The sequence below is a fragment of the Cupressus sempervirens genome, chromosome 1 (assembly GCF_028749045.1).
Source record: "Cupressus sempervirens isolate cs-2001-9-10 chromosome 1, ASM2874904v1, whole genome shotgun sequence".
Classification (NCBI taxonomy): Eukaryota; Viridiplantae; Streptophyta; class Pinopsida; order Cupressales; family Cupressaceae; genus Cupressus; species Cupressus sempervirens.
Genome location: NC_143118.1, coordinates 894223973 through 894294295, shown reverse-complemented (window position 1 = coordinate 894294295; position 70323 = coordinate 894223973). Strand labels below are relative to the sequence as shown.

At 34.8% G+C, this 70323-nt stretch overlaps 1 protein-coding gene across 3 annotated transcripts; it reads left to right on the top strand.

The window, feature by feature from the left end:
- The first annotated feature begins 13097 nt into the window (after window positions 1–13097).
- LOC149580741 (serine/threonine-protein kinase STY13-like) lies at window positions 13098–50077 on the top strand. 3 transcript variants are annotated; one of them, XR_016354183.1, is made up of 7 exons: window positions 13412–14481; window positions 15767–15899; window positions 16224–16419; window positions 48810–48934; window positions 49030–49188; window positions 49305–49832; window positions 49950–50077. XR_016354183.1 is itself a non-coding variant. In XM_089793303.1 (6 exons), exons 1-6 carry the CDS (start codon window positions 14342–14344, stop codon window positions 49647–49649), a joined length of 1098 nt encoding a protein of 365 aa, XP_089649429.1. In that variant the 5' UTR covers window positions 13098–14341; the 3' UTR covers window positions 49650–50077. The 3 variants fall into 3 exon arrangements, 2 of the variants coding, with proteins under 2 accessions (XP_089649429.1, XP_089649441.1); XM_089793303.1 differs by having other exon boundaries at window positions 13098–14481; window positions 49305–50077; XM_089793315.1 differs by having other exon boundaries at window positions 13565–14481; window positions 48828–48934; window positions 49305–50077.
- The last annotated feature ends 20246 nt before the right edge of the window (window positions 50078–70323 follow it).

The following is a 70323-nucleotide window of genomic DNA, read 5'->3' as shown; positions in this document are numbered from 1 at the left end:
ACTTTATTTTCACATATGTATATTCTTTTAAGCCTTTCATACCCTGTGGCATGTACAGTGGATGATTGAGCAATCAAAGATGTAATTTATGACCATTGGACTTTCATTATTATTTTATGTGGATGTAGTATTAGATGGAAACATAATTAGTTATGTTAGATGTGATTCAATGTTAAGGGATCCTTAAGAATGTAACTTGTTATGATATGTTATGTTTACTTTCAGTTGGATATTGTTATTGCTTTCGCTGCTGAGTTATGAATGGTTTTACTTTCATGTTAAAAAAAAAATGCTACCAAACTTAGAGAAACTTTAAGTTAATTCTTTAGATCTCTTGGTGGGGCATTACAATACTCATAATTGGTCAATTTAAAATTTGTTTGGTTTCATTTGGAATTGTTTTGAGAAAGATATCAAATTCCCTAGGCAGTGTTTTGAGTTTTACTTGTGATTGTTTATAGTAAAATTGGGTCTCGATATAGAGATCATAACTTGTAATTGGTTTGGTGGATTCAGTTGAGCTTTTTATATGATTTAGAAGGACTAATTTTAAATAATTAATCCAAAGAGTTTGGCAAGAAAGTTTTTGGAACAAACAATATGAATAACGAAATCTGGAATAGAAACCAGGCTATGGGAATGAGAGAATATTAAGCTTGGTTGTGTTTAATCTCATGAAATTCATCTATGTTGAATGTTTAATGTTAATGATATGTAGATTTAGGTTTGTTTGAAATCCTATTTACACTAGAAAAATCAATAGAAGTGATCATTTGTAAGCCTTAACAGGCCAACTTTATACTGCAATACTAAAGCTTGTGGGTATCATCCCTACCCCAGTTTTACTTTCTATTTGGAAGATTTATGGGTTACCGATTATTGTGTCAAGTGTTATGTATGTTTTATTTCTTTAAGGATTTCATGCATGCAATTAGACCAGATTAGTTTATGAAGGATTAATTGGTGAACTGAATTTAAAGTTTTATTGGTTCTTGATTCACTCCCTCCCTCTCAGTCAGCTAGTCTTCTCTACATTTCCAACAATTGGTATTAGAGTATTTGGTTCTCATATTATAAGTTTAGCAGCTTGAGAAAATATCATAAGTAATGGAAGTGTACAGACTAGATAAAGCCATTGAAAATAAAAAGTTAGATCTACAAATGGCCATGGATCAATTCAAGAAACTGAAGGAGAAATTGTCTACATCCTTGCAAAGAAGGAAAGAACTAGCAGCATAGATTAATGCGAATCTCTACATAGAAGAAGGAATTGAAGAGATTTTTCAAGATAGAAATTTAGATGAATTTTATGTAGCAATTAAAGAATTAATTGAAAAGAATGTCAGTCTACATGAAGAAGTCAAAAAACTGAAAAGAGAACAAGAAATTTAGTTAGTCAAAATGTGTGAAGATATGGAACAAAAGGACATATAAAAAGAAGAGAAAAGATTTCTAACTAAAAAGATAGAAGAAAAGGATAATGAAATTCAACACCTATCTCTTCAGCAAGAATATTTGATAAATCAACTCAATTGTGCAAATCAAGAGCTTATCAACTTAAGGACAAACAATGCAAGATTGTAGAATGATCTCAGCATAGAAAGGCAAACCAATGAAATGATGATGAAATCTTGAAAAAACATGAATCAATTAGACAAGGAAACTCAATTTAGATGCAAAGGAAAAGTTGGATTAGGCTATACAAATAAAGGTGAATCATCACAACAGGGAGCTTAGAAGAACAAAAGACCTACATCTATTCATTGTGGAAAGATAGGGCATACATCAAACAAGTGTTGGAGCAATAGTAAATCAAAATTCAGTGGAAAATGTTATAGTTGTAACAAAGAAGGTCATAGAGCAAGTGAATGCACATAGAAAACCAAATTTGAAGGGAAATGTTTTAAATGTAACAAACAAGGGCACAAATCCTTAGAATGTAAAACCAAGAAATAAAACCCAACAAAACAAATTGTGAAAGATATATTTAGTTGGGATTATAACACATGGTGTAGATGTTACTTATGTGGTGAGTATGGTCACATTGGAGAAAATTGCATGAGAAATCACATGAGGAAGAGAGACCTACAAAGAGATGTTTTGTATGTAAAGAACTTGGTCATCTAGCCAAGAACTGTATGAACCAAGCTACAGTTGAAGATGATAAGAAAGCAAAGGCTGATAGTATTAGAAATGAAATGAGGCAATAATGGGTAAGTAAATCTCTAGAGAATGCATGTCAAAGTCGTGAGAACATTGACACCCAAGTCAATATTTCAAGCTAAATATCCATGGAGATCACTATAACTATGATTTAAAGAAACATCTTACATTAGTTCCAGTTAGCAAGAAAGAAGATCCAAATCAACATTTTAGATGCATTAGGGATCATCGAGTTGGTGTTAGTATCTTATACCTTACTGAGCAAAGTCAAACAAAGTTAGTCCTAACTAAGCTTCACCGAGTTTGAAGACCTAACCGAGCATAGATGTAGATGGAGTCTACCAAGTTGAAGATTTGAGTTGAAGACAAAGGTAATAACCAAGCTTCTCATGGATGCTGAGTTAACAGGCTGTCACTAAGCTATCTATAGTATGATGCATTCATGGTGACTTAAAGACAATTTTTGATCAAAAGGGAGGAATCAAACATTTTTGTTTTCACCATGATTTCTAGAGCAAATAGAGCAGAGAGATCTTGAGCCCCTTAGTGATTCAAAGAATTTCAGAGAAAACTTGTCGAAGATTATTCATTCATCACTGAGCATAATGGAATCCTCATCGAGCAACAAAGTCAAGAAGGGATCTGAGATGTTAGTAAGGAATGTTGTGCCTGCAGACCCGAAGCTCAAGCTCAGTCCTGCGATTGTGGAGGAATTGGACCCAGTCAATGTTCACTCATAGATTCCACTAAAGGTACTATTAATACATGATATTAGATCCTTCTATCATTTTTCAATTCAGGAATTGGGAACTTTAGAGATGACTCAAGAATATGAGGCATTGTGTGTGGACGAAAACCTCAAACTCAAGCATAAACACTTGGAAGTGAAGTGTTTGACCCCATATGTTGCACATGCCAAGGAATTTTCAAATTAAGTGGATTAGATTTATCCTGAGCCATGTTCATGATATGCAATTCTAGCTCAATCAATCCATCAAGATCATGAAGAAATTGGTTCACAGGGTTACTAGATTTCCCATGCTTGACAAATCCAAGATGACCAAAACCCTAGGTCGAGTTGAGCTGGCAAAGAAGACTCTCACCAAGTGGGATGGTAGAGGAATGAAGCTAAATGGAGTCACTAACATGGAAATTAAGTTTGGTATTCATGTGATTGGACATAAGATCTATAGTTCTAGCTGACCAAACAGTGTTGCATGTGAAGCTGTGGACTTGGCCTTCAAGGTAGTGAAGAAAAATCTTTCTTTTGATCTCATTGAGTTGTAGCTAAACTAGTTGAGAAAAAGCATGGAAAGCATCCAGGAATCAAAGACCAATTCATGTAAATTTGGTTCACTTTTAGTCTACTTATTCTTTTATGTTTATAATTTTTTTTCCTTCTAAGGGCAGTGTAGTATGGAAGAAGGACATACCCATTGTATATCATGTAAATGAATTCATAATTGAAATGAGAGACAATTTTGAGGGCATTGTGGATGCATATTTTGAAACCTTCAAGGAAAGAATGCAAAGTAGATTTAGAATCCCTAAGCAACTAGTGGATGACTATGAACAATACATGTGTTTCCTTGTGGACTGTGATAAGGTATATATTCAACTAGTCAGACTTAGAGTTGCATAGGTAAGACCTTTTGGATATGAGGTGAACATTGATGATATCAAGCAAATCATAGAGGCTCCTGTTAGTGAGTATGTGGACCCTAAAGAACCTTTGAAGAAGCAAAATCCAGGATCTCACTTGAGATCAAGATTCCTCAAATTATCAAGAGAGGAAGAAGGTAGAAAAGATTAAGAAGGAGAATACAAAATGTGGTTCCCCTCTTCTGCTCACAGAAGTTAAGGGTGATGACATTATAGAGGAAGAAGAAGTAGAGGATTGTGAGGAGGAGGAATAAGAATAAGAAGAAGAACCACCTAAGGAAAAGGGCAAACCTACATCAAGGAGAGTTACAAGATCAACTCCTACCTTTACCACCAACAAATCCACCAAATCAAGGAAGAAGCTCAGACTTCAAGATGAAGAAGAAGATGAAGAAGAAGAGAAACATATATCATTTAAAAGGTCTATTCCAACCTTTGAAGAAAGACTAGAGTGACTCAAAGAAGGAGGAGGTATGTTGGATTTCAAGTTTCTTAAATTTGAGACTAGAAATAAAGAGGAGCATAAGCAAATAGAAGAAGCCTTAGTGACAAAGATGACAAAGTGGAAATACTCTCTGAGTGAACTAAGAAGTCAAGTTCTTGATATTCTACTTAATGTAGTATCACATCATTGGGATAATGCAATAATAGTTGTCAAGGACATCTTGATCAAACCTTGAGAAAGGTAATGCCAGACCTATCAAACAAAGAAGTGAAGGAGGCATTGAAAAAGCATGAACAAAAGTTAACCCCTAAGTTCAATGCATTCCTAATTTTGTCAAATGATATTGAATCTATTATGCAATCTAATACAAATACATGGAAGAACATTTATGGATTGAATGTTCCAAAGCCCACTAAAGAACTTGTTTAGATAGATGATGTAAATGATGATGAGGAGGACAAGGAAGATCAAATAGTTAGTGAGGATCTACCTGAAATTCAAAATATTGAAGATTCAAATCCAAAAAAGATTGCAGCAGAGGTTATGGCCTCCCTCCCTAACTCTCAGAGCAAAGCATATGTAACATCAAGCTTAGAGGAGACAACATTTGAGTCATAGGCCATTGGGTTAAACATTGTTCAACCAAGCACTTGATTGGTTGTTGGATCTATCTTACTGAGTTCAGAGATGAGTACTATTATCATTGCTTCATCTACCAAGCTACAGGCTCCACTCATCCTTGAATCGAGGCAGACTGAGTTACAACAAGGCACTATAGGTACTACTGCACTTGTTGTTGTTTCTCTAATCAGACATATTGCTACTATTGCAAATGATTCCAATACAAGTGCAATGATAGTTGAAGTCAAGCCTCAACTGAGCACTGAAGATATAACTAAAGGTAAGGAAACCATTCCTTCACCTATTCCAAATATTAAAGGGAAAGAGATAGAAGTTTTCATTGATGAAGTTGATATAGAGGAAGACATAGTAATTCTAGTTTGGGATCTCTCCAATCGTACTCTTGATCAGATGGACAAGTTCATGGAGAAATTTGGAAGAAGAGGGCCATACAACAGAAGCTAAGAGAAAAGAAGAAGAAAAGAAATCGAGTGCTTGAAAATATCAAAGGTATATTTATTGATGCATTAAGTATTGAAGTTGATGAGAAGAAATCTATCTCAGACCAAATTGTTGACATAGTTCACAAGTTTAATGAAGATTTGAATGATCAAGAGAAACTACTGTAGAGGGAAAACATAAAATTCGAGAATAAAGTTTTGGATAATGTGGCACAGAAGATTGCCATAGACCAAGTGGAACTATCCACTATTCTTAATTCTTTTGAGAGCATTGTAAATAATGTTGTTTCCTTGTTTGTAAAGTTAAGTGATACCACAAATTTTACCAAGGAAATTAGAGATAAGTTGTCAAAGATTGATACTGACTTGAAGGCAAGTGCAAACTAGTTGTCACTTGACTCTAGTACTAGCTCAACACATTTTGGCAAGATCATGTATTTGACAAACTTGCAGGCAGAGTTATTGAGAGAAGAAGCAAGAACCAGGGCTACACTATCAAAAATTCAAAGTATGTTAATTTTGAACATGGATATAATGAAGAAACACATTATTCATGCAAAGACATTAATCCATGATAACAACTTTCCTATTGTTGATCATATGATGGAATTTTCAATTGAAGTCCAGATAGCTTTTCATACTTCAAAAGTTTTGCAAGAAAATTGGGACAAAACCATGTCTCTAATTTTAAAGATACATAGTGATTTCCTCTCACATTTTGGTATTACCTTGTGGATATGCATTTTTTGGCATTTGTGTCAAAAATAAGGGGGAAATATAGAATATATCATATACATATGTATATAAGGGAGAATACAACTTGTAAAGAATAAAAAGGGGGAAATATAATTACTTACCAAGAATCTATGTATACAACAGAGCTACAAAAACAATTTTTGAAAAATCAAAATCAGAGTCAGTGTAAGCCGAGTATCAACACAGTAGTCAAAGCCGAGTTATAGACCCTAGTACATTGATAGGGGGAGTTTTAACTCATCATTTTGAGTATTCAAATTTTGGGTATGATAAGTGTTTTTGTCACTAATGCCAAAGGGGGAGATTGTTGACCTTATGGCCAAACTATTTGTCAATTAGTGCCAAAACACTTAGTCATTTGGTTGATTACATTGTTACTGAGTTCTACAGAGTTAACCTTACAGATAGTATGAACTGAGCTAACATGAAGTGTTAACCAAGAAAGAGTAGAAGATAGTGTCAACTGAGCTAGTCGTGTTATTCAAGTAGAGGGAACAGTTATGTTAACCAAGCTTCAATTCTAATCAAGTTGTTATAGTGTCAATCAAGCTCTATAATGTTTTTTGAGTCATCAGTGTTAACCGAGTTCACACCTACTCCTGAGTGATCAATGTGGACCATGCACTAGTGTCAACCGAGTGCTAGAGTTTGTTGTTCATTGTGTTGTCGAGTATCAGAATATCATATGAGTGGACTTCTGCACCCAAATGTCAGCACTGAGCCAACTTAGTGAAGATTGTTTAATATGGTATTGTAGTTGACTCTAGAAGGTAATTATTTGGATTGGTATATATGAGAGATTATCTTGTCATATCCAAATGATATAGAAGTGAATATGTATGAAATATGAAAAACATGCGAGTTTGAAGGCTACAAGTAGTATAAGGGAAAGTGGAGTCTCATCCATCACATTAAGGTGATCTTTCTACATCAAAGGAATCTCATTCAACAAATTGAGTTGCATAGAAAAGATCCACTACTAGTTCTTCCTAATAGGTGCATCATTCAAACCCTCTAACAAGGTGGACTTAACAATCTTATGCAAAATCTCCTACAGAGTACATACTTCATTGTATTGTATAAATCCTTTCACAAGGTAGACCTAACAGTTCTTATTGCTCCTAACAGGGCATATCATTAGAAGTGATCATTTATAAAGCTTAACATGTCAACTTTATATTGTAATACTAAAGCTTGTAGATATCACCCCCACCCCAATTTTACTTTCTATTTGGGAGTTTTCTAGGTTACCAATTATCATGTCAAGTGTTATGTATGTTTTATTGCTTTCGGTCTTTCATGCATGCAATTAGATCATATTAGTTTATGAAGGATTAATAGGTGACTTGAAGTTAGAGTTTTATTGGTTCTTGATTCACCTTCTCTCTCAGTCACCTAGCCTTCTCTACATTTCCAACAAAAATGACATGCAAATGATAAACTAAGACTTTCATAAATTTTACACAACTCAAGAGTTTGAGTTTGCAAAGTGATAAATGCCAATTTGTTAACTTATTAATACCCACTAGTAAATAATTTTTAGGTTAACATTAAGATGCAACGGTAAACTAAATTCTTACCTACTACTAAACTTGCAATTAATGTCAGTGACCCATGTTGTAATAGTCATGTATACCACTTGAGTCGAAAGGTAGTAATTCATGTTCAACATGATGAGTCACCATTGCAGTGATACAACATAGAAGACATTGTTGGAATATTCAAATATGGAAAGAATACTTATGAGAGGGGGGGGGGGGTGAATCAGAAGTATTACACTTTAACCAATAAAACTTTTAACTGAAAGTAAATTGCATGCATGTAAACACATCAAATAAACATGAAACTAATACATGCATCAACAACACATAACACTGGAATTTGGTAACCCAGAAATCCTCCAAAAATAAGAAGGTACAACTGGGGTGGGGATGATACCCACAAAATCACTGCAACAATATTGTTCAACCACTTCTGATGGTCTGCCTTGTTAAAGGCCTGCCTTGTTAAAGGCTTTACACTGTGTCAATAGTGACCTGGTTAAAGGATTTACCAACACTTTACATCAAGTGTTACCCTGTTAAAGGATTTAATCACGTTTTGATAAGGATCTACAAATAGCTGTTAAGCCAACCTATCTACATGGGGTTTCCTTTCTAATACAATGGTAAGAGAGTATTAAGTATTATAAACCTGATAGTTTGCAATCCTTGATTGCTGAATGCAGGCACTTGTTCTGGCTCTCTCTCTCTCTGATTTCGATCCTCTGAGATTTGATTTCTGTTCATCTCCTTTGCTTTGTTCTGATCAACTGAATATCGAATTGCTACTCTTACCCTCTATGTCTCCTTTCACTGAATTCCACTATCTTTTCCCCTTAACACTGTTCTCCCTCTCTCATCCTTGTTACAGTGAGACTTTTGTCTTCTTTAAATAGACTTCGAAGACTTAGGGTTAGGTATGGATCTATGATCCACATTGAATCTCAATTTCCCGCTCAATACTTGCCTTTTGCTGATTGGTTGCATGCCTTTCCAATTTTCCAATTGGCTGCATGCAGATTGCATAGGAAATGTAAAAGATTCGTTCTTATCTCTAAATCTTTCGAGATTTACCTTGTGTCAGCTACAAAAATGGTTTACATCATAGTTTGTGCAATTACAAACTCTTATGCTGATATTCTGAGTTACTTGACTCATGAAGCATTAATGATGCTCAACACATGTTGTTTCCTGGATAGCTCGACACCTAAACAAAACTATATCACTTGGGCACCTGATCACTTTGGATCACTCGGCACTTGATAAAATCTATATCACTCGGCACTTGATAAACTCTGTATCAGTCAGCATGTATAGTGAAAAATGGTTAAGTGTATTGACACTCAACTGTCAAAATTATTCTTTAAACCAATAGACATTATCTAAACCATGAAGCAATTGATACTATCATGAAGCAATTTATGCTTTGATGAAACAATGGAAAGAAGAAAGGACATATATACTATGGTTAGACCTAGCATAGACCAATGGGGCTATTGGTCTAGACCCTATTACGTAGGTGTCATAGGTTCATCATGAACTATTCAAGTACATGATTATTATTCTTTTAATGGATAATTTAGGATTTTGATACCTAGAAAGAGTGAACACATATATTGCCAAATGACTAAGTATTGAAGGAGGAGTGAGAGAGTGAATAGACAGATATAGTGAGTGTGAGCCAAGAAGAGAAGATTGGATGCATCTAGCATTTGTTGAGTAGAGACAGAATGAAGGGAACGACAAGATAATAAAAAATGGTGTACTATAGACATGGATAAGCAAAAAAGGAATGTGGCGACATTGCAAACATCACAAAGATCACTATCAAGGAAGGAGATGATCAAGATATCTTCTAGATGAACATTGTAGATCTATTAGGCAAGATGTGCCACATAGCTTAGATCAAGATTTGATTTCTTTCTTATCATTGTAATCATTTTGTTAGCTCTTAACCATGTATACTTCAGCAGTAAGCATATTGTAAATTCTCTAACAAGGTGCCTCTCAGAAGGGTTGCTTAATCCTTTAACAAGGTAGCCATAACATGCTGTTGTAGTCATAAAAATTTGCAAACGTTCCTAATTAAATGTATTCTTAGAAGGAACAAGCTTGAACTCTTAATCGTGAAACCTTTTATCTACAATAATATACCCATTGTGGTTTTTATCCTCTCATCAAGGGTTTTCATGTATAAATATGTGTGTCACTTGATGTATGATCTTGTGTTGTGAGATTGCTTGGTTTTAATTTACTATATTTATCATACCTTTGATAGCTAAGTGGTCACTATCCAATCTTGTCAGAACAATTGCTATTTTAACTAGTGGAATTGTGTGTATTGATTCACCCCCTCTCTTGGTACCACTTGGGATCAACACCTGTAACCAAGTCAAGCGGACTTTTTTTGAAAGGTCTCGAGGAGTTATTTCTAGACATGTAACCATAATTTTACTAACTGTCTGCTGCACACAGTAAATTTATTTTTTATTTTTTGGTGGATGAGGGCTTGCTTTGGTCAAGCCCTAGATCGAGGAATCAACCTTGAAATTGAAATACAATGATAAAGGAAATGTTAACATGTAGTCGGATTGAATATATCAAATGAAAAATATAACTTTGTAGATGCAATTGAATTCATTATGCGATCAATAATGCAAACGTAATAGAATTGACTCAAAGAAACCAAAAGGAAATCAAATAAATCAAAGCCTGAAGTATAGGAATGCAAATGACATGCCATGATAAAGAGTAGAAGAACTTGAAGGATTTGGAATGATAGATCTCCTCCTTTGAAGCCAAACTCTGCTACAACCTTAAAGGAAGAAGCTTGATGCAAGGGGGAAATACTAGAACCTTGATGAATGCTTGAAGATGCTTGCTTGAACACGTGTTTGCTTGCTCATGTTCTTGATTGCTAAATGGATGTGTGGATGGCTATGAAATTGAAGAACCCAACCCTCCTTTTACATTAGTGTTCAGACGAGAAAACAAAACAGACCAACTTAGGAAAAAAATAAATAAATTGGAAACCTCGAGGCACTTTGGACCCCATGACCCTAACTCTTTAGGACCTAGGAACATGTCAACCTAGGTTAACCTATTCCCGAGGAAGGGCACCGAAAAAAGTCTTGAAGGCCTTGGAGGAGGTGCATAAAGAATTGGGAAATAATGGATCCACCGAAAGTTATGTAAAAAAGGTGACAATGCAACACCCAAAGGATCACATTCGAAGGTGAGAGATGGTCTAGAAATGTGAACCAAATTGGGGAGAAAAAGAGAGAAACCAAAACCATGCTAAGGAGAGCTAAAAGGTCTCAAAACGAGGTGCTTCCATTTTAAGACAATACATCACTTTCATGTTTCCTTTGAATGTATGGATACTGTCATTTGAAGTTGTTATAAATTTGCTTGAATGTTGATTTATAGAGTTATCAATTTGATATCTATAAGTTGGCGAGCTATAGGGTAACATCTCTTAAGTTTTACATTAGGTGTATAATTTGCATTGCCTTACTTGACAATTATCTCATAATGACTTATTGAAAAAGAAAGTAACAAGTTGAAAATTAAATTTAAAGGTTCACTACTCACTTCGACAACCATAGATTTGATCCAAATTTACAATTGCAAAAATAATTTAGAATGAGAAATAATGTAATATGATAAAAACCAATCAAATATGTAATTTTTTTTTGAAAATATAACAAGATTATTCATCATTTTCTATCCATAGATGCACAAATTTACACAATAGTCATTTAGTTAGAAGCCACCCAATAAATGGACCTAAATATAAGTGTGCATTTAATTTTCACCATTAGGTCATGGTCATATGCAACACTTTTACACATTATTAAAATTTGTATATCATTAAATTTGATGCAGGAGCATCCAGAGGTATAAGGGCAATCATGTGTCACCCAAAAAAAAATGTACTTAGACCTAGTTTTTGTTTCATGTCTTTACATTTTTGGATACCCATTTGGGTCAAATAAAGGTTCCAACTCTCACAGTTCCACTATCAGTGCGTTTGAAAATCCCGAAAAAATAGGAGCATGTATTTGGGCCATCATTTCGGTAAACTAGAAGGTGTGAATTGATCAGATGAATGTAATCATGATTTAAAGCATTCTAGAAAAAGAATCAGGTCAATAGGCCCCACGGTTTGAAAGTTATTGCAGTTTTTCGGATTTTGGAGACCTCCTAAGAATGCTTCAAAGCCAGGTTTGGGGCATTAAATGACCTCGAAAAGGGTCAAAAAATGGGGGACGAGTAAAGCTAGACCATAGGGCTATAGAGCACTTCGAGAGCTTTTCGAAAATATAAACAGTTCGTCAATCGGAGCTACGATTCAAAAGTTATGCCTCCTGGAAGTTCGGTTACCATTTCTGGATTCTTCTAGATTTGCACCGACTTCTAACGCAGCTTCTGGAACCTTCTATTTCATCGGTGGATGCCTACTAGCACTTTCTAGAATGTACTCCTAGTCCTTAACCCTCCGAGATCTATTTAAGGAGATTTTTGGCATTGTAAAAGGCAGTTCGGAGTGGAGTTTGAGAGAAGGTGCTAAAAGGAGAAATATTCTCCAGATTTATGCTATTGTAAGCCCTTAGGGCATTGTTCTGAAGTTTATTTTCTCTGTACTATTTGTACTAGCTTATTTTCTCAGTTAATATAATTTTCCCTTTTCTGTTGTGTCCATTCTGTTCTTGGGTTGTGTTCCCATCAAAATTAAATGTAATGAAAATTTCAATCTTTCTAAAGAGTTGTAATGCAATTGATTGTATACAATTGATAAGGATGATGATATGAGATATAGACACCATTCGCCAACACTCTAAACACATTTTAAATAAGTTCAACCTCTAAATAAATTTGAACCATTCTGTATATGACATTTCCCTACACTCTAAACACATTTTAAATAAACTCAACCTCTAAATAAATTTGAACCATTCTCTATATGAGATTTCCCTCCAATTTTTAATTCACTTACCATAGCTTAGAAAATCGATAGAAAAAATCATGAAACCCAAGGAACCATTTAAGGATTGCCCACAAATACAAAATTTAGTGCGCAGCTACATGAGACCTTCCTCTTGTTAAAAGAAAAATGTAACTTACATTAAAGAATATTTGTTTGCTTAATTTAGATTCTCAAAGGGATGTCCTTTATACCTAAAGCTGGTAATTATATCAATTATTTTTCTTTAATAACTATATCAATCATTAGTCCCTGAGCCCACGTTAAGGGGTAGACATGCCATCATAACTATTTGTCAGTAATGTCAACCATTAGATGCTGTTAACAGGGCCCCACATGAGGCAACCTTATGCAAACCATAGTAAAAACATGGAACAATATATTCATTAGGCTACAGATGGACTTTTTCTCCAACAAGGACAAAGGGGGTTTTAATGCTCACGTGTTCCCCAGTTCTATCTACACCACTCCAATCGGAAGAAAATTAGTTTTTGATATGGGCGCATATCTAGATCTTGTACTAAGGAGGAAGAGATTAGTATAAAATTCTACAAATCATCATAAAATAGCGGCTTCCTTTAATTATAAAAATAATTTCTGCAGGTTTATGGCAGTTGCAATGTGCTTAAAAATTGTTCCTGAAGTTTTGGGGATGCATGAAATTGATTACTTTTTGATCACTTTAATAACAATAGTATTTTCGCGGATGTCTTGGTTAAGAGTTATTGGAGTGGTATCTCTTGGATTGCCATGGAATTCAGTTGATTCGCTACTGTATATGATGGCAACTCGTGATCGGTGCTTTTAATTGTGTGTTCAGATGATTTATGAGGTGTTCCGAGATTAAGTTGAGTTTTGAATTAGATAAGAATTTTGAATGGTGTTAAGTTAGGCTTTTAAGTGCTGTTTTGAGTTCAGAATCTTGAGGGATTGTATAAATAAAGTATTGGGTGATAAAGTCAATTGTGAGAACTCTGAAGGATTTCTCACCAAACTTACAGAGTAAGCAGAGGATATCTTCGTCCGAGTATTAATGTGGGTGCTGGCAAGCAACGAGAGACGGGGAAACACTAACTAGTCTGGGAAAATGTTGGGATTATAGTGGGAAATTCGGGCAGTAGTGATGGATTCTGGTTCTTAAATGATTAAAAATTGTGCAATGTAGGTTGCCTGCCAATTGTATGCTGCAGCTTGAGAGCTTTTGGGTCGGCTGGTTTTTCCTTTTATATTAGCGGGCTCTTTTATTTCTTGATTTTTCCTCCTATCATTATTGGGTGTCATGCAATACTGAAGCTGCTTCCAGATTCGATTTGATTAGTACCTTTTTGGGTAGTGTCAAGAGCTGTCATTGTCTCAAATATGGATCTGTTACATTGATCTGACGCTTTTAGGACATATATTTTCTAGTAACACTTTTAGTCAGAAGGTCCCCTAGTAATCTCTATACTGGTTTAGATTCATGCAACTTTATTGTAGTTCCTTATGTGGAAAGAGCCTTTGTTGCGATGTGAGAAAAGAAGGAGGATGGCGTGTATCGATACCCATCACTAGGTTTTTGAGTAGCCTTACTTGAATGGATTCAGTTTGGGTTGGAGTGGGATAACCAGAAATGGAAATAAGTTTGGTTGAAAATAGGCTTTGTTGTAAGCGCAGAAGCTCGACAATGGTTTCTAAATGCCAAGGATGATCCTCGTTGTGAATTTCAATGGATAGTCAAAATTCATTGCAGAGATCACCTGCTTATGATGAGTTCCATTTGGACAAAAAATGGCTCATTGATCCTCAGTTGCTGTACGTGGGTCCAAGGATCGGAGAAGGTGCTCACGGAAAAGTGTACGAGGGCAAGTAAGTTATTATCAAATCCTGAGCTGGTTCATTTTGTAGATCTTACTGATCTTATATTGAATTTTACTTGGATCACATAACTCATTCAGTGCCGAATTTGAAAATTGACATTGTGATCTGTTATTCTTCTTTTGTTTGGAAAACTCACATTTTACACCGGTTCTTAAGAATCACTGAAGTGCACTGATAGGAGCAAGCCTAGAGTTGGTTCATCTCGGTGGTAAGTATTCCACATTACTGCTAGAGCGATATACAGTCTTGCTTTTAAACTCTCTCTTCTAGAAGAGTGCCTCATCAATCTCCCTTTTCCTAATCAAGTCAATCTGCATCTAAACTCGCTGATTTGTCAGTTCTAAATTTTTCTTAGGGTTGGGCATAGGCTGTGGGCCGTCTAATTTTGGTGTAAGAGGAGACTCTAAGTCGCCTCAGTGTGGGAGGTTGAACCTATTTTCAATGATTGGTTGACATTTGGGTTTTAGAGTAAATTCTATTTCCGACTCTGTGGTTTATGGCTTATGCATTTTTTCACGAACAGTATTACTATTCACACTGATAAATAGGATCTGGATATAAAAAATCCTTGCCTTGATTTTTTAAATATTTATCACTCTCTTTCATTTGATATTCAAGTAATTTTTAGTTTAAATTTTAATTCTCCTTTTTGTTTAAAGTGCAGCTCTCAGCAATTAAAGTTCACTTTTAATTTTTCTATATAATATCTTTTCAGCAGTTTCAGTTATTCTCATATTTGGGTTCTGAAAAGTTCAATTGGTGTTAATGTTGTTGATAGCAATCCACCTCTTTATCTCCTGGTTTATCAGTCCCACTTTTGCAATTTTAGTTTGTTTTCTCTGATTTGTTCAATGTCAACTTCAAGTCATATCTGGATTTGATGAGACCAATCCACTAGGCTCTGATCTTGTTACCAAATCATCAAAGCAAGCTTGCCTGCTTATCTTACATCAGAAATCTTTTCATATTTTAATTTGAGATGGATATCAACAATGTAAAAAATGTTTCAGAAAATTTCTTATTTAAAGTATATTTTGGAAAATGCAATGGATTGCTCGAGTCAGATAGAGCTTGATCAATCAGTGATAATCTTAAAGCAGTTGTGATTTTTCTTCAGTAGGGAAGATTCCATTTATGAAGGCTCATGGAAATTACCAGAACTGGTTCCCCTCTAGTATTTTGCAATAGTAAGAGATTATGCACATATAAAGATTGCTAGATCTGATACTAGATCTTTTGAACCGTGCTAATTATATCACTATGGTATCTGTAGGTACAGAGACCAGAACGTTGCTATTAAAATTGTTCAGAAAAGTGATGTCCCAGAAGAGATGGCTAAACGAGAGGCACGATTTGCAAGAGAAGTTGCAATGCTTGCACGTGTTCAACATAAAAATCTAGTGAAGGTTTGTTCATTGTTTTTAAGTGGTAATTTATAAGGTACAATAGAAAAGATTGAATTAAAATATTGCTAGAGAAGTATTAGCTTTACTTGACAATGTCCCTTGATTGATTTACAATCTTGTTATGCTATCTTTTGGAAGTCAAATCAGTTGATGGCACATGATTTAAGCATTGAGAAAAATAAATAAATAATAGCAGTATAAATGTCAGGATGCATGATTAATTGATTGTGAGATTTTGATTCAGCTACCAACTTTTTTTTGAGCTTTTCAACTCTCTACTAATTACTCTAGTATAGGGTGTCTAATTGTGTGAACTCTTGACAGTTCATTGGGGCCTGCAAGGAGCCTGTCATGGTGGTGGTTACAGAGCTTTTAGTAGGTGGGTCGCTTCGTAAATATATGCTGAGCCTACGTCCAAATCGTTTAGATCTGCAGTTGGCCATTAGTTTTGCCCTGGATATTGCCCAAGCCATGGAATTCTTACATGCACATGGCATTATTCACCGTGATCTTAAGCCCGGTATGTTTTTTGAAACTGAATTGAAATATGACAAGGGCATTAAGTTATTAGCTAAATCTCCTACCAAGTATCTTAGCAAGACTGTAAATTGGCCTCTAAGCTGGATCTTGGTTTCACTTGCACAGACTTATAGAAGTGTTAAAAGAAAGAACATACAAGTTTACAAATGTATTATAATATAAACAGTAATGGCTTGGTTTCATCATTACATTCCATTATGGGTGACAATATTATCGAGTTGGTTGGCCTTTTTAGATATCTAAAACCTGCTTGATTAGCTGCAACAAGTTGAAAATACTAAATACCATTGGGAAAGTATCATCTGAACACAAATTTTGGTTGTTTTCTGAATGTTGCAGTTAGTCATTATTGCCAATTGCTATTGTTGCAGAAAGTCATTTCTGGTATAGGAGTAAGAGATGCAATGCATATTGATATAAGCAATTTTTTTTTCCAAATAATTGAAATAATGATGAATAGAAGTTCCTAAGTCGTAATAGTAGAGTGAAAATTAGCCCTTCCAAAAAAATCATATCTGTTGAAGACATCTGGAGTTAACCTCTCAAATAGCAAGAATTTGTAGTATTTTAAGCCTGTTTTCAAAAAAGATAGATATATACATGTTTGAGAGAATTCTATGGAATATTTCTCATAGACTTTGCTACTGTCTTTGGGATATGCTTGAAGAAACTATGGAACTGTAGAAAATATGTGAGATTGTATTCTACCTTTTAGTTCACAAAACATAAGGGAAAAATGCCTGTTTGGAAGAGACTTATGAGGCTTTAGAATGAGAAAAGTCTGGATGCCTCTTAGTTTTGGTCGAGTTTGTTGTCCAGGCGCTTGATTCTTTTTCCTGCAGATTGTATTAATATAATGCCAGTTAATTTGTAATCATATTTCAGAGGTCCCATCAATGTAGATAATGTGCAGGCAATTGTTTCCTTTTAAATGTCCCTGTTTTTCTCACAACATTGAAGTGAAACTGGTGCATCTATTGTATTTTTGTCACTGACCAAAGAATCCAGTACTTGTGGGTCTAAGTAGCTGGCAAAAATGATTGTTAGAGGGAATATGGAGTTTGGGTACCCCATGTGGCATGGGACGATGTTAGCTCATTACCCAAAGGTTCTTATGATTGCTTGAACCATTTGAGAGATCATTAATATGGAAAACTACTTGAAATTAAAGAGATCAAATTTCCACAATCCATTGTATTGCAGTGATTTGTTTCTGGATTCAATTGTGTTAAGATTTTTACCATCAACATTTCGAATCACACTACGTGATCCATCATCAGGATGAAGAGCAAGAGATGCAAAACATAATTGAATTCAGAAAAAAATCACTGCAACTACTTGAAATGCTAAGTTATTAGGAGAATTTAACGAAAATATGAAGACATTATATACATGGACAGTGGCAATTACGATGTGTTGCTGTATTGACTATTTGCATGACCATCTCCTGATCCTGTCATAAAAATAAAGTGAAACAGGGAACACAATATTGAGTTGAAATTGCCTTCTTGTGAAATTTTAATGTTAGCAAAGACGTTTCCTTTTTACACAATATTCTAGGTAACATGCTGTGAAATTCAAATGGTGCTAGTTTATTCTGTGGCTAGTGTTGCATTATAGCTTACTCAAGATTGATACTTCATTCAAGAAAGATTGACACAGCCTCTTTGTTTGCATAATGTGCATGAGGTGAGAAGGGACACACCATATATTATTGAATTGGGGCTTAGTTGAGGAGGTATTATTTCTGATTTTTGTTTGTCTATATTTGAATCCTGGTAATTGTTTTTTAAGGAAATATTTATTAGATTTGCTATAGTTTGTTAAGTATGCTCATATCACAGTGGTATGAATATTTGTTTGTATTGAGTTGTTTAAAGTTTATTTATATTTAAGGAGGTCACTAATGGAGTTTCCTATAAAATAGGATACGAAAATCCTCTAAATGTGTGATGTGTTTGACTGAATAAGGGGGTGGAATTGTTATTTCTGTGTAAAATTCCTCTGATTCCTTTTATGATATTAGAGCCATGACACTCCTTCCTTTCTTGTTCCGAGTCATTCCTTAATTGCATTGCAAGTTTGCAAGATTGCTTATTGATGTCGTTAGATAGTGAAGAGATCGTTCAGCCTCATGGTTAAAGTGTGTTGGCACAATAGGGGAGTGATAGTTCGTTTTTTTTGCATTGTGGTGCTATAGGTCTGCAATTTAAAAATAATCAAAGATGCTCTACTCTTTATTGCTAATTCGATGCATTTCTCAATCCTCAAAATATAGGTTCAGTTTCATACTTTTTTGCAGGAATTGTGAGAGGCACTAGGCATTTGTTTTTCTTCTAACTGGTGCAATTTCTTGGTAGCTTGGACTGGCATCCTACCATGAAAATAGTGTACATAATCTGCATTGACATTTTTTCTTTCTTTTGGTTTGCTATTTTGGTGGAAATTTGTAATAATCACCAACTTTTTAATCACTGATCATTGTTATAGCTCCCACGAATTTGCGAAACCAATAGCGACCCAATTTGGAAATTCAAAGGGAAAAGAATGACATCTTCACATCTTCTCAATTGTTTTTGTTGCTTTTGCTTGTTTCTGCTCATGCTTGTTGCTTCGTGCTTGGAATTTCCTACAGTTTGAAGATCTAATGCAATTGGAGTGTGCATGTTGTGAAAACTAGAAATCACATACTTTAGGGACAAACAGAAGTAGAGACTATGCACTGATTTGATCTCTGCCAAGGGCCAATGCAACTTTTAGGATTGCTACTACATAATCATCGCCTGTCCCATTAGTTGTTTCTTCTTTCTTTGCTTCTGTAGATTGCTCGATTTTCAATCCTTAGAAAGGTTGAAGTTCCACAGACATGATAATGGATAGGGGCATTCATTGCTAAATATCATGCTAGACATATGTTTTTTTAGTTTTTCCCATCTTGGGAGGCCAATTTTGTAGGTAGAATACTCAAATCACAGTAAATTGGGGAATTTGGAGAAGGCAGCTCATTGGGAGGAATGTTGCCAGAAGTGATCGTCAACTCTTTGACACGAGCTCATCATTCATATGCTTTGCTATGATGTGTCCTGTCTTGGACTCCCATGAAAGCACATTCTTTCTTTGGGCTTGATTAGGACTCAAAATAATTGTCATGCATTAGTTTCTCTATATTTTCTATTTTCTATGCATTAAAAAGGGGAGGTTTGTATATTAACTTCTGTATTAAATCCATAGTATTCTCAATCATCTAAAGCTTATAATCTGCGGAACTTGACATCCTCAATATTATTTAGATTACAAGAATAATTTTTTTTATAGAGAAAAGCAACACAATGATAGAGAAATTTGAAGGTTGAGAGTTCCACACATAGAAAGTCATGTTATTGCTGATCCTTATTGAAAAGGATCTATGCAATAACTTCGACTGGCATTGGACTTTCAGATGCATATCTCCACCATATTTACTTATCGAAGACAAAGAAGACTAGGATGGTGTGAATGTTTTGTTTGGATCACACACAATATCAAGTGAAAAATGGGCCTAAAGCATAAATTGTTGGGGCTGAGAATTATGGAAGCTAGCAATACTGTTCAACATATCAGTAAGTTTCATTCCTGAATGGATCAATTGGCTAGGATAAAACCTAAACTAGATGATGATGATTCAAAAACTATTTTGTCAAATAATATGCCTCCTAGCTATGGTAATATTGGGTTCACATTGAACAAAGTAGATCCAATCCTTGAAAATATAATTTGATGGAGCTAAGAAAATTGACTCAACTATAGTAGAAGAAACTAAAACGTATGGAGAAAAGCAAGCTTAATTATTCTTCCAAATCCAGGTCTTCCACAGCAGGGGAAATTGTTTTTTCAAGGATACAATGTTGAGCTACTGTTGCAAGAAAAATATACACATTATCATGAATTGTATTCTATGTGCCAAAGATCTCCTTGAAGGCAAGCTAAATACACATAAGGTATAGGCTGCAGATGAAGAGTGCCTTTTTGAAGTAGCTAGTGAAGATCCTTCACACAAAAATAGTGAGGGGAATACATTTTCTAAATTTGTCCCAATCATAATTATTGGTTCTTTGTGAATGGATGTGTTTGTCCTCCATTGACAAGATGTTATATGTGATTGGAAGTTTTTGTCCCACATTACATTTTTGTTGAGTAGTTATGATTGGATGTGTGTATCCTCAATCAAAATTATTGTGAGTGGTAGTGTGTCCCTATCCATAAGCAATTTTGGATAGATGTGTTTGTCCCTATCCTTGGATGAAAGTGTAATGAGCATAGTGAGGCTAGTTCCGTTATTGTCCTCGGATGAAAGTGTAATGAGCATAATGAGGCTAGTTCCGTTATTGTTTGTCATGACCCTTTATACCTTATGATGAGCTTTTGAATGTGGTGATCAAGATTGTTGATGCACTTATCCTCATTTGGAGATGATGCATTCTAAGGGGTTGTTAGAAATATGCATTAGAGGATTCATATAATTATTTGTTGGGTTTGTTATAGGTTGTTAAACATATTAGTATATTATATTGGTATGAAGGTTTGTTTGTATTGAGTTAGTTTCCTATGAATTAGGATATGATAATCGAATAAATATGTAACATGATTGGATAAAATGAGGGGTGAAATAAAAAACATTATTTCCATATAAAGTTCCTTTGATTTCTTTTAGATTTTGGTTCTGTGGAGATTGCGATTTTTTTGCATAAGTGGGAAATTAATTTACTCTAATGGCCTTAAAATTAAAAATAGGAAAATTGGTAATTAAGATATTGAGAAAACCTTTTTTTATTTGCATTGAGAGTTTTTGATTAAGTGACAATAGGTTTTGAAGGGACCTTGAAACCCAATACAAGGTAGGTTTTAAACAAATGGACCTAAAATCCACACCAGAAGATATGCAATAAGCTCCACAAAGAGAGAACGAAACGAGGACACAATGGGACAAAGACAAAGAAGGGGGTACCAAACAACTCATAACCCTCGCAAACACGAGCTTACGGTCAAGAAAAAGAGAAAACAATCAATCAACAGACCATCCCACAAAAAAAGGAAGATCAACAAGATTAAGATTTCCCCTTAGATCCCTGCTTGTGGGATCTCAGGGTCGTGTTGTAAGGAGAGAGTTTTTTTGAACGTTTTCCTTTCATTGTAATCCATCATTCTTCAACCTTGGCTGCCACAGAATGCCAAGACAATGAATCCACATAACTATTAGAACCAACAGTAATAGGTTTACACCATGGGAGTAGAGCTTAGTTGCCGATTCATGAAACGAATCCGATTCAGGCACGCGAATCGGATCCATGGATTCAGGATTTTTTTTTTCCAATAATGATTTGTAGAGGATTCGTGTGTGTGTATATATATATATATATATACACTAAAAACTAAGAGAAATTATTTCATAGTATGAATCTATGATTCTAGTATGCATCTATGAATCTAGTATACTTGATAATTGATCTATTTTCATGATTATAAAGAAAATCAGAACATTCACATTCATGATTTTATGCTTTTGTGCCTTGTATTGCCATGGATTCGTGCTGGATCCTCAGGATTCGTGCTTGGATCCTTGAGGATTCGGGCAGGATCCTTGATTTTGCCTGTGGATCCATCAAGATCCTTGGGCCATGGATCCTAACGGATCCACAGGCAGGATCACGGACCTTGCCTGGATCCTCATGGATCCACGTGCGAATCCGGATTTGGATCGGACCCGAATCCGGATCCAGGGTCTGATTCGCGAATCCGGTACCTATGGAGCAGAGCCAACACCAACAATGACAGGGATAACAAGCTCACCAAGGGGAGCAAAGTCGACACCAACAGAGGGCACAACATTTCTCGTTGTAACAAGGGCAGTGGGCTCTTTAGGAGCCGGAGGAGAATTAGAGACAATGACAATAGTAGAATCAACAAAATTACTTTTAGCAGGGGCAATAGTCACACCTTCATTTGACGAAGCAACAACACCATCCAAAGAGGTAGTACCCTTAGTGGAATTAGAAGAAGACTCACCATCATGGCTCGACACCGGAGTGTTGACAAGCCCATCCGATTGAGGAGGGCCCTTAAGAACTGTATAATGAGCATCATAAGCACCCTTCCACTATGAGTAATACTTTTTTGGTTTAGCTTTCACTATCCTAGAATTAACTGCAACATGCCCAGTCTTGGAACACTTTTTGCATCTGAAAGGGAAGCCCTCATAGTCCAGAGGCTGATTCCAAGTACCCTTTGGAGAATTCAGCTCAATCTCTGCAGGTAAATCGCTGGAAGCATCAATCTCAACAAGCATGCGAGCAAAGGTAGAGTGGAAAATATCAGAGGAGTCCTCATCAACCATTAGGAAGTCACCAAGAGCTTCACCAACTTCTTCCAGAATTGGACCCACCCAAAGATGAAGAGGGAGGTAGGCGAGCTGAACCTAGATAGGTGCCTTGCAAAAGGTTTCCGAGGAACTGTTGAAGCCCGTGTGCCAGAGCTTCATCATCAGTGGGAAGCAATTCCTCCAGGTGAAAAATGCTTGCAAAGAAAAATCTGTCTATCCGAAGCCTTCTCAAACTTGGTGGCAAAAAAATCTTGGCTAAAGGGAAGATGTGAACTGTATTTGAAATAAGAGGCTTCCAGTGATTGGAAATGCACTGGTGAAGTTGAGGAAGGGAGGACCAGAAATCTCTAAATCTGTAAATGATAGCATTTGCAGACAAGTCAGAAGCCATATAGTATTGATCTCTTCCACAGACTCCACATTCAGTTGGATAACAACAAAACGACAAACAGCAAAAGGATCCACCACAATTCTGCCATTACTAGTCACAACTTTCTCAGCATATGAAGTATCATTTGAGGGGCCACAAGCAGCGGCATTGCCCTTAGCAACAGGGCCATCAGCCGTAGCAGCAGCAACTTCACATTTCTTAAAACACCCGCCGAAGAAACCCTAGGTGCAGAAGCAACCTCACCAGCAGTCAGAGGCTTCCTAACATTCTGGGTAAATGAAGAGGCCCACTACCCTCAGCCACACCAATATCACGACAAGTAGGGATGGATCCCTTAACAGCACCAGTTGGAACAGAACCACCAGTGACATAACACACGGGCCTTGCAAGACAAGAACAAATGGGCAACACAGCAACAGAAAAAGTGGAACCCCCAACAGAAGAGGGCCAATCACCCCCAGCCAAGGCAAGACCACCATTGCCTGCAATGCAGGGGCCAATGGGAGAAAACAGGCGGAAAGGAGTGTTGAGCGGAATGAAGGAGCAGCCTTGGATTCTTTTACTTTGCATCGAGAGTTATCTAGGTTAAGTGGATGGTCATTTTTCAGACCAACTTTGTGACTCTTGTATGTTGCCAATGTAGTATGGTTCTTGGGAAACAAATTTATGACAGTGGTTAATTAATCCAAGAAAGCAACATGGTACATGCTTAACATTTAGGCCATTTCAATTTAGAACATTTAATATCTTTGGAACTTACACTTTTCAAAAGAAGCTTAATTTTTTTATTGATATAGAAGATTTTAGATGCCACTATAAGTGAAATTTCACATAGGTTCTAAAGATGAAGGTTCAGTGGAGCGTTATTTTAGGATCATAGTATCAGCAGGGACATGAGCTTATTTGATTGATAACATTAAAACCTGTATCCATGGTTGAATGAATTTTATCAATATTGTTGAGCTTTGATCTCTCATTGAAGATAATGTAGGTATAGAGTGTGGGAAGGGTGCTGATTCCAAGTGATCCAAAATTGGATGCTCAAAAGCAGCATGTCAGAGCAAAAGCAATGAAGCAATGCTGTTGAGCGCCGTCAACAAACACCAATGGCAAAAAGTCTTCTAAATTCTAGAGATGAATTTCCATAACTACTAATCTAGTTTTTCTGTTTAACATTAGCATTCCAACTTGGGATAGCATAATTACCTGTATTCTGTTCAGGAGGAGAAACTGCCATTTACAATTTTACAAGAATTTCCATCCTGTACCATGGTTATTCCACAATTCAATGCTCTACGAAGGCTGCATTCTTGCATTAGAGTCATCTCTAGGGTGTTCTACCTCTATTAGAATCTTTACCACCCTTGCTATGCACACCGACATTGATGAGTTATATCAGAAGTATAGTTATTGAGCAGATTTTAATTGTTGCTATTGTTCAAATTCAACTGTATAGAAACTTGCAAAACAATGTTTTTTTTGCACATGAAGTAGTTGGTTGGAATCTACCTCCTGCCTCTGAAAACACAACTGTTTCTTCTTTTCTAAAGCTTGCATTAGCTCTCCACACTGGAAGAAATTAAATCTTTGCAAAAAATAAGATCAAGCATTGAAAAGATAGCCAGACCATATATTTGAGGAATGAAAATATCTGCCATAAATTCCTTGCATTGCTAATGATATATGATGGTAGAAAGAAAACCCTATGGTAAATAATATTAGAAAGACAACCCTAAAGGGTTTGAAACTTTGAATCATAAGAGGTTAAGATTTGTTCAAGCTTAATTTAAAATAAATATAGAAATTGTCATATGGTGCTTCACTGTTGTTAGCTAATTACTCTGTTTTTTATTTGGGAGTTTATATTGACAGAACAAACTAATCGATACTATATAATTTTGATTAACATAATATTAAATTTAACATAACAAAATAATCAGCATGCACAAAGACGAAGTGTATTGATTATGTGGAATTTTGTTATGCTATATAGATTTTTTTGTAATACTTAAATTTTGTTAAATGGGAGCATAAATAGAAATGAGCTAGAGTTTGCATCTAGACATGCTTGAATACTGCTAGCTGGCTTTATTTTTCTTCCGTGCATTTTTAAACCCCAGTGTGTTTTTTCATCTTTGCTGGGAAAAAAAAAAGTGAGACTTCATATAATAGGTTGCAGATAAGGTATATGATAAAAATTCAACTTGTTGGACTGTTAGATTCATCTATATGCTATGGAGCACCGAGACTACTGAGGCCTTTAAAACTGCAATTACTACTACTGTTCATAAGGATAGCTGGAACTGCAGGGCCCAAACACAGACATCGTTACATGTTCAGATTACTACAGTGAATAATCACATCAGATAACCAAAGATAACAGTGAGAAATCAAGATCTTCGACTAAACTTCAACAATTGAAAACATTGACAGTTTAATGTTACACCCATTCCTACACATAAAAATAATCCGAGACATGATAATTTCATCCTTGCATGCCAGAGACACAAGTTCCAGCTGCCTGAAAAGTATCTTTTTGCTACCTTTGGCTCGATCTAAGTTTGGTTCAAGATGATCTTAGTAATCCACACTACACTTAATTGGCTATAGCAGAATTGTGACATGTGAAGTACATTAGAACATTTCTCTCCACAATGGAGACTTGAACATTTTGAACATTATTTTTAGATTGTGGTGCTTATCTTCTGGAATAAATAGGCCTTGGCCGAGATTGGATGTCTGAACAGAAGATATCATATATAGACATCTGAAACTTTGCAAGGGACAGAGATTTAATGGGATCTATGCGTAGAGAGCGATGCGCCTTCAGTACTCTTGGGATTTCTATATTATTATCTCTTTCCTCTCCATATGAATTGCCAATAATACTGTTATGTCTCTTTCTTGAACCACCTTATACTTTGCCCTAAATTCACAAATTCAAATGAAATATATAGAAAAATATAGTAAGAGATGTAATACTTAAGAAAAGGGCGAGATAAGCTTCCGACAGAACACAATCAGATTAGATGCAATGTCAATATAATTCATGAAATACGTCCAATTCGGGGTTTAGGAAATTACATATGAATCTACACAACAAATCTTAATGAATATGTAGGAGCTCAATCATAGTGAGGGTTGTATTGGAAGACATGATGAGGTATCCCAAGTGTCCTCTACCCTTGTCCCAATATGAGGGCCTTATCCTTTGTGGCCTCACATTGTCCGTAACCATCATCATAAGGCGGCGTACCTAGTGACAGCTTTACACCGCTCTCCTCCCTCATGTCAATCTCTTGCCTTTTATGATTCACTCGCTTCAACAATTGAACAATGTTGGTTTTGTTGGAGAGCTGCAATAGGGTGTCCTTGATCTTGAACCCTAGGCCCAGAGCAGGACTTTATCCTCCTTGTCCTGTTGAGTTCCTTAACTATCATCATGAGATACCCTCGTGGTCCTTAACTAATGGTCCTAAACCATCTTTACAAAGTGCTATACCTAGTGTGAATTCCTCATTGCTCTCCCCCTTTGGACTCCCTTCCCTCAACATGAACGATTGCTGCAAAATTTCAGTGAGGAACACATAGATATTAAATTCAAGTATCTATTAATTGCATATGATTAGGTACAAATGTATATGTATTCTCGTTCATATGTATTTATTTATAAATGCTTAAGTATAGGTTTCTTTCAAACCACTTTAATTAAGAGATAATAAATAGATCCTTTTGTTGTATAAGATTGTCTCTTGCTATATGATTGCTTCTATTATCCATTCGATCTGATTGATTGATTGATCAAATGAATTCCTTTGATTTTATGATTCAAGATATTGGTGAGTTTAAGTAAAGTGATAAGATGATTGAAGAGTGACAATATAATGTTATCTTGTTTGATATATTGTTGGATGATGTTTACCATACAGGTTAAACAGATAGTTTATTGCCTTAAGAGACTAGAATATGACAAAGAACAAGATAGCACTTTATTCATATAACTAGAGTGTGCAATCACAAGTACAATGATGATCCATAGTTCAATTTAGACTATGTACATATATATCGCAAAGGGGTGACTCAACCGTCACGCAACCTTTCGGACACTAACTAATCTTGTTAGCTGTGTTTAGACTTTGTCGACAACATCATCCCCGCCAAAAGAAAAGTCATCTCCAGAGGACAAAATAGAGACAACTAAGTACATCAAAATAAGACTAAGAAGAAGAAGGATGCATCCTTGGTGGTGCGAGTGTAGTAGCCTTCAATTGTGCTCGTAACTTGTTTAGCTGTGCCCATAACTCGTGCACTTGCTAGGTCCATGTGTTTAGATCCGTCTTAGCTTGCATCTGAATCTCTAAAACTCTCTTCATCATCTCTGCTATGTTTCGGAGCTCCACCTCTTTTGCATCCGACTCCATCTGTAGTCGATTGTTGGCTTGCTTTGCTTCCTCCAATTGAGACACACAAATATTGCCTTCTCGGATTCCCCCTCGGCAATGAGTGTTGCCCACTTTGTCTCCCAAGCTGATTGCTACGTAGCTAAAGTGGCTTCTATTGCTACTAATCTGGTAGTTGTCTCCTCTCGAGTCCTCTCTGCTGCTACCTGATCTGCATGACTCTTTCGTAGAGCATAGTATGCATCCCGATACACCTGTACAATCTCCCATGTCAGGTTCTCCACTCGGCTCTCTTCCACGGGCTCTCTAGCATTCCACTCTTGCCTCATCTCCGGAGTCTCTATGCTAGGCCACCCTCGTGCCTTGAAGCATACTGTAAAGGCAACTGGGCAAGAGATCAAATGAAAGTTGATTTGATAGAATGATGCTTCATTGCTGAACTATATTTTTCTTGATCCCAAGGAGTGATGATTGATGCTCATTTAACGTTTTTTTGCTTGATCTTGTTGTTTGTTTGTGTAATTTTTGAGGGATTAATGATTGGTGGATGAAGGATGATGATTGATAAGTTCTCCAATGCGTGGAATGAAATCTCTTTTATGCCTTATTGGTGAATGGGTCACCGCTTGTCATAAGAAAGGAGTCACCACTTTTCATTGAATCCTTTGAGAATAATATATTAGTCCCCAAGTTCTCTCCCTTGGATGCCCTCAAATGAAACCTTCTCCTTTTATATCTTCCAAGGTGGAGGAGAGGCACACCTCTTCATCATGGCTGCACTTTGCAATACTCACAACCTTTTACCATTACTACCCTTTTGAAGAGTCACAACTGTTTATTATTTCCACCCTTTGAAAGTGTCGCAACCTTTCGTAATTGTCACTCTTTGAATGAGTCACAACCCTCCATTATTTCTGCCCTTTGAAACAGTCACAACCTTCCATAATTACCACTGTTTGGAAGAGTCGTGACCCTTTGTAATCTTTGCCTTTTGAGGGAGTCATTTCCTTATTTTCTTCCATTCCCTTTTCCTCTCCCATTAATTCTTTCTTGATTCCACCTTCCCTCTTCTCTTCCTTCCTCTCTCTCCCGTTCAATTGAAGGTCTATCCTCCCTTATTTTATTTCATGTTTGAGGGAGTCACAAACTCTCATTTTATGCCTTTCAGTTTTGACCCTTCATTAACTTAACTAATTTTAATATGTTATATTTTAACTTTATTCTTATATATATTTAGTTTAAAGTTTATTTTTATCATCTAATATTTTAAATGTCATTATTGTTTATTACTAAATCCTATTTTAAAAAGAGAACAATACAGATACCAGATAATGCAGTATTAGCCGAGGACATGTCCTTAGTATTTTTTTCAAGCGCGCTATCTCGGAAACGTCTTGGGGATAGGGGATGATTAGAGGACTTTGACATTGACTTCTAGATGAAATTTGACTTTACTCTCAAAATAACACAAGTTTGGTATATGAACTCTACTAATTCTTATATTTTAAGGTTCTATCATGTTTAAGTGCATGCTTTATCCTCATTTTCATTTGAATATTTTAAATTTCTCTACATAGTTCAACTTTCCTATTGTTATATAACCGTCCCCAAAATTGGCAATTTTTTTTGTCGTCCTAGAAACTTGTCTGCCCTTCCCTGACATACCTGTCCTGCAAACTTGGGGTAACCTTGATTTATTCATCAAATGCATGTCTTCAATTTGGTGTAGCACTAGGAATAGGCACCCAAACATATGATAATTCTGTTGTTTAGATATGGTGAATTTAGATATAGGATGGGTTAACTTATCGTCTCCTAGATGTACCCAAGCTCTACAGGAACTTCCTAGGGAATATCCTCCCGATTTCTCTTCATCAGACTATTTCCTGCACCTCATTCTGCTAAGGGCTTCCCATTCATGGCTTGAGTTTTTCTGTTCTTCAATGAGTTTCTTTCGGTGGTGGTTATCAACCATATAATTAGAATGTGGCCAGACAATTTAATGCTTCTTCGGTTTTAGTTGTTTGAATATCCTTTATAAGAAATTGAAGGAAAATACAACAGTTTCTTTTGGAAAATTCCCAATGAAAAAGGTACACAACTCATTTTTCATCAAACTTTTTTGCCACTACCCACATTGCACAAGATCAGGCACCACAAATAAGAAGTGATGGATAGATATGCAATCCCATAAAAAAACATCACAATTCCTTGTGAAACAAAAGTGTATTTCTTGACATGGCAATAATGGTATAAACTTCCTACCTAGTTAGGATTCTGACCATAAAGAGAAAACAGCGAACCCAAAAGGGGAGACGAGCAAAACAATGCCTTTTTTTTTTGAGACCTTGTCATGGGTTCTATCTAGAGTCATTTGAATTGATGATTCACAGCAAATTATGTCCTATTTTAATTTGAGGGTCTGGAAAACTTTTGGCTTCCATTGTGAAGTCATTCTCATAAATTAGCTATATTAATAATTTAGCCATCTACATATAATATCTATAATGATTTTATTATTCTTGTTTTACCATTTATTTGTGTTTTGTTAGCATACTAGCAAACTCGTTCTTTGGCATCTTCCATATAAGTGCCCAAGACAAAGGCACACAAAAAAAAGTTTGACTGCTCAAGTCAAATGTATAATAGTGATTTACAAAAACAACAATTAAAGGTCATTCATAATGCAGTTATGACTAAATATAAAAGTAAGACAGTGATTAATTGAAGGCTCGGGATGAGAAAATGCCACAATTCTATAAGACAAAGATGACAAATAAATGGCAGTTATATGTTTTGTTAAGACAGTGATTAGGGAGTATAAAGCAGTAAAAAATTCACCCTTAAAGGGTGATCAAAAGACATGATCATTCAAATGGAGACCTCTTTTCAAAGAGATGTCTCCTCAAATTTTACATGAAGATTCCAATAAAAAAAAGTTATACATGAAGATATCAATGGAATAAGAAATTGGTGTCCAAGACACTGATGATGAAGAAAAATGGAATAAGGAATCATCATGTCTGATTCAAAATATGATATAGAGGAAATATAGAAGTCTATAATATTTTCAAAATTGATCGGTATGCAACAGGGTCCTATTTAATATTTACCTAGTTGTTTATAAATCACTTAGGATATTTTAAGTTGCTTATTTAATAATAATACCAGTTGATCAGATCATGGAGCCTTAGATAAAATTGCATTCAGAAATACGGCAGCCATTTATATTTAGTAGAATAATTGCTACGTGATATGATTAAGTCTATTCTACAATCTCTAATATGAATCATTGTTTGATTTATTTGACTAACTTGACAATCCACCAAGAGGTTATGACTAATAACCATTCATTAGATTTAATATGGCAATCTTATTAGAAGCAGGCAAGAAAACACAATAGGGATGCAGAAATAGGGGGCCTGTGCATTTAGAGGACGCCCATTGAGTTGGTTACTTGTGGGCACCCACTAATTGGTTGTTTGTGGGCCCCTCATTGAGTTGGTTGCTTGTGAGCCAAGGGGTTGGATTGAGTCAGTTGCTTGTTTGATGCTCTTGGCATAATTGTCGAGGATACTCTCCTGGTATCCTATGGTGTTTTCCCCACAAGTTTCTAATATTATTGAAGCTACAGTGTGCATGTTTACAAAGAGAAATCTTCAGTATCATTGTGTTTAATGACTCGTTGATTATTCTTCTAAGTTCAATTGCTAATATGTAATTTAGTAAAAGATTTCTCTTGTATATAAGTTGTATTTTTGGTTTTTTATTTATTTTTATTGGCAAAATTAGGGTTTATCCCAAAAGGGTAATATTACAATTGGTATAAAAATATTAGTCCTGTCAACCTGTGGGACGAACATACTTTATCCACTATTCAATTAGGGTTAACCACTCAGCCTTCGTCTTACTTTAATCAAATAATTAAATCAACGATTCATATAAGAGATTAAATAGTTGACTTAATCATATTGCATACCAATTATTCTGCTAAATATAAATGGCTTCTTTACTTCTGAATGCAATATATATATAAAACTCTGTGGTCTGATTGATTGGCAATTTAATTAAATAAACAACTTAACATTTCCTAACTGATTTATAAACAATAGATAGCAAATACAGCCCTGTTGCATATCAATCACTGTTGTAATTATTATAGACTGCTGTATTTCCTCTGTATTATATTCAGGATCAGACTTCCTTATTCCAGTTCTCTTCCTTGTTGATATCTTGGACACAATTTCTACACATCTCTATGAAAAGGGGCATCCTTTTGAGTGATCATGTCTCTTGACCTTTGAGAGTAAATAATTGCCATCCTTTACTAATGACTGCTTTGTACCCCCTGATTGCTGCCTTAACTAAACATCATTTACTTGTCATCTTTGCCTTGTATAGAATTGTGGTGCTTTGCTCATCCCATGCCTTAAGTTAATAGCAGTCTTATTCTATATTTAGTTGCTGCTGCATTAGATTCACCTTTAATTGTTGCTCTTGTGAATCACTATTATACATGACTTGATTGGTTAAACTTTTATTTGTATGCCTTTGTTTAGGTGCTTATTGGGAAGTGTGCCAAGAATGAGTATGTTAGTCAGTTAAAAAACACAAATGATTCCTCTTTGGCAGTGATTCATTAGAATACTAAATCATGGTGATTGTAATGATTTAAATGTATATGAATTTGACTTGGTAAATGAAAGGTGATTCAGACACCTTTTGATAGAATAATTTAATTATAAGAAAAAGAGCTACAATGTTGTCTTTAACCAAGGCCCTTTTGTCGTCAGTTTGGCGGGACATGACAAGGTGATCCATGAGTGACCTCAAATTGTCACATTTATGCCCTACCAAGTCATTAGTGATTGGTACCCTACTATTAATGAACGCCAGATATGTGAAGCTGAGTGCAAAGACATAAAAGGAGTCATACCCATGGACATATGATTAGTAGTATTATAGCAATATTCTCCGAAGTGCAACCACTTGACCTTTGCTACCTGCTGTTTGTGACTTTGTTTTTTTAATATCAATATCCTACAACCCACCTATTCACTATTTTTGTTTTTGCATTTGTTTGTGGTTGATATTTGGAACTAGGAGTGAGTTTGATACTTGTCAAATGAAACAATTGCCAAAAGGGGTTTAGGAGTCAATTTTTTTTTGTCACAGACAATGTTCTTAGGCTAAGCATGTAGCCTAAATATTTCTTTGAAAATCAAATAGGCTACTTGCTATGCTTTGGATATTGTAGATATGACAAGAAGTTGTGCAATAGTTACTCTATCCAACACGACATTAATTTATCCTTGCCATTTACTTTTAGGAGTCATATGATGAAATTTGGATACAATTGTTGGACTAACGGCAAATGCTCCCCTTCAAGATTTGTGACATGGTTTACGACCTCTTGTGTTGAATAAGTCTAGAGGTTGTATCAGGCATTGACTGGTTGATCTTTTGGTGCAACAACAACCCTAGCTTGTAACTAGTGGTATCAGAGCTTTGTCATAAGTTCAAATCTTCTCGGGTAGGGGGTGGGTTGTTGGACTAACTGCCAACATTCGCCTTTGGGATTCGTGACATGGCTTAACCACCTCTTATGTTCTATAAGTCTAGTGGTTGTATCGGACATTGATAAGTTGATTGTTTGGTGCAACGACAACCCTAGCTTGTAACAACACCTTCCCATTTTGGTTGGGAACAGGCAATAGTTGTGTCAAACCTGCAAGAAAAAATGCTTTGCTTTATTTTTCTGGCAAGTTTTGCATTTTTTGGTATGCTTGAATACTTCTGCTTCAAGCCCTTTTAAAATAATCTTTCTCTTATTTGCTTGTAACTCTTGGGCATGTTGCCATAGGTGCATAATGCAACACTTTAAAGTTTAAACCATAGTTTGCAAACTTTGCGAGTACGCTCTATTTTTTTTGTTGGGTGAGTTTTCACAAATTTAACTCATGTTTTTATAGACGAGAAACATGGGTAAAAATGTCCAAACATGTAAAACATTGTTTAAAATGTAGTTTTACATGTTTTTGCTATAAAACATTGCATTTTCTCTTTTGAGACATCATTTTTTAATTTAGACTTTTGTAATTGAAATTAAAAAAAAAGAAGGTTTCTATGAGAGATTTTTAACTTTTAGTACTTTCTAAATTGTTGTGATTTCGCTGAGTTTTTGTTATTTGCCAAGTTTTTCTTATGTTGTGGGCTTGCCAAGTACTCTCTGAGTTTGAGCTATGCTTCAAACCTTCTCCTTCATTTGAGATTCAGGCACTAGGAAAATTCTATCCTTATATAGAATGAGGCCATCTACGACTAAAAGTTTGTCATCCTTAACAATTTTTTGACAATTGCATTCTTAACGTACATTGTTATGGTGGAAACCTTCCAATCAACGAAAATGATGGGAGTGGAATGTAGAGTATATTGGAAATATTGTGATGTCAAATTGTTATTGCCTTGGTGCTGCTCTGAAAGGAGAAATGATATGCTAAGGAAAATGAAGCAGAAATAAGGATAGTTGTCATTGCTGTTTATTGTTTTTTACGAGTTCCAGATATTGACCACTTTGGCTAGCCGGCCTCCATCTATATTGGTGCCATAAACAGAATTATACAAAATTCCACTACCCACTGGGGACAAGGGGGTGTGTTTTGGGGGATGGGGAACAAAGGGCATAAGTCTGGGGACTGTGGGGGCAAGGCGGAGGGGGAGCACTGCTGATATACATATAGTACTTGAAAAACTAGTAATGAAAAGATGTAAAGGAATCACAGCAAAATCGCAAACAAAGAATACTAAGATATGAATTGTATCTGTCAAATATGACTGGTGATGATGACTGATATTTTATGGACAGTGATACTGTCATTCACCACTGATGCTGATGATGACTGATATTTTATGGACAGTGATACTGTCATTCACCACTGATGCTGATGATGGCTGATATTTTATGGACAGTGATACTGTCATTCACCACTGATTATATGAAACTGTTATACATTGAAATAACCATATATGAAAATGGAATTGGATAACGAATGGCTGGATAGATATTACAGTAGCAATAAAAATGGAAACACCACTGTAGAAACCCCAGTTCTGACTTTTTAGAGTAACCAGCCTAATTAGCAATAATGTATGCAATAGCATCTACAGACCCTCTAGCAAATATTTTTTGAAGACTATTCCAGATCTATGGACATTATTTTTTTCATACCTTCGGAGCAGATATTATTTTTAAGTTATTGCAGACCTATAAGCAGATATTATGGGTGAATTATTGTAGACGTTATGAGTTGAAATTTTAAAAGAAAATGAGCAGATTCTGAAGTAAAGTAGTGTAGACCTTTGAGCAGAAAATATTGAAGTTTATGAGCAGATTTGAAGCCTATTGAGAAGATTTGTGGAAGTGGATCATGTAAAGTTTCTGCAAATTCTGAACTTGAATCAGACTTAGATTGTACCTTTACTATGCTTGCTGTAGATAATCTTCAATGTACAGTCTTGTTTTAACAAAGAAATATAATTCTGGAATTGCTTTTAATTTCTGCAAGTTGTCTTAGGGCAGTGTTGATTAAGGAGCAGACTTCTATGTTTGTGTGTCCTTAAACCTTCAATCACGCCCTGTAAAGTTTCTGCAAATTCTGAATAATCAGATCTGAGATAAAACCTTCTTAAGCTTGCTGTTCTGATCTTCTTTAATGTCTGACCTTGAAAAGGAGATGATAATATTAATTGTCCTTCTGAAATGTATTTATCACAGCAAGTATTCGATTTGTGGCAGAGTCGCTTAAAGGAGCAGACTTGTATTCTAATGTGTGTCCTTTAACTACAACAATACCCTCCTGATATACCATAACCAAAGGGCATGTCCCTTAAAGGGACATGACCCTATCTAGGTTGGCCCACAATGTCTTCTCATAATTGGCGTCTAGAAGGAGATTTATTTTAACAACAAGCATAACTAATTAGTTAATGTTTAATGCTAACTTATAGTCACCCCAAAAGACCGCCGATCATGCCTATTCAAAGGGCAATGTATTAATAGCCTTTACAACGGTTTTATATGCAATAAGAGGAATGTGCGATCTGCACAGTCAGACTAGTATGAGGATCAAAGTTATAGTTTTAACATACCCTACCTAAATACCATACCCAAGGGGCATGTCCCTAAAAGGGACATGACCCTATCTAAGTTGGCCTCGAATGCCTCCTCAAGCCGCCCAATCAAAGTAAAGCCCATGTAAACAAACTTAACTAAAACGAGTTAAGGTTAACACACTTAATTACTAGAAGGGACACCGATCATGTCTAGAAGGAACAATATATATTCTAGGCTTTTCATAAGGTATTTCAACAATGCTAAGGTTTGTGCGATCTGCACATTCAGACCAGTATGTGATCAGAGTTATAGTTTTAACACTCCCTCTTAACTTGATACTCATACTGAGAGATTACATATCTAGCATCATCAATTACGATGAATAAGCTAGAATGATACTCTATATCTATCCGAATCTTTTTCTTAGCATGTGGTATTATTGAACACATGATACAATGTCATATTACTAAACTTGTGATATGACATATCACTGATACTAGTGATAATAGTATTGCAAAGAATACAATATATAGGATAAATCCGAAGAATAATTAAATTCTTCATTTATCCAAGATGTGACTCATACGTACTGGTATTCCTATATCACAACATGATCCTGAGTCAAGATCTACCAAAACGCAGGATACACTCTGGAGAATAAAATTCTTCCTTTATCCAAATTGTGACTTATAGACATAGCAATGTCTAGATCACAATGTGACTTTCAACTCATCTGGATCTTACAGTAGAACTCTACTGTTTAGCACATTATCTAAGAGATCGTCATCTCTCATAATGTCGTTTATACAAGTTTTCATTATCTCCGAGATCATCACCTCTAAAATAATGAATACAAATGGTGGAGCCCGTAACAGTCAATAGCCTGACAATAAAATTATTTTATTAATAATTTAAAGAATACAAATGAATTACAATTCAACCATACCAAGTCTTTTCTTTAAATGATCTATCTTCACTCAAGAGAAAGGTTTGGTGAGAATATCTACTGTCTAATCTACAGTGCAAATGTATTCTAATTTTACAGTATTCCTGTCTACCACATCTCTTCCATAATGGTAAAGAATTTCGATATGCTTGGACTTGTCATGGAAAACTGGATTCATAGAATGCTTGATGGAATTCTAATTATTACAATGAATAATCGTAGGATTCATGGCTTGACCAAATAATCCCACAAGTAACTTTCTAAGCCAAACTGCTTCCCAAGAGGCCATCGTTGCTGTAATGTATTTGACTTTTGTGGAACTTTGTGCTACTGAAGATTGTTTTTTGTATATCCATGATATCATTGCTGATCCTAAACTGAAACAACATCATCTGTCTGTAGAGAGTAGAATCTATGGAAAGGTGATTCTGCTACTACTTTAAGTTAGATTAGTTTCCATTGGAGAAAACATAGATTTGCAATTCCACATTTCAAATCTCTTCAAGATCTCTAATGTATACTTCCCTTGATTAAGTATAATGTTGTTGTACTTCCAATCCTAGGAAGTAATGAGGGAGTCCCAAATCTTTCATTTCGAATTCTCTAATTAGATCTTTCTTGCATTGATCTATGAGATGATCATCTCCTGTTATTAGTAAATCATCAACATACAGTATCAAAATTATCATATCATCTTTATCCCTTTTATAATATAGATTTGGATCGGCTTCATTTTTGGAGAATCCTAAGCCGGTGAGATACTTGTCAATTCTTTCATACCAAGCCCTTGGAGCTTGTTTAAGCCCATAGAGAGCTTTCTTGAGCTTGCAAACAAAAACTTTAGGATTATGAGTTTCAAATCCTTCAAGTTGCTCCATATATACCTCTTCTGTCATCTTTCCATTCAGGAATGCTGTTTTTACATCCATTTGATGTACTTTCTATCCCTTCGATGCTGCAATAGCTAGGACTGCTCTTACAGAGGTGTATTTGGTAACATGAGCAAATGTTTCTTTATAATCAATCCCTTCTTTCTGAGAGAATCCCTTGGCTACAAATCTAGCTTTATATTTTTCAATGCTATCGTCAGCAACATGCTTTATTTTAAATATCCACTTGGAAGAGACAACAGATTTTCCTTTAGGTCTAGGAACAAATTTCCAAACATCATTCTTCATAATGGATTGGTATTCTTCCGTCATAGCACCCTTCCAAGCCATATGTTTAATAGCATGGGAAACATTGGTTGGTTCTGATTTAGACAAATCATTCATGTTTGTTGTATAACTAGAAAATCTTTTGGGTCTTTTTCTTTCTTTGATTGTTCCGGATGGTGCAGCGAAGTTTTGTGCTTCCTCTACTGTCTTAATGGCCCAAAGTGGCCTTTTCTTAAAATTTTGAGTTTCTTTAAGATTAAGATATTGAAATTCATCTTCAATTTCTTCAGTGTTCTCCCTCTAGGACTCATATTCAGTATTTCTTTCAGAACTAGGTAATGGAGAGGGATCTTCAGAACTTAGGGCTCTTTTGAATGCTAAATCTTCTTTAAAAAATTACATCCCTACTAAGTTCAATATTTTTCTGACCAGGTGTGAAAATCCTATATGCTTTAGATGTTTCACTATACCCTAAAAAAATACCTTTCCTTCCCGAGGGTTCTAACTTAGTTCTCTTTTCTTTTGGAACATGTGTGTGTGTATATATATATATATATATATATATATATAAACCTTAGTAAAGACTTCTTTAGGAGTTTTATCTCTAAGGTAGGAGTGAGGACTTCTGTTTTGAATATAGACAATAGTACAAGAGGCTTCTACCCAAAGATAATATTGTAGATTTTGATCAAATATCATAGCTCTTGCAGCTTTTATAATTGTTCTATTCTTCCTTTTTGCTACCCCGTTTTGTTGCGGGTTATAAGAAATGGTATACTCCCTCATAATTCTCGTTTCTTTACAAAACTTTTTAAACAAATCTGAGTTGTATTCCCCTCCATTATCAGTCCTAAGAATTTTAATTTTATGTCTTGATAAGCTTTTAGTTAAGGTTTTAAATTCTTTAAATCTCTTCAGGATTTTTTCTAATTCTTTGCATTTTAAGAAGTGAATCCAAGTTTTCCTAGAGAAGTCATCTATAAAAAGTATATAATACCAGAATCCTCCAAGAGAAGGAACAGACATAGGTCCACATAGATCTGAGTGGATTAATTCCAAAACATTGTTAGTTTTTCTTGTACTATCATAAAATGGACTTTTGGTGTTCTTACCCAGAGTGCATCCTTTGCATATGCTTGAGTGATCTTTATTCAGTTTAGGTAAACTAGTAACCATCTTCCTCATAGTTGATTGTTAGTTTTTCTAGTGCTATTACGAAATGGACTTTTGGTGTTCTTACCCAGGGCACATTCTTTGCATATGCTTGAGTGATCTTTATTCAGTTTAGGTAAACCAATAACCATCTTCTCCATAGTTGATAAGGTTTTGAAATTTAGATGTCCTAGCCTTCTGTGCCATATTTCGTTTATATCAACAACTTCATGAATTAAGGCTTGAATAGGTCGACTAGGTTATGAATTTAATTCATACAAATACCCATTTCTTTGACCAATCAATTTTGCTTTCTTAAATGAGGAGTTCTTAACCCAGGTTATGACTTTATCGTCCATGAATGTAACATTATTTCCAGCTTCAAGTGCTGTAACCAAGATTAGATTCCTTTTTATTCCTAGTACATAGAGTACTCCTTTGAGAAGAAGAGAACTATCTGACTTTAGTTTCAAGGTGCAATTTCCAATTCCTTTGATAGAATGTGCTGAATTATCACCAATGGTGACTTCGCCATTAACCTTTTCTGATATAGAGTCTAGTGCTTCTTTGTATCCTGTAATATGTCGAGACGATCCACTGTCAGTCTCCCATGCTTTATTTGAGACTTTATTTGATAGTGCCGAATACAATACACGATTCTCAGGATCATAGTTATCTTCTTCCCTAGTAATGTTTGTATAGTTCACTTGCTGTTTAGAATTCTTAGGGCAATTAGATTTGTAGTGTCCAAACTTTTCGCATCTGAAGCATTTTATTTTGGATAGATCTCTCTTAGGTTAGTTATTCTTTTGATTACCCTTTTTCTTCTTGAAGTGCTTCTTCTTGCCTTTATAGGAATTTGTATTAAGAACATGAAGTTTTTCATCTTCTGTTTTCAATTTTCCTCCTTTCTTAAGTTTTCTGGATTCTTCTTGAAGACAATCTCCCTTAAGTCTATTGAAGTCAGGAAGACTATCACTGACACTTATTCCTTGTGCGAATGTTTCCCATGACTCTGGTAATCCATCTATAGCCATCAGTGTTAGTTCCGTGTCATTAATGATGGTTCCTATACTTGCAAGTTCATCTCTTAGACTGACAACCCTTAAGAAGTAACAATTCATCGATTCTCCCTTTTCTATTTGTATATGATTTAGTTGCCTTATTAGTGCGAGAACTCTAGTTGCATTGTTAACTTCATATACATTTAGTAATGCATTCATCATATCAAATACTGTTTGATGTTTCGTTAGCATGGGTACTATATCATTTTTCACTCCATCTAATATGATTTGAATGACTTTCCTATTTCTTTTACTCTAGATAGATTAATGAGGTTGAACAGTAGGTTGTCTAGATGTTGAATCAACAAATTGTTTTACATCATTTTCTTCAAGAATCATCATGATTCTAAATTTTCAGGCATCAAAGTGTTCTTTCCCACCAAACCTGTCCTCGGGTCTGATTGTGTATGCCATTGAAGATAGTAGAATGATGCTAGATATATATCAAGTCGGATTATTTAATTTGTAGAGCCTAGGTTTGACTACTAGAGCTTTGATACCATGTAAAGTTTCTGCAAATTTTGAAGTTGAATCAGACTTAGATTGTACCTTTACTATGCTTGCTGTAGATAATCTTCAATATACAGTCTTGTTTTAACAAAGAAATATAATTTTGGAATTGCTTATAATTTCGCAAGTTGTCTTAGGGTAGTGTTGATTAAGGAGCAGACTTTTATGTTTGTGTGTCCTTAAACCTTTAACCATACCCTACCTAAATACCATACCAAAGGGGCATGTCCCTAGAAGGGACATGACCCTATCTAAGTTGGCTTAGAATGCCTCCTCAAGATTGTCGCCTAATCAAGGTAAAGAACATGTAAACAAACTTAACTAAAACTAGTTAAGGTTAACACAATTACTAGAAGGGATGCCGATCATGTCTCGAAGGAACAATATATATGCTAGACATTTCATAAGGTATTTTAACAATGCCAAGGTCTGTGCGATCTGCACATTCCGACCAGTATGTGATTAGAGTTATAGTTTTAACAGATCAGATCTGATTCAAGAAGAAGATCAAACACTTCTCAATTTAGCCTTTTGGAGGTTGACGCCTCTTCAAAGAGATGGATGTCTCTTTTAGAGTTGATGCTTACTTGTAGTGATTGGTGTCTCCACTGGGTTGGTGCCTATGGATCATCAAAGTACCTCCTGTGGGTTGTTGCCTACAAAGATTGTAAGAAGTTTCTAATATGAAAGAAATTGATTTCCATGGTTTTCTACCACAAGGGTTTCCTTGTTTGTTCTTGCACATTTACTTGCTCAATCTTACATTTGGGGTTGATTAAGTTTATGAAGTATTGCTATCGTGATTAATTTAGTTTTGATTGCTACCCTACTCAAACTGTCTAAAGTGCTATTTGAAAGTTGCCTAGTACATATCCTCATCCCAAAAACGTATTTGAAGGTAACTTGATCTTAGATGAATCTTTGAGAAGTAGATTTCTTTAAGCAACTCATCAATAGGCTCATTAATCTTGGTAACTTGGATAGTTTTTTATAGTTCACTACTTTGTAGTCAATGCACATCCTACTTGTACCATCCTTTAGGCTCATTAATCTTGGTAACATGATAGTTTTTTTGATTGTCTTTTTGTTCAATACTTCGTAGTCCATGGACATCCTAGTTGTACGATCCTTTTTATTAGCAAGTACCACATATGATCCAAAAGGGAGAGAACTAGGTTCGATGGGATCCATCTTATATATTTTTGTAATAGTCCTTTCTATATCTTCTTTCTCTACATGGATGGTGGTAGGGGTGGTCGTGATTGGCTTGTAGTCAAGTTTTAACTCTGATATTTGAAACCTCCCATTTGGTTGAAAAATTGAGCGATAGCACTGAGCACAATAGTGTGGTTATCAAAAATTGTTTCAATGCCAACATGATGAGTATGGTGCTTACACAAGATTAACTAGTATATATGCTTTTAATCACAGAACAATTGGTCTCCCATGCAACATGCCTTTAGAGAAGGTGCTCTCCATGCTTGTGATTGTTTAAGGTGACATATTTGGAATATCTCTTAAGTATCATATCATCTCCTTTAGATTTGAATTATAGCTCCATGGACTCATTGTGAAATTCTCCAAGGGAGTGTAACTATTGTGTTCCTAGGATCAAATTTGCTTCTTTAAGTCCCAAAATACATAAATCATTAATATCTTAGAAGCCAAATGATAACGTGAATTATAGAATTACTTTGGTGTATGGAATAGTGAATCCATTAGCGACTGTGATAGTGAACCCTACAAAGTCTTAGCTTCCAATCCTTACTTAACTACTAGGCCTTCATTAATAAAGATATCGGTAGCTCCACTACCAATTGGCATCATGATCTCTTGGCCAGATGACTCCCCATATACCTTGAATGGGTGATATTGAGGTTCTCTCAAATGAGCCACAAGTGTTCTGATGCTAGAGTTTACATCTTCATATGCCAATTTCCTTGGCTCATGCTCAACAATCTACTCCTTTGCACTTATTGTAGCTTTGGTTCTTTAGGACTAGTTTCCTTATTAGGTTCCACCTCAAAGTAAATGGATTGGGTTGTTGCCAAGGCATTTCTAACAAGATTTCCTTTGTTCGATGCAACTTTTTCACGGCGAAGTGTTATGATGTAGGTTTCTAAGTTTTTGAGTTGAAAATTCCAATGAAAATTTCCTTTCTATGGTCAAGTAATGGGTGTTCTTTTCTAAGAAATTTTGTTCATTTGAATAGACAATTCAAGCATTAAAGCTCTCTTAATAGCTTTCTAAGTGATGATTGTGCAAAGGCTTTAACTAGACCCTTGAGTGGTTTATATGGACCTTCAACAAAGAGAAAAATGTTCCTCTTTTCTAAGATGTTGCGTACCATAAATGCAATTTGTTAGAATTTTACTACATATCCATCTACTAAGATTTGCCATGTGATTTTGGCAAGCTATTTGAAATAACTTTTTTCATCCCACTGTTCAATATCTGTCCAGTCACCTTTGGCTAAAATCATCAGAAGTCTACAAGTTTATGCCCTTGTGTGATTAGACCGCGGTGCCACTAATCATGGGCACCACCCTCAAGTGTAATGTGGCAAACTGGATGGCATCTCTTCCACCATAGGGTTGAATAATGTAGGCTTGCAACTTTTTCAAACAAGCTTTTGTAGATATATGTTACTGTTGCCATCAAAGGTAGTTGCATTTAGTTGTCCATCCTTGCTTCAGTTCTCAAGCCATAACATAAGTTTTATGAAAGCAGTTATTTCAAAGGCAACCAATTGCCTCCATATATAGCACTATTAGGTCACAAATTCCAATGCCCCATTTTGCCTCTAAAAGATAACATTAAAATGTGAATGGGATTTCTCCCCTAAATAACCTCCACTTTGCCATGAACTTATAATTCCTCATTTATGAGATGTAATCGAATTTTCTGTTAAGAAACTGTCAACAGTGTCAAGTGTCTTGTAATGTACCAATGCAGATTAGTCACAAAAATTCACCCTTGTATTTGTATGCAATATTCCTCACACTATATGCCAACCTTCCATCGTATGACAACTCGCTACAACTCATATGGCTCCCACTCCACCATACCTGTACGACGCTTGGTCTAACATCCATCTGCACAACACTTGGTCTCATATCAACCATATGACACTTGTCCACAAGACACTCTTGATCTATTCCCTATGGCACATGAGTGTTGACAACCGACTCTTGATGGAAAAGCTTGTATGATAAGGTGTTGTATCGCTTACGAATACAATGCTTACACCTGTATGGCAAGTATCATGATCCCCAGAACCACACATGGGGACATAATAATTAATAGTTATGACAATGAAATGAATGGTTTAATCACCCATTTGGTGTAGTCAATGATTGCCCAAGTATGAACATTTGCAATGGTTACACTGTCTGATGTAATGTAACATCTTAAAATAGTAACCGCAACAAATTCTATGGGGGATTAAAACTGAGCCCATTTGTTGGCCATTATATGGTCTTTTGTATGCCAAGAAAAGGTTACCACCATATCACTAACAAATCAGCCCTAGTGTTATGTTCTCTTTTAAGCTGTTTTGGGTTTATAGAAACACAATGATCTATTTTGAATGACTAGGGTAGCCCAAACTTGTGGGTGCTATTACACTTACATGTGCTTGGTGTAGATATTCTATAACAAATTCACTGTGACAAGTCTTAACTCATTCAGTCACCTTCAGTTTGTTACCCCCATGAGGATTGCTCAAGAATGTGATCAACATTCAAATACAAGAGTTGTTCGAGGGCTGAAACCCTGAAATAAATTGTGGTTTTTGAATACAGGAATTAAAGGACAATAACTGATAGAACATCAGGAAACATAGCATGTATACAACAGCTTGTGCTGGAGACAATATGCAGAAAGCTCCAAAAAATCAAGGCCTAGTCTTTTCTAACCACTAGCTCCTTCACAGTTTACAAGCTCATTGCCTTCTCAAAGGTATTGAGGACACTCATCAACAACAAGAGTGTTTTTGATGCCTGCAAATAGCTCCACATCTTACTTAGTCATAGCTCTATTTGCATTAACCACATAACCAAGGAGCATAGGAGGTAAAGATTTTTATTACAAAACTCCAAGAGGATATGTTTATGCAAGAATTTAGCAAGACATTGAATGGAAAAGCCCATATTGCATTAGATTCCGTAAGGATAGGAACAATAATTCTCCAGCTTCTTGAATTGACTCGGATTCTTCTAATGAACATCTCCACTTTGATTGGAGCTGAACCTGTCGCATACATACTGCTCAAAGGCCACTTCTCGCTCCTTAGTGATCAGATCACTTCTGAACCTTCTACATCTAGATTTTGTGGCATTTATATTCTAAAATTTACACTTCTATACTAACAATTACTGAAGAGATGATCGTGTCCTTTACCTGCCTTTTTGGTTATTCACCAATGTAAATGTTATCAAAATGATAGAGAAATAGGCATTGGCCTGCAGTGCAGTGGTTTCTGCTTCTCTTTGTAATAGCAAGATCTTGTGTCCAATTCCTGAAATGGGAGGTTAAATAAACTTAATATAAAAAGAAAGATGAGAGAGAAATGGTTAGTCATGGAAAATAGCTATTGCGGTGATCACTCAGGTATTTAAAACTTTCATTTAGTGAAAAGATGCATAAAAAAGCAGTATATCTAAAGAAAATTGTTGTAAGCAAGCCCTTATGTTCTCCATCAATTCTTGATAATTGTGAGACAAGGAAATCTAAGGCATAAGCTCAGGAAAAGCTTTGATAAATGGGAAAAATGCTGGTGGTTGAAATGCCCAAAGCAGTGGATTTTCTGAAAAAAATTGTTCCTCTATACTGATAAATTCTTTGAGGTACCTACCCACTTTGTAGGCCTCTTGGTAGGGTGACTTAAGGATAAATAGATAAATCTTTAGTAGTATTTTTACAAAATATGATATGTCTAAAGAAAATTGTTGTATGGAAACCCTTTTCTCCATGAATTCTTGATAGTTGTGAGACAAGGAAATCTGAGGCATAAGCTCAGGAAAATATTTGATAAATGGGAGAAATGCTGCTGGGTGAAATGTCCAAAGCATTGGATTTTCTGAAAAAATTGTCCCTCCCCTATACTGATAAACTCTTTGAGTTGCCTACCCACTTTGTAGGGCTCTAGCAGGGTGAATTAAGGATAAATAAATAAATTTTTACTAGAGAACAAATGCTATGGAGATGATTTGGTAATAAAGTGCTCCATCATGCAAGATCTCATTTTAAAACTATATATCAAAACAAAACTGTTGTATGGAAGCCCTTATCTTCTCGATTGATTCTTGATAATTGTGAGAGAAGGAAATCTAAGGCATAAGCTCAGGAAAAGCTTTGATAAATGGGAAAAATGCTGGTGGGTGAAATTCTCAAAGCAGTGGATTTTCTGAAAAAATCGTTCCTCTCCTATACTGATAAATTCTGTGAGATACCTACCCACTTTGTAGGCCTTTGGGTAAGGTGAATTAAGGATAAATTAAAAAGTTTCTACTAGTGGAAAATAAATGCTATGGAGATGACTTGGTAATAAAGTGCTCCCACACCGTGTAAGATCCCACTTAAAAACAAAATACTAAAACATGATTATGAACTAAGGGTAATAGAAAAATGGTCAACTGTGGAAAATAGTTGCTATGATGACGACTTGGTAATATAAGTGTTCCCACGTAGTGCTAGATCTCATTAAAAAACAAAATACTAAAACAAGACCACCCTATGGAAGTCTTGAATACTTACAATTAACAAATATTTAGTGATCTTGGGTTTAAATTAGAACCCCACATTGATGTTAACTGCAAGATGAGGAAGGCTTCAAGTGCATACATTCTCCTAAAGCCTTTGTTGTGGGGTTTTCACACCATCGCCCCATTGCAAATGGGGCCCCCCTTCTGTCTCTCGGTCTTGCCCTTTTGGCTTTAGTCCTTGGTAGTATTGGGCTCGGTCTTTAAGGTCCCCTTTTTCAAATGAGAATTGGTAAAATTGGCTAAATTTGGAAAGTGTTGTCCATGTGGCTCTGAGAGTGGAAATTGTTTGAAATTTCTCCTTCATGAAAAATGAAAAAGGACTAAGTGTTGGAAATTTCTCCTCTAGATCTCAAAATTCACCCTCTTCAAGTGTGCTCCCAAGACTGGAAAAATGATTGATGATGATAAACAAAAAGGGTAATTCTTCAAAAATGTAAGAAAAGACGTAACAGTGAATTTAAAGCATTTGAAGAGAAAGGAGGAGAAAGGCTCAAGTTCTAGAAATTCAAGAAAGACGCTCAAATCTAAAATTCTAGTACCAAGATCAAAGTACTAAGTGATCTGGTCCCTAGACATTCAAGGTTCAAAGATCAAAGTTCAAATCCAAGAATATAAGAACATGGCAAAGGAAGTTCAATATGAAGAAATTCTAGAGTAACGTAATCATCAGCAAGGGATTCCAATCCATTCTAGGGAGATAAATTTCCAAGCAAGTACATGGAAGACAAGAATGTTCGAGAGATTTTTCAGAAAAGTCAATCAAAGTTGGATCTTACTTAAAATTATGTAGTTGGAAAAGAGTCGAGCTTACATGGCCTCCATCATCATTTCATGACATCCAATTATCTTTGATGAAGAACTAAGGTCTGCAAGTCAAACTAATTTGCATTCAGAGAATGGAATCAAGAATAATTTATTCAAGGAAGACTGAGCATTTATCGAGTAATGGACATGCATAGTGGATATTTATTGCACCCCACTCTCTTTCTGTGCAAGCATGCATAGTGGGAATTCATTACCCACTATGGTAGTGGATTTCTTATTGCATTAATGTAGATTCCTTTTCTTTGCCCTAACCCTAATTAGGGCTGATGTGGCACGATCTTGGCCATCGGTTATTGTGATCATTTGAGCCACCTATTCTAATCGAGGACCTATATAAAAGCCTCACCTCTCATTTGTAAAGGGGGGGATTTTTTGAGATTGTTGCTATGAGCTACTGAGATAATAATGTTTTCATTGGAGCTTGGTGAATACTTGATGTGTCTTCGTGCTTGCTTGTTCTCTTAAATTCCTTCAATTAGATTAAGTTTAGCCTAGTTAATGTGTGGTGATTACAATGAAGAATATGATGGTGTATTGAGATTTCCTCTGGTTCATACTTTTGACGTTTTAGTGATTCTAACCCGTTGTGCAAAGTTAGCCTAAACCCCTTTCATGCATATGCTTAACTTCTATCAATCGTATACATTGTTCTTTATGATGGCGTATGCGGTGGTATAAAAATCTTTGGCATAACCTTTGAAGATTGCACCAGTTCACGCGTAGTTGTAGTATAACTTGGCGAAGTGGAGCTTGGTAATTTGAGGAATTTGTCCACTAGAGTACTATTTATTGTCATCGCTACCCTTAGGATTAGAATAGAATTCCTGAACCCTATCCTATTTAAATTCTGCATATTTTGTGAAAACTCCAAAAGTACTTCATTGCAAAACCTTAAGATAGTTCCCACATCCAGTATGGCTTGAAATGAATTTGAATAAACACGTAAGGCCCCTTGTGATCATTAGCAAATCACATCAACCACCGATCTTATCCACAGTCAAGACCTGGCATTAAAGGAACCTTGTAGTCATCATATGATCTTTTAGCAATCTTAGCATACACGAGACTTTATTCAAGAGAGGATAAGATATTTTGGTATTTTGTTCTACTGTTTGGTGGGTCATAAAACACACATCAACAGCCTTGCCAATTGGGAAAGAGGCTAATGGATGAAAATTTCCTTTTCTCCACTAACAAAAACTTGGAGTTGCTTGTGTGCTTTATGGGTACCCTGGCTTGTGATTAATTACTGATGTACTTGAGCCAAGTTTCTTAGAGAAATGGCTACTTGTGAAAAAACTGTAAGCATCCTGGTGATTGTTTCGAGTTTTAGAAATATTCACATTATGGAAAATCCCAGTGAAACAAAAAACTTAAATTTGGCATTCACTATAGCAAATTGCTTATTGAACAAACTTCATAGTCACGTAGAGTATTTGTGCATCTATATCAGTTCAAGTCTGTTGGAGTGATTTTTTTGAAGGTTTCAAAAGATGTTTGCTTTATTGTATACCATTTGTCTTTTCTGATGATCTCTATCTATCCGTGAAATCTGATTCAATTATAATGTCTTGGATATACCTAATGATCTTCTCAGCTTCCAGTGGCTTATGCCATCCGGTAGACATATTTGAGACAGACTTATAAGAGTTCATGCTTAGTATGCTGACTGAAACTGCCTATTCTTTACAGATAATTTTCTGTTGACAGCTGACCTTAAAAGAGTAAAGCTTGTAGATTTTGGGCTGGCAAGAGAAGAGACACTAACAGAAATGATGACTGCAGAAACTGGCACTTACCGATGGATGGCTCCTGAGGTCCTTATTGTTTTTTCATATTTGTTTCTGAACATTTAACTGGTCGATTTAATAATCTGAAAGACAAAATTATTTAGTTTATTTAAATTGTGCAGTTGTACAGTACTGTAACATTAAGACATGGAGAAAAAAAACATTACAACCACAAGGTAGATGCATATAGTTTTGCAATAGTTTTGTGGGAGCTTTTGAGAAATCGCATGCCATTTGAAGGGATGTCAAATCTCCAAGCAGCATATGCTGCTGCTTTTAAGGTATTTGATTTTGGTTTTACTATTTATTAATCGTCTTCTTTTGTCTCTCTAATGTGGGCTGATGTTGCTTAGATGATATGAGATTTACAAAAGCTGAGAAAATATAATTTTTTCAGAATGTGAGACCGAGTTCAGATGATCTTCCAGAAGAGTTGGCTTCAATCTTGGAAGCCTGCTGGGCAGAAGATCCAAATATCCGTCCCAACTTCACCCATATAGTACGTAGGCTTAGTTTGTATCTTTCATCCCTTTCGGGTCCTGAAAAGATGCCTCCACCACTAGTTAGTGCTTCAAAGAACAGCATTCTGCCGCCAGAATCTCCAGGGACAAGTTCCCTAATGGCGAAGCAGGAGGACCAAAGTGAAGATGGCAATGGAAAATCAGTAAACAAATCCCGAGGATGCCTTTCATGTTTCAGTCGCTTGTTCCAATCAGAGGGTCAAAATGGACTCATAGAATGATGAGAGCAAACTTTCCTCCTGCAAATATGACATTGTAATGATAATGATTTAGGAGATTATCAATTCACTCTCTTTTCCACAGGCTTGATGAAGGTCAATTCTTAGCAATTCATATATGTAATTGAACGTCAAACAATAGCCCACAAATTTTCAATATTTGTTTGCCTTAAAATGGGATGAGATGTAAGTTGATTTTCAACTTTCAATATTTCCATAAATTATATTGTTAGAGTCGGCAAAGAAAATGTACATTATCAATTAACTTGGAGAATGATATATTTAATTTCTGTGGACATCCAGGCATGAAGTTTGAATCTTCTGTCACCAGATGGATAGGTGTAAGTTTGATCACTCTGACAGTACAAACACAATCCTTGCAAAATTAGTTAATGCAGATGCATACAATCAGCAATTCCATGCTTCGGTGATGAGTATTTTGTTGGTTGGTTCCTGGGGATACATCAGATCATTTCTTTAGTAACTCTTGTATATGTTTTGGTCAAGGGCCTTAGGTTGTTATGTGTGTTTTGCATTATAGATCTATGGAAGCTTCGAAGTTATTGTATACATAGAATGTGTAAACTGAAAGCATCCAATGAAGGTTTGTGGTAGTCATATTTGTAGATTGAATAGCCATCCGTTGAAGGTTTGTGGAAATCATACCATCAAATCATAAGAACACTGTACAGAAGTTATTTTTTTGTAAGTTGTGCAACTGTAAGCACCCCTAATGAAAATCTATGGTGTGATCAGAAGAAAACTATAGCAAGATCTAATAGTAGCTGTTATCACTGTTTGTATAACCCCTTTACTGCAGATTTCTTAGCTATAAGTCATAATGGTCAACTTTGACAATTCAGGGCAATTGTCAATATTATCTTTTTATATATACCCCATTCTATAAATAAAAGTTAATGGTTCTCTTCTCTGCATGCATTCATTCCTTTTTCATAACATGGATACCCTCAAATGGGAGAAACAATTATACACACACACACACACCTGCTATAGGTGTCTTATTGCAACTAGCATCTGCATGCATGGTTTGGAGATTATTTTCTCTAATTTTACGGACACAATCAAATTAATAGAAACTTAACTTTATTTAAGAATCACATATCAATAGCTTGAAATGAACATATAAAACATGAATGGCATTTAGGAGTGTCTTAAACTCTTGGATTATTGGAATCAAAACAGTTAAGTGACATCAATTTTTGGTATCTTTAATTTCTTGTGGGCCCTTGAAATCAAGTTATTGTAGAAAATGACTACCATACCACTTAAGCATGTCCAATGGCAATTAGTTTCCAGCATTCATGTGTATTAATATCAGTATGGGTGTGCATGTATTGCATTATAGTTTTATTTGCAAATAATTGATGTGTATGATTGAAATTCATCTATGCAAGAGGCTTCTATTAAGCCCATCGACTTCTTTGTGATGTTTGCTGCCCAATTTTTATGTATGATGTCCTTAGAGTGGCCAAACTGTTGTACTGTAAACTACTGTGATCTTTGGTTTGTTGCAAAATTGAGTGAATTTGCAAGGGTTACCCCTCTGTTGCTTGCACAAGTCGATTTGGTCAAAACAAGTTTCCTGGATTATTTTGAAGTTTGCAACTTTGCTTGCATATCCATAGAGATGTGTTGGACTAACTGCCAACGTTCTCCTTTGGGATTCGTGACATGGCTTAACCACTTCCTGTGTTTTATAAGTCTAGTGGTTGTATCAAGCATTGATAAGCCGATCTTTTGGTGTAACGACAACTTTAGCTTATAACAAGTGGTATTAGAGCTTGGTCACAGGTTCGAATCTCCTTGGGTAACGCTGAGGGGGGGATTGTTGCACTAACTACCAACGTTCTTCTTTGGGATTCGTGACATGGCTTAATCGCCTCCTGTGTATTATAACTCTAGTGGTTTTATCAGGCATTGATAGGTCGATCTTTTGGTGCAATGGCAACTCTAGCTTGTAACAAGATGTACAATACCATCCTTGACATATTTGACATCATCACAATCCATTTTGCAAACTTTATCCATCGCAAGTGATAATGCATATGAATGCTCCAAAGATTAAGAAGGGTAGGTAAGATCATGATAGTCCTTCAACTTGACTCGATTCTTCAAAGTAGATGCAATGACCTTTCTAGAACATTTGTTATTTGCCTAAAATAATGTTTTTTTAAAATTGTCTTTGGTAATAATATTCACCAATCTTGTTCTTCATAGTGCTATTTCTTCCTTAATGATCTTATCATGATATATGTAACCTCAAACACAATAAAGGAATATCTCTTCAAAATCATACTTGTGAAGTTCATTTGGGATTTTGCATTTGTTGATCATGATACCCCACACTATTCCCTCTACTAGCATAAAACAGTTGAAAGAAAATGACCTCAATTGAATGTGTTTGTCATGATTGTCATTTTGTTTGTCTTTGCCAAAACATATGTAAATTATGCTAGAAGCCTTCTTTCATCATTCCTAAATGCTTTCTGAAGGAGGAAGGTGGAAAGTGCAGCGTTAATTCTTTCTTATAGCTATCCCAAAAGGATAGGAAAAACTTGGAAAATAGTTGTGTGTGTGTGTGTGTGTGTGAGAGAGAGAGAGAGAGAGAGAGAGAGAGAGAGAGAGATGTTTAAACTACCACCATTCTATCAACACCATCCATTGATGCATACCAATGTGCAAGCAATACTAAAAGTCAAGTTCATATAAATGCCATTTGACCATGCAAGGAAAACGTGCAATCAACAAGGAGCTAGTGATTTGGTCGAAGTGAGTTCACTAAAGAAACATCGAAAATATCCTTCATTCAACTAAATGTTGATTGTACTATATTTTAAGCGAGGGATTGAAGAGACCACACTATACTCCAAAGCAACAACTAATCCACCATAGAGACCCACAATAAATCAGCAATTACTTTGATAGCATTATGAAAATAATTTAAACAAGTTTCTCCTTAACTAATTTAATTTAATCTCTTCTTTAATGAATCCAATATCTAACCCTTCTACAACTAAGAAGGCTATAACCTTTTATAGTTGTTCAATTACAACAAATGGCTAAGATTAATTTAAGATCAAGGGCCAAGAATTACCCAATATAAGCCCTATTTAGGGTTGCCACACCATAATACAATTACATGAAGGCACCACCTTGTGCCAATAGGAAAATTCCAATTCTTTTGAGAGCTAGCGAAGAAATTGTACACTTGGCATAATATGGTTAAATGAGTTTGAGTACATGTAACTGAAACTTTCTGATTGGTAGAGGACAAGGGGTTTCCACTTCAACATGCTTATCTTGTAGACTAGATCAATACTTTAGTGATGAAAAAACATCTCTCGATACTCAATATTTCAAGTCTTCAATTGTGATGGCATATTCCCAAATTGCTTCATCTTCTCAGATTTTTTTCCATCTTTGTTCTTGAAATTTTTCTCATTGCCATGATTTGAACTTGATAGTACTTGCAAACACGTCTCTTTTGGTGCATTGACCTTGATCCCCATGAACTGATGAATTCTTCATTTAGTTGGATTTGTCAAGAACTTGGATTTTTGAAGGAAATTCAAGTTTTGACAATTTCTTCCACTTGTAAATTCTAATTTTTCTGTTCTTTCTCGTTCTTTTGTTTCTTGAACTTCATCGTCAATTTGAATTATAAATGATGAAATGAAGGATATTTGAAAGTTTGCATGATATACAAATACATTTAGATTCAACTTTTTGGTTGTATTAAAGAAAGTAGGCAAAGTGCAACTTTGATCATGGATTTTCTCCAAGTTTTGGATTTAATAAGGCTTGATGTTTATAGAATCTGCCCAGATTTGGCCTTTTCTCCAACATTTCATCTTTCATTTGAAGAAAATCAATGAGAATTCTACCCTCCTTATTCCAAAACTTGTTGCCCAAGATGCTCTGATTGTTGTCAAGATGAAATCGCTACCTCTAGGTGTTAAAGATTTGCCTTTCGAAGAGGATCCTTTTGCTAGGAGAGATCAATCTTCTTTGATTTGATGAGAAATGAGCTGTGTTTAGTTCTCTTAAATAGGCGATTAAAAAGGTGGAAAGATACGAATTTGGTTAGGGTCTTATAAATATTAATTTCTACCATGTTGAACTCTAGAATTAATATATTTTTATGATTAATACATTTTCCATTTCGATGTTTCTAGAATATTAGGTTAAACTCTCTCGTATGTAGGCTATCATAGAAGTGTCTAGATTTAGGGTGTTTTGTTTCTTGTTGGTTGGAAAAGGATTTTTTTTAGATTTTTAATATTGCCTATAAAAGACATTTGTAAGTAACTTTTGGACAATGAAATAAGAAAATTAATTTCTATTGTGCTACAACTCATTGTATTGTTTTGTTTTTCTCGTCCTTCTGCCCACCCATCAAAGCGGTATAAAAGCCTAGACAAAATCAAAGATCAACGGTCAATGCATAAGGATTCTGTAATGCCCTGCTAGGGAACCCAAAAGAAATTAATCTAAAGTTTCACTAAGTTTGCCAAACATTTTTTTTTGAAAGATAATAATAACATCAATAGATAACATAGCGGAAATAATAACTCACATACATACAACCATCATAAACATATTACATCTCTTAAGGGTCCCATGACGTTGAATCACACATATATATAAGTTTTATTAATACTAAATCCGATACTTAACAATTCCACATCATAGAATAACTACAAGTACAAATCCACTTAAATAATATACGATTATATAAGATGCCACTTGGCAATAATAAAAATGCATAATCATCAGCTGTACAAGTCACGGGGTATGAAAAGCTTAAAGAATATACATCAAGAATAAAATACATCATCTCATAATTACTTTGATAATAAAATACAATACAATAGAATATAACTATCCAATAGAAAATACAAGATCATAAAGAAAAGAACAACTGCTCAAGCACATCCAACAACGACATCCAACTGTCAGATCTCAATGGTATAAGAAACATCACCACTCGATCTCGTAGAACCTAAATGGCCCACTCCCATTGTGCTGAGGAGATAATCTTAAGTCTCATACATATATCAAATCCAACAGTCATAACCAAAATCTAGGTCAAGGAAAACCTAATGGAATCTATCTCAAGGGTACCGAGACACAAGTAACCTCTAAACCCAGAGGCAACAACGACATGTAGGAAATCTAGTATGTAAGTGTGCAAGTGTCATCGTATGAGCCAACTCTAAGGTTACCCTAATAGCCTCTCTAGACTCTCACCCACTAATGTCTCGATACAGACAGACAAGGCATACTAACGAGGCAAGGTCGCAACCAAGCATCTTCTCTTCTCCCATCCTAGCGTGTACTAGCACTTAAGGCATGGGCAAGAAAAAACATTGACTCTTATTAATTCATTTAATCTTATTTAATGAAATTTTATCACTTATTAAAACAACTTACAATGGGTTACCTAGGCAACCTCTTTAGGGCTACGACCTCCATTGCAAGCCACTTCCCAACGTACACATAGATTACCTACCCTAAGCTCATGAAAAATACAACTCATAAAATCACACTTTTCACCTCAGTCCTTTACAAGCAACTAGAAAGCACCTAAAGACAAATCACACTAATCACCTCAGTCCTATATAAGCAACTGGAAAGCACTAGAAGATAACCCATAAAAAACTCAAGGTCACAATGGAAAAATCACACCATTCAGCTCAGTTCTACACAACTAGAAAGCACTAACAAACATCTGATCAAAACTCATCATAGAAATATGTGAATACATCACCATGGCTAGGTATAAAAGATCGTGACCAAAATATACATCACCACAGAACAAAAATCCCCCAAGCCTCTGGTAAACATCTTGACTGATCAACGTACTATGTCAAACCCGAAGAACACATCAGAAAACCATACATCACATCAAGAAATTTAACAAGTGTTTTCATAGTTCATTTGGTTAAAAAAACACAAATGTTCAGTTTACAAATAGGGTTATGGTTCTATTTTCCTCAAGTGTCTTATCTGACCGAGTTTTCCCAAATTCACAAATATAATAAGATTTCTTTTGTATAGAAATATTTCATAAAAAAAATTGAATCATTTCTAAATTAACATTCTTCATGAACATTATTCTTAGTTACAATTGAAAAACATCTATTCATTTATTTATATATATATATAACCCCATGCTATTAAGGCACGCCGACCCACTACATACAACACGATAGCTGCTGCTGCAACAACAACAATGTACTGCCTTACGACAGTACCTACTGCTACAACAGTAGCAGGCTGCCGTGCAACCTGCTTTAAGCAGCCGCAAGGGGGTGAGGATTTGATGGTCCTTGCCCACCTTCAAACATTTTATAATTTTTTTTAATAAACACAAATAATCAATGTCCCTCACAATATTACATAAATTTTTATAATATATTACTATTGTTAAAAAAATAAAAAATAAAAATAAAAATAAATAAATAAATAAATAAATAAATAAATATATATATACATGTTAGGAAAACTACAAACAATTGATCAAATTTATTATATAAAATTTTGATTTTCTTTTCCAACCCCCCATCTTGACTTAAGTCAATCAAATTACAAATATCTAAAATTTACCAAACAATGGTTTACAATCTTCAATTCATTTACAAATGTTTTCGAAACAAAAAACAATAGATTCATAAACAAGGGTTTCAACCCAAATTAAATTCTAAATACAGATCCACAACAAACATAGAGAAGATAGAGATTTCAAAGAAAAATTACTGTGCAAAACTCAACAAGATCCTTCCTGGATTTGATGCTAAACGATCAGATGCTCAAAACTAGCAAGCAAATTCCCTTTCTTTCGAAAACTCTCTTCCTAGAAATTGGCTCCTTTAAACCCGTGTGTGGAGAAATGACCTCTAATTTCTTAATAAAGAGCTTTCTCCCTTTAGGGTTTTGGTTTTGCGATCACGTGAAACCTTTTCTTTTGTTATTTTATTTTATTTTAATTTCATGTGTGAACTTTTACATTTTAATTAAAATAAATTTTGTTAAATTAATTCTTTCTCTCTTTTATTAAATCATAAGCCATCTTTAATAAAATATTTATTAATTTAACCAAGAATAATATTTACAGTTTATTATAAAAAATGAAACTCCTAAATATATTATTATTAAATTAAAAAAATATTATTACGCCAAAATTAAACTTTAATTAAATCTTAGATTTAATTCTTTTATTTAATTAATTTATCAATTAATTAATTATAATTAAATATTGATTTGTCTTTATAAAATTTTCATTAAATTAAATCATTTAATTCTCTTTTAATTTGATTTAATTATAATTGAAAATCACAACAAACCCACAAAATTAAATAAGAAAACCCATTATAAAGGACAGAGTATTAAATCAAACTCAAGGGTCAAAATCACAAATTCATGTCACTTGACGAATTCAGAAGGGTAAATAACTCAAATACTTGTCCTACTTTCTAGGACAATTGGCTTAGGGTGAGGATTTAGACTCAAGAACTATCTCCCCTCTTTTATGATTGAGATACTGCAATAGGGCACACTTATCCTAGAAATTCATGAAAGTCTATGCCTGATACCTACAATCTGCATAAAATTTGAGCATGTACATATACATATAATCTAAACTAAATAGGTAATGGTGGGGAGTGGTGCATTGTGTAGATCTCGACTAGCAGGTGACTACGACTCCTTCCCTCAACCACATCAGAAACATCATACATAAAGAAAACATACAAGTACACCATACACATGCAAGTGTGAGGTAAGTATCTATATAAACTGCATAAAATCATCCATCTAACTATCATCATGAAATAACTAAAATCACTATATAAACATACATGTACCATCATCGAAAGAATAATCATGTACACATAAATTAACTGAGTATCAAGTAGCTCATCAAATATATCAACTGAGTGTGAAATAACATCTAAATCAAATTGGTAACTAAGTACCACAATCATAAAATAGGCTTAAAAGAGTTGTAATACAACATGAAAAGAAAACTAGGGGTAGGCATTATAGATTCAAAGATCATTGTTTGTAGAAACATTACAACAGATAAGCAGATCAAAGGAAGTTGCCAAAGTGTTTGAAGTACAGATTGTTGAAGACATAAAGATCAAGGAATCACATAGATCCTTTAATAGCTTCATTACGAGGGAATTATACAGATCTATAAGTTTTTTGTTGCCCTATTTAGGGTTTCGTGGATTTCTGTGTAGTTTTAAATTTTTTTTTCAAGCATGGCTTTTAGGGGTTTTAACCTTCAATTTCAATATTTTATAGCAAGAATTATGACAATTGGGCTTTTAGAATGAAGTTGATTTTGATTCATATAAGTTATCAGATATAGGTTTAAATGGTTATACTAAACCTATATATTAGTCTACTTTGAATGCTAATTAAAAGAAAAAGCTTGATGAAATTAGACAGAAGAATAAAAGAGCTTTGTAGATTATTAGACAAACATTATATGATTCAGTTGTATGAAAAATTAAGCCAACTATTACAACTAGGCAAGCATGTGACATTTTTGAGACTACATATCAAGGTACGAGTAAGGTAAAGGTTGTTAAATTACAAGCACTTAGAAGAGAATTTGAGAATTTACAAATGTAGGATTCTGACTCTTTAGAGTGATTTTCAAATCATGTCATGAATGTGATTAATCAAATAAGAATGAATAATCATGAGCTAATTGATTAAAAGGTTGTAGAAAAGATCTTAAGAAGTTTTCCTGTTAAGTTTGATAATATTGTGGTTGCAATTGAATAATCTAAGGATTTGACAACATTATCTATAGATGAGTTGTTTGGGTCTTTATATAATCATGAAGTCAGGTTGAACAACAATAATAGTACTTACTAGAGAATGCATTCAAAACACAAATTATATTTGACAAAGGAAAAAGAAGAGGAATTCTACAATTTAGAGGAAAAGGAAGAGGAAGAAATAATTTACAAAAAGAAGAAGAAAAGAGTCCAAATCTAAGAGGAAGGAGAAATCAACACTTTAACTCAAGGGGATGTAATAGCAACCAAACATCATAAATGCACAATAAATCAAATGTTCAATGTTATTACTGCAATAAGTTTGGCCATTTTGCAAATTAGTGTTGAAAGAAACAAACAGATATGAGAAAGAAAAATGTAAGTTTTTTTGAGAGTATTTATGAGACATTGTTCATTACCTACAATGTAGCTCAACAGAGCTCAAGTGATTTTTGATTTCTATATAGTCGTTGCAACAATCATATGTTAAGAAATAAACAATTTTTTGAAAGTTTGGATAGCTCAGTCAAATCAAAAGTGAAGTTAGGAAACAATGAAATAGTGGAAGTAAGTGGAAAAGGTACAATCAATGTGATAACAAAGCATGGTAGGAAATTTGTTTCAGATGTTTACTTTGTACTTGGTTTAAAGCATAATCTTATAAGTGTGGGGCAATTTAATAAAAAAAGGTTATAAAGTTACTTTTGAGAAGAATGTGTGCACTATAATTGATATGCCTCCTTGTAACTTGATAATTGCAAGGGTAGAAATGACAAATTATATATATATATATATTTCGCTTCGAGTGAAGAGCAATATGGTTGAAGACATTAAATAAAGTTTCAAGGCAACAAGTCAAGATCAGTCATGGATATAAGATTTGAAGTATGGTTGTCTAAATTTCAAAGGATTATCTTTATTGTAAAAAAAGGAAATGGTAAGAGGCTTACCCTTTATTGAAACATCATTGGGTTCATGTGAAAATTATATTTTCGCTAAATATCGTAGATAAAGATGTCTAAAAGGAATGCCATATAGAGCAATGTCACCTTTAGAAATTGTGCATTTAGATTTATGCAGTCCAATACAAACACCATCATTAGATGGAGCACTTATTTTCTAACATTTATTGATGATTTCAGTAGAAAGACATGAGTTTATTTTCTTAAATACAAATCTAAAGTATTGGAAAATTTAAAGAATTCAAGACATTGGTTGAGAAACAAAGTAGTTTATCCATCAAGGTATTGAGATCTACAAGAGGAGCAGAGTATAAGTCAAATGAGTTTTTAGATTATTGTAGGTATCATGGAATCATAAAGCAGTTTACTACCAGTTACACACCTCAACAAAATGACGTTACAGAAGGAAATAATAGAATAATAATGGCAATGGAAAGGAGCATGCTAAAAGGTAAAGACCTACCTAATGAGTGTTCAGATGAAGTAGTTCCTTCAACAATTTATATCTTGAATGAGAGTCCAATAAAGATTGTGAGGGACATGATTCCACAATAATCTTGGAGTGGTAAGATTAATAGTGTTTCTCATTTCAAAGTATTTGGTTGTATTGCATATGCACATGTTCCTAAAGAAAGAAAAATTAAATTGGATGATAAGAGTTAAAAATACATTTTTATTGGCTATGATGAGAAATCTAAGGCATATAGGTTTTTAATCCTATAACCAAGAAAGTCATTGTGAGTAGGGATTAAAGAGGAGGAATCTTGGGATGGAAATATAGACACAAAAGTTATAGATGCTGCAACAATACCTTATGATGAAGAAGAAAAAAATGTTAGAAGATCAAGAGGATCAACCAAGTGACCAAGGAGGAACTCCACCAAGAAGTCCACAAGGAGTGTGACACCCTATTTAGGAACCCAAAAGAAAGAAACTTAATATGTTACAAAGTTCACTTAACTATTTAAAAAAAAAGGGTTGATACAACATCAAAGTAACAATGTGGAAGCAATATATACATACACATTAATTATATATACAATACAAATAAAGATTCCTGTTGAGTAATGTTTAACAAGTTTTATTAATTAATTTAAGTCTTAAGTATAATGTCCATAATAAAAAATTAGAAACAAATGCATAATCTCATAAGCAAATACATAAGAACAACTCATATGATAAAGCACATCTAGATAATAACATCCACTACACATGTCGTAGGTTATGCAATAATGAATACAAGTACATCAAATGAATATAAGTCTTGAAGAAAAGAACACAAATGATAATGGTACAACTACATCAATGAACATCCAATCTGCCAATTTGTGGGGAGCCCAAATGGTAAGAAGTCAATACCTACCGATCTTGTGGTAACCTAGTTAGACACCACTCCTACTATGCAGGAAAGATAATGAACATCCACACACAAATAATAAAACCATAAAAACAAATCCTAGTCAAGGAATCTTGATAGCCCAATCTAACTTAGAGATAACACAACTATTGATAAATAAAGATAATCAAATTCAAAAAGATAATCAACTAATACCAACATCACATACCAAAAAAAAAATTAAGTGTCAACACAAAGAAGATATAATCACTAAAAGAATATCCACTTTCAAACCAAATTCCAAGAGTCAAAAGCACAATAACCAACATATAAACAACTATCATCAATGAGAAAAAATAAAAAATCAATAAGTCTAATAATAAATAGACCACTAGAGGCAAATATAAAATCTATGGAGCAGACTTAGGCTACATATTGGGGAGTACTGTCAAATGATCAAACCATTTGAGTTACGTTGGATTGGTCTCTTGTTAGGAATAATGAGACATAAATAACAATTACATGCAAATATAGCCAATATCAGAAAATAAAAATGCACATAGAAGAGAACACAAGACACAAAGATTTAACGTGGTTAACCCAATCCTTAGGCTACGTCCACCAAACGATGAATCCAATATTTTTATTATACAATGATTACAACATGATTAAAATCCGTGATCCCTTACAACTTAATACCACCACAAGAAGCTACTATCTCATCACATCTCATAAAATCCCAAACCTAAGCCATTTTATACAAGATTTGTCCACTTACAAAATTAGGGCTAGATAACTTTGACAAGTTAATCTAAAAAACCCATGAGTCAACTTAGGGAAATGGTTGACGAGTCAACTCAAAAATCTTTGAAAAATGTATAGTACTTTCCTAATCAGTCACCATATATCAACAATCTCCCACTTGGGGACTGATCAAGCTCCACACTAGACATCAATCTCTCACTTAGAGATTGATCAGACTTGACACTAGACATCAATCTCCCAATTGCAAACTGATCCTATAGAAATACTACTACTCCATAAGGCTCCAACTAGATCAAACCACTTTGGGCTCAACTATATATTTATTTTTATTGGTTTAGAAGACCAACTAAAGCTAAAGAGGAGTTCAACTTATCCCTTGTCACAACCTTGGTAAATATATCTGTTGGATTATCATCTGTATGTATCTTATCTAGCTTTAACTGTCCATCATTCAAAACTAACCAAATGAAATGATACTACAACTATAGGTGTTTTGTATTGGAATGTAGAGTAGAATTCTTGGCAAGATGAATGACACTTTGACTATTTGTATACAAATAATTATCCCTCTATGGATATCCAAATTCTTCCATAAAGAATTGAAACCATATCATCTCCTTAGGTTCCTCTCTAGTAGAAAAATACTCTACCTCTATAGTGGATAAGGCATTCACCTTCTATAACTGAGAAAACCAACTCACTGCTGTCCCACCAATAGTAAATACATAACCTATAGTACTCTGCTTGGTATCAAGAGCCTCTACCAAATCTAAGTCAACATAGCATTGTAAATCAGTAGTAGAGCCCCCAAAATGTAAACATTTACAAGATGTTCGTCTAAAATATCTAAGAATCCATTTGACTACATTCTAATGCTCAATCCTAGGATGACTCATATACTTGCTAACAAAGCCCACTACATATACAATATCTAGCCTAGTACATATCATGTCATACATTAAGCTCCCTACAACTGAACCATAGGGTACCTTGGACATCTTATCTATCTCTTCTTGCGTCTTTGGACACATCTCCATATTCACTTTAAAATTGCCAAGCAAAGGTGTGCTAACAACTTTGGTATTCTCCATAGAGAAACATTGCAACACCTTAATTTAATCAACCTGAGATAATATCAATTTTATGTTCTTATCTCTACAAATTTTCATACCAAGGATTTTCTTTGCTGCCTCCAAATCCTTCATAGCAAATGAATGTGGTAACTTTTGTTTTAACCCCTTAATGTGATCCATTTTAGACCCAACTACAAACATATCATCAACATATAAACATAAAATAATATAGCTCTCATCATCCAACCTATTAAAATAAACACAATGATATGAATGACACCTAGTATATCCATGCTCATGCATAAAATTGTTAAATTTAAACTATCATTGTTGAGGTGCTTGCTTCAAGCCATATAAACTGTTCCTCAATCTACACACTAAATTTTCCTTACCTTTGACCTAAAATCCCCATGGTTGTGTCATATATATCTCTTCATCCGAATCACCATAAAGAAAATCTATTTTAACATCAAGCTACTCCAAATGAGAATCTTGAGTAGCCATAATACTTAAAACAATGTGAATAGAAGTTATTTTAACAATAGGAGAAAATACTATTAGTGGAACAATAATCTTCAAATTCATTGTTGCGATACTCACCACCATTATCAGTCCCAAAACATTTTAATCTTTACTAGTTTCATTTTCAACCAAGTGTTTCCATTTTTAAAAAGTTATAAATACATCAGATTTATGTCTAAGGAAATAAACCCATACTTTTTTAGTTGCATCATCAATGAATGTAACATAATAATGAGAGCCACCAAGGGAAGATACATAAGTTGGTACCCATACATCTGTATGCACAAGCTCTAATTTCTCATTTTTCTTTTCCTTTCTGCTCTTCACAAAACTCTCTTTTGTTTTTCATACAGACAACTTTCACAGAAATCCATATTGACACATTTCAGACTTGGTAAAACTTTATTTGAATGAAGTAATTTCATACCTTTCTCATTCATGTGCCCAAGTCTATTGTACTATAGTGTTGTTTCAGAATCTATAACAACTGCTTGTTTTCCTTGCTCAACTACAACAACTGTTCCAGAACATTCTTTTTTCTCTGAAACAATTAAAGTAAAAGGAACAATATGACCTGTACAAAGATATAAGGTGCCTACTTTTACACCTTTTTCTACTACTAAGGAACCTTTTGAAATATTCCAATTTCTATTGTTAAAATTAATTGTGTAACCATCATCACCTAGTTTGCCTGTTGAAATTAAATTCCTACTCAACCTTGGAACAAGTCTTACCTCTTGTAGTAGCCAATGATTCCTATTCTGCAACTTAATCTTAATTTTTCCCTTTCCAACAATCTCACAAAGTTCATTATCCCCCAAATAAACAAGGCCAAAATCCCCTTGGACATAATCAAGAAAATAACCTTATTGGGGAGTAGCATGAAATGAAGCCCCTAAATCTAAAACCTATGAATCATTAACACTTTCTAAAGAAAGATGCAAGACATCCTCTTCAAATTTGTTACTTCACCACATTTTCCTCCTTGTTTCCTTTTTTCTTTTCTTTTTGTCTCTTTGATTGTTCTTTTGAGTCCAACAATCTTTCTTCTTATGCCTTGGTTTTGCATAGTATTAGAAATCTCTTGGTTCTCTTGGTCCTCTAGATTGAGACCTCTTTCCTTTTGATTTTTCTCTTGATCTCAGATGATTTCCATAATTACTTTCCCTCTCATTTATTTTGCCTCTACTTTGTGTGTTCAAAACACTTCTTGATGCAGATCCACTAGAGGTTTTCCTATGGTATCCTCACTTAGAAATACACCAATCATATCATCACACTACAACATTTGGGGTCAAATTGCAACGATAGTGTAATTTGTTTTGATTTTCATGGTCTTTTTTGCAATTGTCCCCAACATCGTCGCCATACTGATGCTTGCATCATAATTGTGACACCCCCATGAGTATAAACAAAACAAAGAAAACATGAGATAAATCATTTCCCATTTATTTTGATTGTGGAGAGTTGCACGAGAAAGAGGGTTGAAAGCTCTGAATGAGGTGAGAGAGATGTGAACATTGCTGTGCCCTTATGATTGGTTCATTTCATTGCTGTGATGTCTACATTTTGTTCTCATCCCCTTTCTCTGTAATTTCATTTCTATTATCTTTGTAGTTCATTGCCGTGCTTTTGCTCTGCAATTTGGTTGTTGTGTCATTATAATCTCTGCCTTTCGTTGCTGTGCTCTTGCTTTGCAATTTCGTTGCCATGCCCTTGCTATGCAATTTCGTTGTCATGCCCTTGCTTTGCAATGTTTTTGCTGTGTTGTGCCCTTGTGATCTTTGTGCCCATGCTTTGTGATTTCGTTGTCGTGTCATGCCCTTGCTCTATGATTTTGTATGATTCTATGCCCTAGCTCTACCATTTTCTTCAAGGGCTATGTAAATGTTTGTTTGTTTTCCTTCTAAACAAGTATCTCTTTATATTTCCTTCTAAACATGTATATTTGGAGATCTTTTTAATGTGTTTATTATATCCTAGCACAACAAAAAAATTGATCTAGCTGCATACATATTCCAGAATCTAAATAATAAAATAGTAAGACTCACTCAACCCGTACTAAGTGACTTACCTCAAGAACCTCCACAAAAATAATGTAGACCAAATAAAAGGGCAAAGCTTGCAAGAAATTTTACAAAAACATATCATAGTAGATATTTTTAGAAAGAAACTAGCCATAACCAATAAATTGGGTCTAGTTACTGATTAGCTAGGTTGATTACAAATTCCTATAGAACTGTTATTAGATTAGGTACAATAAAATGAGCAATCAACTATTCCCATCTAGCAGGATCAAATACAATTTTCCATGGTGATAAAATTGCATAAGAAAATGCATCACTTGAATGCCAAGCATGAAGCACATTCCCCAATTTATAAAAAATGGTTGGATATAAAGGCTTCATACACTAACCCAAAAATGAAAGCCAAGGATGTAACCATGCATGTATTGGCACGCTCTCCCTACAACGATCCCAAGTATCTATTGCTACTGTTAATTTGGGCATCACTATATGATCTAGAATGTTGTGAAGTATTGAAGCTGATAATAAATTCTCCCATGTCTCCAGAAAATGTAGCATAGGTTTAGGATCCCTTGGCTCCTAGGAATTTGTAGCAACTATTCTCATTGTTGGAAAGATAACTTCAATGAAGAGTTGAGTGTAAGGAGTTGAAGAAGCAAGTTCTGCTTCTATGTAAATGACATAATCATAAGGCTCATTCCCTTGTAGAAGCCTCTACCACAATGACATTACCTCTAAACCATGCAAAGGATGTTGAAGTGGTTCCCAACCTTGAAATAATCTTATAAGTATTTGATACTTGGGATTGTCGTAGGGAGACTGTGCCAATGCTTGAAAAACTCTTATAAGCATTTGATATTTGGACTATAAATTCTCAAAGAAACTTGCAAGTGATTCCAATGTCATAGTACTTACCACAACACTTTCTTGGATTTTATCCAGTGGCTTCCATAATATCCTCAAGGTTCTCTAGATGTTGTTTCTGCCATGCAGTCTCTTTCTAAAGCTACTCCTTCTCCTTCTCTTTCTAAAGCCACTCCTTCTCCCTCGCTCCTGTGGCTTAAATTTTGATTATCAAACTTTTGAATATCTTCCTCTACCTTATTTAAAATCAACTTCACATTGTTCTGCAACTCTGGCATAGGTGTTTGATCATTGATAGCTTTCATTTTAGCATTGAAGTTCTCAAGATTGTTCAACACCCTCACTTGTAGACCTCTCATGTCAAGCAATTTCTATACTATTTCAACAACATTTTCTTGTAAAACATTAATTTTGTTGAACAATTGTAAACTCTTAGAAATTGCATTGTTGTTTTCATGTATCTATGTATATATAATAATGAATAATAATAATGTTTTCATGTATGTCAAAATAATAACTAACATTACCATTGGATCATATAAATAATGAAGTAATCAACCTAGTTAATCAACAACTAGACCAATTTAATTGGTGTTTTCAATGTCATAGTACCTACCACAACAATTTCTTGGATTCTATCCAATGGCTCTCATAATATCAGTTATGTTGTCTAGCTGTTGTTTTTGCAGTGCTGTCTCTTTCTAAAGATGCTCCTTCTCCTTCTCTTTCTAAAGCCATTCCTTCCCCTTCTCTCTCGTGCCTTCTATTTTGATTATCAAACTTCTGAATATCTTCCTCTACCTTATCAAAATTAACTTCACACTGTGTTGTAACTCTAGTATAGGTGTTTGATTATCGATAGCTTTCATTTCAACATTCAAGTTTTCAAGATTGGTCAACACCCTCACTTGCGGATCTCTCATGCGAAGCAATTTCTTTACTCTTTCAACAATATTTTTTCATGTAAAACATTAATTTTGTTGAACAATTGTAAACTCTTAGAAAGTGTATTGTTGTTTTCATGTATGTATGTATATATGTATATGTGTATGTATACATATATATGTATGTATGTATATGTGTATGTATACATATATATGTATATATGTATGTATATGTATGTATATGTATGTATGTATGCATGTATGCATTTATGTATATATATGGATATATATATATGTATGTATGCATTTATATATATACATATGTATATGTATATACATATCTATATACATACATACATACATACATACATATATGTTTGTCTATGTATGTATGTATGTATGCATTTATATAGAGAGATCTTGTGGATTGTAGATTATGGATTATAAGAAAAAAGAAAAGAAAAGACGACATTAATCATTTCCCATTTGTTTTGATTGATTGTGGAGAGCTGCGCGTGAAAGAGGGTGTAGAGCTCTAAACATTGGTGGTGATCATTGGAGATCTAGAATTTTGTTCCTGTTCCCTTGTGATCACTGCATTGCTTTGTCATGCTATGCCCTTGTGATCTCTGTGCTCTTGTTCATATATAATAACTTTGGTCAGATTCAAGGATAACTGATTATGATGATTGTATGCATATGTGCATGTATGTATGTATATCAGTTCACTATGTGAACTACTTTAAATGCATCATACACACTTGCATAGTACTTGTGCTAAATTAAATTATTCATTCATGTCTTGAATTCACACAAGCAATTATCCTTGCATTCAATCAAAACTATTCATACCAAGCTATGTATGCAGAAATGTTGTGATGTTGAGCCTAATCAGACTTGGAGGTTTATTCAGTGTAGTTTTCTCACCATATTATTTCTATGGGGGTTTGGGGTTAGCGCCCCTATAGGGTCCTGGGTTAGCACACCACGTGTGCTCCCTGTCGTAGTATAGGGTGGGGTCGAGGTGCAATGCCCCATAGGGGTTTTTAGGGGCAACACCCCAAAGCCAAAAATAACGTTATATTGTAAAAGGTGTCGGCTACTATTTCCCTATTTGACAACATATTCTAGCCCTAATTGTGTAAGCAGTAAAAAGCTTGTATTAAAAGGCTTAGGGTTAGGGATTTCATAATATAATGGTGATATTGTAGCTTCTTGCGGTGGTATTGAGTTGTAAGGGATTGCGAATTGTAATCAATGAATAATAATAATATTAGACTTATTGTTGGTGGATGTAGCCTAGGGATTGGGTGAACCACGTTAAATCCTGGTGTCTTGTGTTCTCTTTTGTGCAATTTATTATTTTTTGATATTGTTTATATTTGCATGTATCTATTATTTTTGTTTGAGGTTAATCCTAACAAGTGGTATCAGAGCAAGACAATCGTCATTTTTTTACCCAAACCATCATCATTTTTTTTAAGCGATCTTTTGTAGGAAGGTCTCATGGTTGAGTGGGAGCGATGGCAGATGAGGGTAAGCTGAGGGTTGACAAGTTTAATGGGTAGAACTTTCAGGTATGGAAGATGAAAATGAAGGATTATCTCTATTAGAAGGATTTATGGAAGCCATTGGAAGGAAAAACTAAAAACCAAGGAACTATGACAAATGAGGAATGTGAGATTTTAGAAAGAAAGGGACTTGGAAGCATTTGGTTATGCCTGGTAGCATCGGTGACATTTAATATTATAAAAGTGAAGATGACAAAAGAGTTGATGGAAACCCTAGCAAAATTGTATGAAAAACCCTTCACTTCAAATAAGGTATTTCTCATGAAACGTTTATTTAATATGAAGATGGCAGAAGGTGGATCATTTAAATTAGTTTAATACTGTTACTAGTTAGTTATTTTCTGTGGGTATTAATTTTGATGAAGAAATTAGGGCTCTCTTGATTTTGTGTTCTTTGCTTGAAAGTTGGTCTGGCTTGGTCATGATTGTGAGTAATTCTATTTTTGGATCTAATACCCTAAAATATAATGATGTGATCGGTGCTATTTTGAGTGAGAAAACTCATAGGAGAACCTCAGGTGGATCTACACTAGGAAGTGCTTTGAACACACAAAACAAAGGCAGAATGACTGAGAGGAAATAATTTCAGAAATCATGGGAAATCAAGAGGAAAGTCAAAGGGGAAGAGGTCTCAATTCAGAGGACCAAAATATTTTTGGTACTGTGGGAAACTAGGGCATAAGAAGAAAGATTGCTAGACTCGAAAGAACAATGAAGGAGATAAAATAGAAGGGAAAAAGGTCCCAAATGTGGTAAGTAACAAATCTAAAGAGGATGCTTTGCTTCTATCTTTAGAAAGTAATGATGATTCATGGGTTTTAGATTCTTGTGTTTCATTTCATGCTACACCTCATAGAGGTTACTTTATTGATTATGTACAAGGGGATTTTTCTTTTGTTTATTTGGGGGATAATGAACCTTGTTAGATTGTTGAAAAGGGAAAAGATAAGATTAAGTTGCAGAATGGGAATCATTGACTACTAAATGAGGTAAGACATGTTCCAAGGTTGAATAAGATTTTAATTTCAGCAAGGCAACTCGATGATGAGGGTTGTGTAGTTACTTTTAATGATAAAAATTTGAAGGTTTCAAAAGGTTCCCTTGTAGTAGAAAAAGGTGTGAAAGTAGGCACCTTATATCATTGTACAAGTCATATTATTCCTTCTACTTTGATTCTTTTAGAGAAAAATGAATGTTTAGGAACAATTTCTGCAATTGAGTAGGGAGAGCAAATAGATGTTCTAGGTTCTGATATACTGCTATAGCACAATAGAATTGGGCACATGAATGGGAAAGGTATGAAAGTACTTCATTCAAAGAAAGTTTTACTAGATCTAAAATGTGTCAATATGGATTTCTGTGAAAGTTGTGTGTATGGAAAACAAAAGAGAGTGAGTTTTGTGAAGATTGGGAAGGAAAAGAAAAGTGAGAGATTAGAGCTTGTGCATACAGATGTATGGTGATCGACTCAAGTATCTTCCCTTGGTGGCTCTCATTATTATGTTCGATTTATTGATGTTGAAACTAGAAAAGTATGGGTTTATTTCCTTAGACATAAATTTGATGTATTTCAAACTATTAAGAAATGGAAATGCTTGGTTGAAAATGAGACTAATGTCTCAGATCTAATAATGGTGGCGAGTATTGCAATCATGAATTTGAAGATTACTACTCCATTAATGATATTTTTAGACAAATTTTTTTTCCAAGGATTTCACAAGAAAATGGAGTGGCTGAAAGCATGAACACGACTATAATGGAGTGTGCAAGGAGCATGAGGTTGCATGCAGGGTTATCCTTAAATATGTGGGTAGAAGTTGTCAATACCATTGTATATTTGATTAATAGAGGTCCCTC

Coding starts and splice junctions, on each gene's coding strand:
- LOC149580741 (XM_089793303.1), top strand. CDS start 14,342: ATGGATAGTCAAAATTCATTGCAGAGATCACCTGCTTATGATGAGTTC. Junction 48,935..49,029: donor ACCGATGGATGGCTCCTGAG/GTCCTTATTGTT, acceptor TAAATTGTGCAG/TTGTACAGTACTGTAACATT. Junction 49,189..49,304: donor CATATGCTGCTGCTTTTAAG/GTATTTGATTTT, acceptor TAATTTTTTCAG/AATGTGAGACCGAGTTCAGA.